Genomic DNA, 72,089 nt, shown 5'->3' with positions numbered 1-72,089 from the left:
AACTGAATCGAAAGTGCTTATCATTCAAATGCACATCGCTGTTTTTAAAATTTACTGAATAATATTGATCGTTTGTTATTGAGATTTAAGGCATGGAGGTATCCGAGGATTAGAGATGAATAGGCGATCAAAATATACGGAAGAAATGTAGATCGCGCGAAAATAAATCTTTCAAAATGAAGGGATTCAATAATATCACCCGGAAAAAAGTTATTTAATATCTCGGAAGTTTTTTGGGAAAATCCGCCGCACCTGTCTTCGAGAGCGTTTTATTTGCATTGTCCGAAATAACTGAGTTCAGCATAGGAGAATCAACGTTCCTGGCTTAATCAAAAACAGCATATCTGTCATTGATTTCCCTATGCGATGACGTGCTTCTATAAATGAACGTATTCATCTATGTGGCTCCTACTAAGTCCAGAATCCTAATAGCAAGCAGAGCATTGCAGTATTTTAAAATTTCGTGTTGTTTCATTCAACGGAATAAACTAGGTTGATATATATTACCAATTTTAACAAATCTTTTCTTATACTGAAAATATGATTGAATAATGTAATTAACGTATACGTAAATTAACGAGAATTATCCTGAGGTATGGACTGCATTTCGCAATTTGGAACTATAAATTCTGGCTCTTCTGGAAAAACACTTATGTGCATAGGGAAACTAATGGCACATACGTTGTTTTTAAACCGGGCTAGAATTTATAGTTCCAAATTGGAAAATGTAGATCATATGGCGTAGATTGATATTTCGCTCAAGAAAAATTAATGGAAAATTCGTGACGGCGGACCGCAATTTGAGGAGATACGTCTTTTCACAATCTAGCTATCAAGCAGCTCTCAATTCGTGAGCTTCTAATTGCCTCTAGCTTGCGTGGCGTACTTTGCGATATATCGATTAATCCGTCATTTAGACCTCTGGAAAAGGATCGATAAACCGGGTATTCGCAACAAGCACCTTTATAATCGATTCTTTGCCATAGCTTCAAATGGGAATATATCGATAATCGATCATTTAAAGCCGCGCCACTGCATCTCCATCGTCATGCTTCCAGAGGAATGAACACTGACTAAAATAGTTGCAGAAGCTATTACAGCACGATTTGCGCCGTATTAGCGATGTAAGAAAAAGTCCATCCATTGATTTGAAGAAATAATGTCACTCGGTTGATGAAAAGTTCGGTTTTAGCTGCGCGCAAAATCGTGCTAATTTATCATTTGGGAAATGCGATGTCTCCAAGAATGGAGCGTGCAGGACTAATCCATTCTACCATGCCGAGGAAAAACGCTGTATGGACAGTCCAACGTTGTCAAATCCTTCCTGATTAATCGCTCTTCGCTCACGTTCTCGATATCTAGTAAATTTTGTATACGGATTCCCTGCTGAATTTCGCCAGCCGAGGATCAACTGTTAAAAAAACTGTTAGAACACTGGTACACTCTATTCTAAAAAGTATAAAACGACTGTTGAAAAAAAACTGTTAAAGTGTATGCCTTCAGAAACCTTTTTTAGTCTTTTTGAACCAAAATTTACAAGAGGCAAAATTTAAGTTGAGAAAATTGTGAGGAAACTCTTAAAAGAACCCTAGCAGTCTTTTTTTATACATGATAGGCTCGAAAGGAATGTTAAAAAGTAGCAGTTTTTTGAACACACACAAAAAAAAAAAAAAAAAAAAAAAAAAAATAAAAAAAAAAAAAAATTAAAAGCGTAGATTCCATCTAAAAAGGGTCTTCTAAACCGTCACTTCTAACGGGTTTTTTAAGTTTACAAACCGTTGTGTTAAGAGAAGTAGAATTTAATAAAAAATTAAATGGTAGGAAGAGAAAACTAGGAACTAGCTGGGTCTTTAGATTATAGGTGATTTAAAAAAAAAGTGGAAGAATGAAAGGGGCAACAAAATAGACCTCGGGAGTAGTGGAGCGTATGAAATTAAAGAGGTGTGTGAAAAAACGGCCAAAAATGCCTCAAGGCATTTTCGAATTTTGATCACTTGGGGTGATACAGTAGCTTCCGAGACACCCAAAACCGGTCGCCGTTTTGCTTAGAAGCGCCGGGTTGCGACGTTGCCATTTTTTAAAGTGGAAACCTTTAAAAATTCATATCTCCGCCGCATCTCAACCGATTTCAATGAACTTTTTTTTAAAATGTTCCTCTTAAATAGAGCTTTCTAGTGATGTATAGTTTCTTGGGGTTTACTTGGCTTTAAGTGGCACTTACGCGGTTTTAGCAGTTTTTGATAGACACAAAAATTTAGTTTTTATTTTGCCACGATCGTGGAATCGACGGAATCTAAACAAAAACCAGTCTAAATGAAAGTTCAGATTCTCACCTTTCTAACGAGCACAAGATCATCCCGGGGAAACGTTTAGTTCCCGAGATATGACCGCTCAAAGTTGGTCACATGCGCTTTTGCGCAATGTGAATGCGTGTTATCACTGAGTCATTCGCGAACTAGGGGTCCCTTACGTTCAATTTACGTTGAAATAATTACACAGAGCAGTAAGGTGTACAACACGAGCCGTATTTTCACCTTCGGCTGCCGATGTGCGACGTTGCCATTTTTTGAAGTGAAAACTCTTAAAGATGCATAACTCCGCTGCATTTCAACCGATTTCAATGAACTTTTTTTTAAAATGTTCCTCTTAAATAGAGCTATCTAATGGCATTTAGGTTTCTGGATTTTATTTACCTTAGGGAGGCACTTAGGTCGTTTATATGGTTCTTTGCAGAGATTTTTCATACAAAAAATAGTGTTGCTATTTATATTTTTTTTTTCTCGGCGGATTGTGGGAGGGTTTAAAATGGCAAAATTTAAAAGAAAGAACTTTTAAAAAAAGGGATTCTTTTAATCACTATTCTTACGTGTACAAATATTGAAAGCGACGCTCTCATTGTACAGGAGAAGGTGGTGTTGCTAATTTACCAAGATTTTTACATTATACTTTAAGCGATGGTGATCTTCCGATCTAGTTTGAATGTTAAAAAAAATCGGGGGAAATACAGACCCCCTCCTGAAAAAAAAGAAAAAAAAATAGCAACACTATTTTTTGTATGAAAAATCTCTGCAAAGAACCATATAAACGACCTAAGTGCCTCCCTAAGGTAAATAAAATCCAGAAACCTAAATGCCATTAGATAGCTCTATTTAAGAGGAACATTTTAAAAAAAAGTTCATTGAAATCGGTTGAAATGCAGCGGAGTTATGCATCTTTAAGAGTTTTCACTTCAAAAAATGGCAACGTCGCACATCGGCAGCCGAAGGTGAAAATACGGCTCGTGTTGTACACCTTACTGCTCTGTGTAATTATTTCAACGTAAATTGAACGTAAGGGACCCCTAGTTCGCGAATGACTCAGTGATAACACGCATTCACATTGCGCAAAAGCGCATGTGACCAACTTTGAGCGGTCATATCTCGGGAACTAAACGTTTCCCCGGGATGATCTTGTGCTCGTTAGAAAGGTGAGAATCTGAACTTTCATTTAGACTGGTTTTTGTTTAGATTCCGTCGATTCCACGATCGTGGCAAAATAAAAACTAAATTTTTGTGTCTATCAAAAACTGCTAAAACCGCGTAAGTGCCACTTAAAGCCAAGTAAACCCCAAGAAACTATACATCACTAGAAAGCTCTATTTAAGAGGAACATTTTAAAAAAAAGTTCATTGAAATCGGTTGAGATGCGGCGGAGATATGAATTTTTAAAGGTTTCCACTTTAAAAAATGGCAACGTCGCAACCCGGCGCTTCTAAGCAAAACGGCGACCGGTTTTGGGTGTCTCGGAAGCTACTGTATCACCCCAAGTGATCAAAATTCGAAAATGCCTTGAGGCATTTTTGGCCGTTTTTTTCACACACCTCTTTTTTTAAAGGCGTGCACTAATGAGTAGGTCTTCAATAAATAGGAGGGGCAGAGAGAAATAGCCATCTCGGTTCTTGTGATATTAAATAGTCAATTCAAAGGACACATGTTCCACAGTAAAGACTGAGCCAGAAAGGAGATGACCTTCTGTAATCGAATAGGCAAGGAATTGCGAGTGATGGGCAAGCAGTTTCTAGCATGACAGCGGTTGACCTCTGGTGCGAATTTTTTTGTTTCCGGGCTCAGCTTTTTTCGAAGGGGCCTCGAGGGATGTTTTTTTTCCAATATCTGAGGAGTACACGTAAGTTGAGCACACAGCACAGCAATTAAATTGCCGCGGTGCCCTAGAACAAGATCAGTCTTCGAGGATCAACCGAAAGTCTAGTCCGGTGAACACCTGTTAAATGAGTCTTGAAAATTTAAAGATTTAATTTTTCTCAGAGCATTTAAAGGTATTTTGTTTAGTATTCTACCCATGGTGATTATGTTTATTGGTGTTTCTTTTCCTACGACCTGATCATTGACATTGGCAGACGAAGAAGACAAAGAGAAATAAAGCGATCCTATTCGTGGTTAGTTGCAATGGACAAAGAGGGTAAGTATGATAGCTTAACTAATATGCAGCCCATGAGAGAATCTATATAGCAGTAGTCCGCCATTTCCCCTTTTGTGTATAAGAGCCATCTATTTCAACCAATATAGTCGCTCCATTTTCACTTTGTCTTCTTCGTCTATCGCTTTGTCTATGAAATTCAATTAGTAGCCCGCTGGATTAATATGTTTCTTATTTGTCACTCCGTATAAATTTAAAATATTTACTTATGAAAAACTTTTAAGTGTTTTTTTTTTTTTTTTAAATTTTCAGAGATGCTAGAATAAGCTGCAAATGCACTTGCGTGGAAAATTTAAAGAAGTACTCATAGATCATTAAGAAAATTCGCGAATCGTCGGAAGAAATCACGCCAATTCTGGATGTTCATGAGCAGATTTTGCATGCACGTTTCTTATAGCTTCATCTGAGAGTGCCCATAGAGCTGATTTCGTAGTATTTATTAAAAAAAAAAAATTATGATATGGGATTAGCATAAAAATAGATTTGAAAGGGAGCAATCGCGCCGTCTGGTGACGATATCTGGCGGCACTTCCTGTTTAAACAGATGTATTTCAGTAGATTGGATCATTTTGTCATATCTCCTCCAATAATTGTTCAATTTATAAACCAAGGCCAAGGGTATCAATGTGCTCAGCTCACTCAGTGATTTTCACTTGAACACAAGTTCATCAAATTTCAGATTGTTAATGGAGTTTCATCAAATCTCATCATCAATTTCTCCATTCAACCGGAGTCAGTCCGACTACACCAGGCATTGCCCAATCATTTTTTCTAATGCTTCACTGGAAAAAAAAAAAAAAAAAAAAAAAAAAAAAAAAAAAAAAAATTGGATCTAGAGTCCGGACTCTTGAAAACATTGACAATAAAAATGCCTCTCGATTCAATCAGATTAGCTTAAATCAAAAGGAAATCCGCTCAAATTAAGAGGCTTGGTTTTTGATTTAAGCTAAATCCGATTGAATCAAGAGTATTTTTTCTTGTCGATGTTTTGAGTCTGGACTCTGGATCCGCAATGTGTTTTTTTTTTCCAGTGTTCATTTTAATGGTTGTCCTGAACTCTCTGCTGGAAATATGGAACATGAGAGAAAATTAGGCAATGTGAATAGTTAGGCTGATTTCCGCTCAACCAACCCGGTTGCATGGTAGTAAAGTTCAACTATTACTTTCCTAACCACGCGTTTAAGTCTCCGGGGATCTGTGTGTTCGTTGCGGCGCCGCACAGTGGGTCGAGTCAATCAGAGAGGTCGGACATGAAATTTAGGACTAAAACTGCAAATTTTGATGTTTATCTCGTCACATTTGAAATTTCAAGGGGTGTGTTCAGAAGAAAATTTTGCGAGAAATCCAATGGACCCACTTTGAGAACCTCAAAATTTGATATACGGAGTCATAAGCTTTTAAAGTTTCCAAATTTTGTCCGACCTCTCTTATTGACTCGATCCACCATGCGGTGAGGCGAACTAACGAACGGTGGAACGAAGCTCAGGGAGATGTCGGATCCAACTTTTTTGAAAATCCTGATGTTTATTTTGTCAAATTCCAAACTTTAAGGAATATCTTCCATGGGAATTTTTACGAGAAAATCAAATTTATGAAAAACTACTGTTAAATTCTTGCGATTCATATTGACGAAGATAAGCCTCTAAATTTCCACATTACACTGAGAAAAAAAGTTCGGTCATGAACCGAATGCACTGTGTTCAATATCTGCCGTATTGTTCGGTTCATGTAACCGCTCTCTTGGTTCTGGGAACTGTACCATGCAACTCAAACCGAACAAAACTGACGAAAAGCTCGGTTGTATGAACCGAGGCTACGGTTTCCAGAACCGGAAGAGCGGTTACATGAACCGAACGATACGGCCGATTGAACACCGCACATTCGGTTCATATGACCGAACTTTTATTCTCAGTGTATATCCGGCTTTGCTACCAGGGTTGGAACCTTACGAAGTTTTTCCAGCTATACGTTCATGCCCCCAACAGAGAAATCTCTGTCCCGCCCATGTCAGCGACACCCATGCACCGCAAAAACGTCGTAAACGCCATTTTGCATTTTTTGGAAACAATGTATCATAGCAGAAAAACTTGTTATCTTGGGACAATGTTTTTACAGAATTATTTCGCAGATACTACCAAGAACTACAACCTGAAAACTTGAGGTGCGCAGGTAAAACAGCTTTTATTTCATAAAGTGTTAAGTTCCAAAAAACGAGGAAAAATCTTGATGGATTTACGGCGTTCTTGCTTAGCACAATGGCATAAGACTCTCAGAGCCCAATTTCCCCGCCAAGTAACTGGGTTTCGGCTCTTGGTTTTCGTGCGCTGTCTTCTCTACGGCCAATGGAGCATTTCAGAAACGGGGCTCAGTCGGTTACTAGTCTCCCTCGTGGTCAAGTTCACTGTCGCGCGCAGATTCGGTTTGGTCCTCCGGGTCAGTCCTGGCGTTCGCGTTTTTTTTCGTCCTCCAATTTTCCGCCGGATCACGAAGATTTGTGTATCCGCTAACTGCACACGATCATCAACCCGGCCTCCTGATATTATATCGTTAACTCGCGTTCTGCATGCAAAGATTTCGTGAATCTCAAAGTAGTGGCGCAAATCTAAAATTCGTGCAATCTTTCGACCGCCGTATTCTCTTCGAATAATTACGGTTTATTTTTCACCTGGTATCGAAAACAATATTTGTTTCACTAAAAAAAGGTAAAATTTATACAAATGATGATTTCATTTTATGATCGTAGAGATACGTCAAATGAACGAATTCCGGAAGTCACAGCAAAACTTTACGGATAAAAAAAATGAAACTTTTGTGAGACAAAAGTATGAAGTTTATGTGAAAGATAAATAATAAGTTATAATTCATACTATACTACTAATAAGTCGCTCTTATAGGGCTTCTGTGCGTTCTGCGACACCCAACCGCTACTGACAGCGATCTTGCCAGAGCTCCTCCGACAGATTGCATCTCCCCATTTCCTGCCTTATTCCCGTAATCCACGATTTGGCATAATTCATTCTTGTATATTTCTTACAAAGTACAAACTTTTCCGTAAATAGTAAAGGTTAAACTGTTTTTTACAAGGTTTTTTATTGTGATTTTTTTAAAGACTTCAACAGATTCTTTAAGGCTTTAGGACTTGGTATTTGTAGACTTCAGAACTTCGGATTCGTAGAGGCTGAACCGTAATTCTTCTCCAATTAATACCTAATCCCCCCCCCCCCCCACTAATAAGTCACTTTCTTTTTTTGATTTTAGAAAATTAATCACTACATGTTATTCTCAATTGCCTTGATCTCTTTTCTCAATTAATTTTATAGATGATTTGGTTCCTGGTGAGTTTGTTGAAAGGCAGTGCCCTGAAAAGTGCGTTTATCTGGTTCAACGTCTTCGTAATATCTTTGTTATTTTGGTACCGCTCAAGGAATTCAAGGGTGGATAACTTCCTGACGTCTCTACCAGGACCGTCATCTTATCCCATAATAGGGAGCATCCATCTATTTGTGGGAAAATCTAAAGAGAGGTAATTCATGTTTTATTAATTTTTGCTTACTTTCGTCGTTTCATTCAAGAGAGAGTTTAACTTACATTCAGTGATCCGTAAAAAGTACAGTTAGTCTGACCTATACCCTATGTAAATCGATAGCTATACCTAGGAATCACGTATCTCGATTGCGACGTTGCGAAATCCTATATTCGATTTTCTTTCCACAAGGGGATATCGCTTTTCTTTCAACAATGGGAAAAGAGCAAAATTGATCAATTCTTAAAAAGTTTTTAAAGAGTAATTTCGAATCATATCGCCTATGAAAATGCATCAACTGTTTTGAATGTCCTGTTCACCCTGGAAATATAGAAATGGGTCACAAAACAATGAACACATTTTGACTTGCGCATACATTTTCCCCCATCCGGTATAATATAAATGTAATTACTTTCTACTTTCTCTGTTAGATATCTTGAAAAAGGTCATGAGAACAATGGATTATTACTCGCGACACAAGATGTTCAGGTTCTACATTGGAAGAAATCACTATGCAGTGCTTGCAGATCCTCAAACCATTCAGGTTAGTCGATGTTCAACTGAGTCAGTGACGAATCTTTTTTCGTTTCTTTTTCTGTGTTTCACGTTGTGATATTGCACGAAAATTATAAAGTAAGCTTTTATGTCAGATGTTTAAGTATCACAGAATATGAAAAAAATCTAAAAATTAAAAAACTACATATGATACCATTAGTTTGCCAGTCCAGTTCATTGGTTTATAATGAGGCTTGGTTTTTCTAAAATGTCATAATAATGGATCCCTACGAAATTTTCATTACCAACTTTTTTTTTCTTCTTCTTTTTGTAGAGTGTTTTACGGAACCCAAATTGCTATGATAAAGATGTCACTTACAATTTTCTAGGAATTCCGGATGTACTTTTCACTGCCAACGGTAAGTGTTTACTGAATCTTTTTCGTTTTGTTATGTTTACCTAAATACATTATATTAATATTGTTCATGCAGACATGAATGACTTTACAGAAAATTATGAGCATATTTGATGAGTTTTTTCTACCAGTTTATTATGTGTGCTTTGGTGCACCCGATTTTCCCCTTTCCTCCATTCTCCCGCTCACCTATATATTACACCTCACATTTTATATGATACTTATGACAAAGAAGATAGTATTCATTACGATTTGTACGGTTTAGAATATATAAGTACATTTAAGGGGCTTGGAAGGCAAGGCGCATAAGTGCAATTTTTGTTATTTTGAGAAATAGGTATGTGTTTGAAGTTTCGAAATTACATGGATCCTTATGGCGAAGAGAAAGTTCAAAGTCAAACTGACTTTTTGGTGCTTAAAAATTGGAATTTAAGGGCGAATTTTTCACAGAATATGCATTAAGACTAGTTTTACTTGAAATCATTAAAATTTCAATCTTTTCTAAAGCTGTTTTTATGCGCCTTGTCCTCCAAGCCCCTCATTTATACTGTATACCTCAATATTTATTTTATTTTATGTGCTTGAACTACCGCCTGATAGTCTAGTTGACAGGCTTTTGACTAGTTTATTTTCCTATCCGAACGTTGAAGTCACCAAATCATCATTGGGAAGGATTCTTTATTTAAATTTAGATTTACCTTTTTCTTTCTCGATTTTGTCATTTTTCTATTGTTTATCTGTTGGCCTTTATTTTTACTTATTTTTTTCGAAGCTCCGCGTAAAGATCGAAAAAGAATCTAGTACTGACAGGCCCTCTCCGTGGCTCCAAAACACGACAATCGCATTTTTCTCTCGAACTCTAAGAGTTTAACATGACAGAAGCGGGCCCAGCAATCTGGCAACACCGGATTTCCTTCATTTAAAGCTATGTTGAATAATCGATTTTTGTCGGAGCATCTTGCCCACCTGGCGGCCTGGCCCCTCCAAGAATCGATACATTTCCATAGGTTTAAATGGAGAAAATCAATGTTGCCAATCTGCTAGATCCGCCAATGTTGATTGAAGGAACCATCAAAGAAGTGTGAGAGCATTTCGGAGAACGAACGTTTGAGCTGTCCCTTCATTTAAATTTTGTCGACGGATCATCGAGTAGTGGCCGTTATACGGTAGCGTATCAAAGCAACCCGTGAACTTGAAAGGAAAGTCATAAACACATATCGGTGCAGTGCGTGTGGCGCATGCCGCCGTGCTAAGAAAGAACACCTTGTAAACATTCAAGAGTTGCCAAATTTCCATCGATAAAATATGTATTGTTGACGACATTCATGAACATTTTTCTATGAAATTTTCAGATAGTTTAGATTAAATTGCGTACAAAATTGTCTGACAATTTCGGAAAAAATATTCACAAATTTCCCAGTAATTTCGTTTTTTATCGAAGGAAACATGGCAACGTCTGAAAGCTCATACGGCGTTTTTCCCCCTTCATTCTTTTTTCCTGTTTTTCTTTCTTTTCTTTCTCTTTTTTTTTCTTGATTTCCATGTAAACACACAGAGGAGTAAATGACCTTAGATGCTAAAGCACCGCTTTAAAATAAACTTATCTTCCTACTACTACTTTCTTTCCATGTAAACACACAGAGGTGTAAATGGCCTTAGATGCTAAAGCACCGCTTTAAAATAAACTTATCTTACCACTACCACTTTCTTTCCAAGCACCGCTTCAAAATAAACTTATCTTACTACTACTACTACTACTACTACTACTACTACTACTACTACTACTACTACTACTACTACTACTACTACTACTACTACTACTACTACTACTACTACTACTACTACTACTACTACTACTACTACTACTACTACTACTACTACTACTACTACTACTAACTACTACTACTACTACTACTACTACTACTACTACTACTACTACTACTACTACTACTACTACTACTACTACTACTACTACTACTACTACTACTACTACTACTACTACTACTACTACTACTACTACTACTACTACTACTACTACTACTACTACTACTACTACTACTACTACTACTTCGTTTTCTTTCTTTCCTTTTTTTCTTCCTTTTCTTTTTTTCCTTTTTTCTTTTTTCTTTCTTTTTTCCCCTTTTTTTTTTCTTGATTTCTTTTTTTAAATATAATGTTTGATTTCGGATTTTCATTTCTGCTATAGGTGAGCCTTGGGTGAAGGAGAGGAAAGCGGCAAGTCCAGGGTTCAGTCCGCGGATCATATCTGCCATGGATCCCATCTACTCGGATCGGACACGCGGTCTCATGAGTGCCCTCAGGAAAAGAGCCGCCACAGGAGAAGCGTTCAACCTCATCGAGCACATTCTTCCAATGGCTATCGATACTATTAGCGGTGAGTTGCATAGCTCTATTGCCATGTTACCAGGATAAAGCCGTTTCAACCAAATTCTCGAAATCGAAATTCCTTCGAAATGTATAATGAAAAATCGTGATATTCCGAAATTAAGTTGGAATTTTTTTACGCTTTTTGGGAGTTTGAATCGCTATGGGATCATCAACATCTGAGCGATTATCCTTAATCTTGTCGCAAATTTATCTATAAAAATCGCGTTAGATAAAATCGAAATTTTATCTCAATTTATCACGATTTCTTGTAGGATTATATTGCGATAATGGGTCAGTTGCGCTGATCACAGAATCGTGTTTTCATGCTTTATTCTTGCAGATCAACTAAAAATAATAAGATCCGTCCAAGTAGCATTTTCCGACGTCATCCACGTGGTGGATGACGTCAAAAACCGGACTTTTCAAAGGACGATATCTCGAACGTAGAAAGTTACTGTTTGGACAGATCTTCTTATTTTTAATTAATCTACAAGAATCAAGCATCAAAATACGATTCTGTTACCAGTGCAACTGGCCCATATGTCGTCGAGCAAATCCCAATTTTATTGCAAATTCATATGATGAAATTGAAATTTTTAAGCCGATTATATTGCGATAAATCGACTTCAATAAAATCGCGATGCACTTGCCGATCAAATCACGATTCATCGCGATCACTGCTACTTGCAGACTCACGAAATCGAAGAATCAAGACTCAAGTAATCGGTTATTAAGTTGTTCGTAGCGAACACCATAGTACCTAATCGATCTTTTCTATAGGTTTCAATGTCGGATCAATCGAATCATCGCAAAACACGACACGCCGCGCCGTGCCACGATACAACGAAATTCCAGTTCTCACAAAATAAATCGGTGAGACAACTGCGCTTGACCATCACAGAAGTAATTTTTCATCTCGCGCACTCAAGCTATTGTTCCTCGGGATCGAGAGAATCGTCACCGGAAGAGAAAAATTGGGGAAAGCCTTGAAAATTGGACTTATTTCTGCCAAACAGAACTAAGTGCATTACAACGTGAGCCCTGTTATGCATATATTCTTATGGGTCTCAGGGCTCGTGTCTTAATGCACATAGTTCCGTTTGGCAAAAATACGTCCAGTTGTCTTACTAGCCCGAAGTATCAATTTTGGCAGACCAAAAACATGTTGACTGAACTGGGTGTACATCGACGGTGAAACGAAAAAGCGTAGCTCGGTTTGCTACACGTGCACAAAAATAACAACATTTTCGGTCTCTGTTGACATCCTAAAGGATTGGAGGGACATGATCAGCCATATTTGCTCTGGTCGTAAAAATTCTACACTAGGTCATTAATTATAATCCTATACCTCTTCTTTTTCCTCCTTTGCAGATACTTTCATGGGAGTTTCGCTCGACATGCAAGCTAGAGACAATGCAAAATACGTGCAAGCATTTTTACGGTAAGTACATAAGAAACGATGCAACTTTTTCTTCTTTTATATAAGACAAATCTTCTAGGAGATCTTTTAGGGAGCCTCTCACTATGAGTTTACAAACGCAAAAAACTTAATAACTAATAGTTTTAGTGCCCGCGCAAAAATCAGCCTTGACCTAATTTTTAAGAGAGTTTTCATTTTTGTACGCACTTTGGTTTAAAAGAACACTTATATTCAGCATTTTATCATGAATATGTGAGCGGCAATTTGGATTTTTGAAAAGTGACTCCGTCTCTTCTTCGGATCTTTGTTCGTGACTTTTTACAGCGCTATCGTATGACAAATCTATGGTTAACCTGCACAAGCATTGCGGACTGCCAGTCATAAGAAAGTCTTTAAATTGAAAAATACTCACAGTAATTCCTTGGAAAATTCCCAGAATTTTCCTCCCTATGTGGAGAACATTCTGTGAAAATTTTAAGGAATGTCAGTCCCTCTTCCTTCGATAAAATAAAATGAGAGCAGGCGGCTGATTTTTGAAATTGATAGACAAAGTAATGTACAAAATTGACATATAGGGAGTACGGAGCGACACTATTGGTTAAAATGTGTGGTTGCTATAGACTAGGGGAGAAAATGATGGACTAACTGTCGGGTTTCTCGTGGGTTGCTGTTAGTTAGTCTATTAGCTACTGCTTTTGTCCATTTCAACCACCCGCTTCCACCAATAGGACCCCTCCATATCCGTTATGTCTTCTTTGTCTATAGTTGTGTCCATCAATTTCAAAAATGGGCCCACAGATATCTTAAGACACCACAAACGAATTATGCGCTTTCGCAGTTTCACCGTCAATATGTTTTGCGGGAACTTAAAGACGATTTAGGTCTTGAGTCTTACTTATGCACCACAACAAAATTATGAACCACTTCGCCGAATTATGTGTAATTTTTAAATAAGCCCTCAGAATGTCCATAGCTTCAATTTATATAACGTATTTTAAGGAATCACTATATTTATTTTGGAAATACTTATTCATTGTTTTTTCATTCACAGAATACCAGATCTCTTTATTGAACGTGCTATAATCCCGGTCTACCAACCTGAAATAATCTACTCGTTGACTGGAAAGAAAAAAGAATACCAGTCGTGTTTGAATTTAGTGCTCGCAATGACTCGAGAGGTAATTTTTGTCCTAATAATCATAAATATAATCAAAAAATAAATTTCTAAATCGAGCGGCTTGGAGGACAAGGCGCGTAAGTGCAGGTTTTGAAAAAATTGAGATATTCATTAGCTCAACTCAATTTAGCTTGAAAGTATAATCTGTGAAAAATTCACATCTAAAATCCAACTTCAAAGTTCCAAAAAGTGAGTTAAAACGTCCTTTCCGTAAAAGGGTCCCTTGTAATTTTGAAATTTTAAACACGTATTTCTTGAAATAGCAAAAATTTCACTCATGCGTCTTTTCCTCCAAACCCCTCAATAATAGCATTCAAGAATTTATCCTCAGAATGAACGAGTAAATAAATAAAGGCGACCACTCACGGACGCAGCAAAATATGCGATCGTCTGCAAGGGAAAAAAGGATTTCATCTACGGATTCGAGATTTTCAGAGGAGCGAAATCTGGCGAGTTGGGTCGAAAAATCTGGATTTTGGAAGAAAATTCTCTCTGATATCCGATGAAAAATAAACTGTGAGCGGTTTAGTTGATTTTTTTGTCGATGCAGAGTTCATTTGAATTTGATATATTTGAGCATATTTTCATCCCAAAATATTCACAGAATAATTCATGAGCAGCCCAGCCGCTCTGACACCATTGACTCAAGCTTGAGATTTTGTGGCCGGATGTCCCTTTTCCGGCCATGCGTGAAGTATCCATGCAGTCTTGTAGGCGCTATGCGTTTTACGACGACCGCTGCTGACCGCACTGTTTTTAACGCAATGCGTGAAGTATTCATGGAATCTTGTAGGCGCTAATATGTGTTTCATGCTGACCGGCGCGCCGAGGGCTTCTCCTTTTCATCTCAAGTCCCCGTCATCAATGCTCTCTGTGGCGCGTGCCGCGCCGCTCCAGGCCAAATTGCGTGTTTGGATTCTCTCTCAACTAGACTAAAGAAAGGCGCTGTCTCTTGTATCACCGAAAGACGAACGAATTAGAAATTACTATGCTTTAACTCTCAGGAAATGAGAGATTTTTTCGGCTTTTCTCGTTTGTAATTTTTTTTCTGAATCAGATTTTTTTCTTGATACCTATACATTTGAAAAAATTACAACATTTGCCGCCATGGGGCCGCGGCCCATGCGGCCAACCCCTAAATCCGGCCCTGTTTGATTTTTTCACTCAAAATTACAAAAAAAAAAACACGAAGTTCCAGCACTCTTTAATATAGGAGAAGGGAAGTGGTACATAAATTTACAGTGTGCGAAATTTTTCGGAAATGGACTCTCTAGAAGTTGCTTGAAACGGACTTTTTTGCAAAAAAAAGGAAATACTAACTTCTTATGGCGCGTTTAAAACAACTCATTTTTGCGTATGGAAACGTATCACATAACCTTTATTCCTGAGATGATCCAAAAAAGTAAGTTCATACTTACGTAGTTCAGCCCATTAAGTCCCAACTCTAAGATTTTTTTTAAAATTTGTGTTTATTCTTCCTCACCCGAAAGGTCCTGGAAAAGAAGATGGAGCATCGCGCTGAGCTGAACAAAACTTCTGGCGCAAGTTATGAGGCTGGTAGGAAACTCTACTTAGATATTCTGCTGGATAAATTTGAAGCATCAGAAAAGAAGGATATGACCCTCTTGACCTATGAGGCGGGCGAGATGTTTGTCGCGGTAAGATGTTTACCCGTGATTTTTATCTCATTGTCACTTTCTTATGTCGTCATGGTAGAGGGTAGTTTTCGCGTGGTTTTTGACTACCTCCTTTCAAAAACATCGACGGTGAAATCCCAAAACATGTATTTCCGTATGTGACATCGCAAACTCCATGCCATACTTAATTATTTCAAGGGAAAACTGTTCAACATTGTCCCTTGAAAATTTCAGTTTTTTTAAAAATGGTTTTTGTGCTGGCTACGTGAAGAATATTTTGTGAAAATTCCCTTAAATAATGTCGATTTGTTCTCCATTAAAAAAGCAAATATCAATAGATTGCAAAAATGTATATCTCGGTTGCATTGGTTCAAAATCTACGCATTTACTTCATTTTTCACAAGGAAACCCAACCAACATTATGGCTTCAAATTTTCACAGAATAGGTATTCATCACAGAGAATAAAAATCACTTAAGTTTTCAAGAAATGACGTTTGGTAATTTTCCACGAAAAAAATAAAGTAAGAGAGAAAGTTTGCAACGCTGCAAACTGAAATGCACATATCTGCAGTTTCACCATCGATATGAGAAGAGATTTAACACACCGCAGTCGAGATGCGTGGATCGATAATTCCGCCATCGAAATGAAAATTGGGACAATGAGCCTTTTCAAGGCTCTGATAAAAAGATATCAGGAAGTTGGTAAAATTACATGACGAGCGATATTTTTTTTTTTTTTTTACAAAATTTCGATAGCATAGTGAATGTTACCAAATGGAAAAAAGTGGATCGCTGATTTAACAATTCAATTGTTAAAAAAAAAGTGACTGCAACGTTTCAAAAGTACATTTCACAATAGTGGAAAGCTAATTTAACCATGGTAGTGATTGAATTAGCATTTTTTATTGTAAAATCTACATTGAAAAATTGCAGTCACTTTTTTCAACTTTAAAATTGTTAAATCAGCAATTTTATTTTTTCCGTGGAAATAAAACAATCTCGAAAAGGATATAAAAAAAAACATCAGGTGTTCTTTCAATGGTCATTTCATGATTTGATCCTTTTTCCTGTAGATGGTCAAAATTTGCATGAAATTTGTGTTTCATTTTTGGGGTCGTATACCAGATTTTTTTATTCGATTTTCACAGGGAAGCGTGACAGTAGCCACGATGGTGAGCTGGGTCTGTTTGCTGAGTGGTGTCTTTCCAGAGGTGGGCGACAAACTTCGCGAGGAGATAGATTCGTGCGTGGAAGATGCACCGAACGCAACTATCGAAGACTGTGCCAAACTAGAATATTTAGATCTTGTTGTCAAAGAGGCGCTTCGTCATTTCACAGTCCCGTTTATCTCGCGAGTGGCCAAAAAAGATATTCAAGTTCCTGGTTAGTATAAAAGTTTTTGCACGGGTTTTTAAATACAGGGTGTCCCGGGATTATACCGCCAAACTGAATATGGGAAAGGGACTGGGTCAGTAGCGCTGGTCACAGATTCGTGTTTTGATGCTTGATTCTTGTAAATTAGCTCAAAAGAGTGAGGGCTGTCCAAACCGCAACTTTCAACGTTCAATATTAAGCGAGATATCGCGCTTTGAAAAATTCGGTTTATGACGTCATCCACAGGTTCAGACTAAGGGGGTGGCCACATGGGCCGCGGCCCATGGCGGCAAATCGTAGGGGGCGGCAAATTTTGCAATCTTTTTTAATGTAGGTATCAAAAAAAAGAAGAAAAAATCGGATTCAGAAAATAAATTACCAACGAGAGAAGATGACAAAATCTCTCATTTCCTGAGAGTAAAAGTAAAGTAATTTCTAATTTTGTCGTCTTTCGGTGTTGAAAGAGACAACACCTTTAATTAGTCGAGTTAAGAGAGACACCAAACACGCAATTTGACCTTAAGCGGAGCGGCGCAGAGAGCAATGACGACGAGGACTGATGAGATGAAAAGGAGAAGCTCTCTGCGCGGCGGTCGTCATGAGACGCATAGTGCCTACAAGATTGCTTGAATACTTCACGCATTGCGTCAAACACACTGCGGTCAGCAGCAGTCGGCTTGAAACGCACACCGCCTACAAGACTGCATGGATACTTCACGCATTGCGTCAAACAGTGCGGTCAGCAGCGATCGGCTCTCTTCTTTAAAAAATATTTTGTCCTCTTTCTGCAGATATTGGAACAGTTCCTGAGAATACAAGGTTCCTTGTTTTCTTGTTGAATCTCCACCATGATGCAAGATATTGGGAGAAACCCTATGAATTCTACCCAGAACATTTCCTTCCTGAAAACGTCGAGAAGCGACCCAAATATGCATACATCCCGTTTTCTATAGGAATGCGTGATTGCCCAGGTCAGTTAGTTGTTTCGTAGGTAAACATTTTCGACTTGAGCCTATGGAACTTCAAAAAAGGCACAACTCTTTGGAATGCTGCCGAATTTCTACCGACATTTTGCATGGTTTAAGTAGACTAATAAATAAAACTTCAAATATGTTCAGGTATCTAACCTACATGTGCCATTATTAAAAATTCTTAATTGCACACGTTATTGTATTTGAAATAGAGACATGAAAGGAGGGGGCTACCGTCCGGAGGGTCTGATTAATTTTTAAATTGCGTAATGCATATTATTATTGCGAGATCTTCATGAGAACATCACCCTATTGAGAGCGACTCATTAATATTTTTCGATGTATGATTCCAGGAGCAAAATACGCGATTCAGTCAATGAAGGTTCAAGTTGTGCGCACTTTGTCACCCAATTATCTCACATTAGGCAATAATGCCATGTTGCCAAGAGGAAGCCAACTTTTTTGGGTTTTATTACTTTTGAATATGAGTACTTGATACTCAGAGTTATGAAGTTAATCATAAAAAAACACCTTCATTAAAGCTATTATAATTAATAATTTATTAATAATTTTTGTGATGTATGATTCCAGGAGCAAAATACACGATTCAGACAATGAAAGTTCAAGTTGTGCGCATTTTGTCTCAATTCAAAATTTCATCGGCAAGAATGAAACCTTGGAAGAATCCATATTTAGAGCTTAGTCTAGGATTTGGTTTCACCGTTGTTCCCACCCGTGGTTGGCTCGTCACAGCTGAGCTGAGGAATCAGAGCTCCGACTAAATTTCAATGCAGTTGCAAAACAAATGCGGAACTGCGATTTGCCCAAGTATTATTAAAATTATATTTACGTTGATATCAAAATTTGCAATTCTCTCTTAAAACAAGAGCGATTCGCTGTTCTTCTTGTTAGGGTATAAGCGGGAAAATTCCTTGGAAGCCGTCCATTATACAGTCAGGGTTTTTTCCCTGACTTTTTGACCCCTCCCCTTCCTGTCATATTTTTCGTGGCAAGTACATGCCAGGCAGGGCCAAACTTACTTACCTCCCTCTAAAAAGTATGTTAGGTTTATCAGTCAATCGCTTCTTCATACTGATCACGAAAAAGTCGAATCAATCAACATTTTCTCAGTATTTGTATATTATTGGTTCGAGCGATCAGCTTCAGCTGAATTCCTCTCCATCTCACAAAGTACCCCTTAGCGTCAGTTATAGACCAGAGCTAATTCCACGGAAACTCCCTAATTTGGAATCAATGACTCAATTTAAAGTTTTTGTGGACAATGGCCCCTGTTCCTGTCGGGTTTGGTCATATTCTTAGAATACGCAGTGAAACGTTAAATCAAATGGGGAGGGGGGGGGGGGCTCCGAAAAATTTATCCCGAAAAAAGCTTCCTTTTGTAGAAATATTAAAAACTTGTGATCATTTCTCAGGTCCACCATCAGCGCGATAGGCTCATTGTTTAGTCAAGTATCAAAAGTAGAAGCATGTATTAGGTGTAAAATAAAAATGAAATTACCTCCATACTTTGTTCCTAATTAGATTATATTTTACTTTCGGGATCAAAAAAAGCGATAGAGAATTCTACGCCTTGGACTTCCTTCCTATTTTAATTTCCAATCGCTCTGAGTTTAAGTAACAAGCATTATAGGTATCTTTATTAGTTTACATGCGGTGAGTGAGCTGAGAATTGAAATTTCTTCCATAGAAGAGGGATTACTATAAGCTTGAAACCGAATGAAATAAGTAGTGCGATTGCTAGGTGGATTGATTCCCTGTATTGCCGGTTTTTCACTGGATTGAAAGCGTGAATGTTAAGCATGTATGTTCGAGTTCCTGAAAATCCATCCAATGTAAGATAGAAAAAAGGATAATGTTAACCACGATCCAACTAGCCACTCATGCTGTTTCGCACATTCTAGTCTTATCAAAATCAGCCGATCAATAAGATATTTAAAAAATCCGTTACGGGACATTAAAAAGAATGTGAAGTGTGCACATATTGCATGTTGTAAACTCGATATTTTTTCCAAATTTTATAGGTACAATCATCTACTTTCGCTCGCTCAAATTTTCTGTTATTTTCGAACATTGTGAATATTAATAGAAGATATTGTACTCTGCTTTTGTTGATGATCAATTTTGTTCTTGTTGTATTGGTAGAATCCGAATAAAACTCAAACATAGGAAAGAAAATGCCATGATCTCTTATTAATGAATGCAATCCAGTTCTTAAAAAAGTTCTTCAAATGATAGAGGCTTCTCAGCGAGGTCTTAGCTGGGGGATTTTCGCTCCCCCCCCCTTCGCCATAGAGGTTAGCGGCTCCTAAAAAAAAAGTTACGTGACGGTATTTAACCACTCGTTAGGTACCACTAGACACACGTGAGAGATAAAAAGTCCCTTGCCTTGCTCCACCCCCTAAAAAAAATGCTATTTATACTGATGCAGATGCTTTTTGGAGATAGCTTTTTATTATCGGCGCGCAATACTATTTATAATTTTTTCAGTTGATAAAAAATTCCGGAAAAACATCATTGATGTGGACGGAAACGGCACAAAAAGGTACAGGGATCAAACTGCAGATTTATAGGAGATGTATTTTCTCCTAACATTAATTATATTTTTAGAAAACAGAGTACTTATTCTGTATAATAGTATAATAGTATAGACATGGGCTTTCTTTATAGGCGGATGATGAAAATTTTCTATGATTTTGTTGCGTGAGGACTTGGGCATAAAGAAAATTAAATTCTGTGCATGATCTAAAAACTATTTAATTACGAAGTGCTCTCGAGTTGTTAATTTTTGGACAGGTAGAGTTGATTGATCCACTAATTTTTCTCAAACTTAAATTTCATCATTTGATATTTTATTGATACGATGGTGCCAATAATCCACCCAAGTGTTACGTTATTAATGCTCTATTGCCGTCCACTTAGAAACACTGAACAGAAGTATGCTCAGTTGCATCCCATCGCATTGAAGGCGCTGTTCGAGTTTCAATGCTCTTCAAATGGATTGCATTTTGCAAAAAGGAACCACTAGCATTGCAATGATGCTAAGATTGTGCAACTTCATCTTTTGCAATAAAATTGCGGAAATCGTGAAAAACTATGAAATTTAGATGGTAATTTTTGTCTTAAATTTACAGTTTTTAGCGAGTAAAATAGAAACTATTAATGGATAATCGGGGTTTTCCTCCAAGACCAAAGAAGTTGCACAATCTTAGCAACATTGCAATGCTAGTGGTTCCTTTTTGCAAAATGCAATCCAATTGATCCGTAAACCGCTCCAACCATTTTGTTGATAGATTTCACCAATTGATGCACGAAACCAATCATGATTTTCATTGATTGAAAGAACATTTATTCAAAAAGGTGTCCAGATGGTAACAATGGTCATTTCCTATCAGAATCAATATGGAGACATTCCGTTTTTGCATTGCGTTTCGCACCGTGCTTTTGAAGACAGATACACAATTTCGGCTTTAACAATGATAATTAATTCTGCAGTATTAATTGCAATATTACTTGTATTTTCATGCACATTGCCAAAAAAAAAAAGGCCATGCGAAAATTACCGATGCTCAATGATCGAATAAAAGACTCATTAATTGTGTTAGTGATCAGAATGATAAAATAGCATGCTTTTAAAATATTTGACAAAAAATACTGTTTAAAGGAATTGCAACATATTACCAGCAAACTGCAGGCTGTAAGGGAGTCACATTTTCACGACGTTGCTGAACATTGATGTGGATAACTCGGCGTCTAAGTAACAATGTTCCTACAACATTAGTTTGTACCCAAAGTACGGGACGAATGTTGACATCAGTGCTTTTGACGAAGCACCCTCACTGCACTGTAAAAAGTAAAAAGAAGGACATTCAGTATTTTGTGCCGGTCAAATTGGTCTTAAATTTAAATTACATTGGCATGGTGGTTGGAGCGCGCAACGTCAATTTAGTTGAGATTGGTCAGTACGCAACAATGCAGCACCAACGGGGTTAGCTGGCTTTTTGAATTAATAGTCTCTTTACAGCATGTCACACACCACGCAAGACTGCGCGCTACACACCGAAAAAAATGAGGATATTGAATTAACATCCTCATCGTCAGAAAAAATGTGCGACGACCTCAAAAGTCTGCTTCAACCGCCTCTGGCGGAAACGCTCCAGCAGTTTTTTAGACTTTTTTATGTGTCCGTCGCGATTTTCGTATGATATTACGTGTGGCAAGTCTGTTAACATGTATCTTTGGCGGGCAACAGACCTACTCATCACGAAGTTTTGCACCACTGCATCAGTGTCGATCTGCAACCTACACGAATCTCTTTTAAGTAATTTCGCGGCATACTCCACCCACATATTAGTCACTCAGACTTTCATCTGTTTCCTACTGAGGAGACCATTTTTTTTGGATGACCCTCACATCATGTATCAATCATTATTCCTTAATAATTATTATTTCTCATTATTCATCCCCGTTTTCCTGCACCGTTTTTTACCGTATGAGCGAAAAAAGAGGCTACTTTGCCTCGACCACGGTCACTTATCAGGTAGTTGCGGCCCGCGACGTAACGGTGTATGAAATCCGCGCTCAAGCTCTTTCTAGGCTAGTAAGCACGGCTAATTATGAAGGACTAACCTGCGTGATGTTAGACCAGAACTTAACAATTTTTTTTCTCCCATTTTGTTTCCTCCATACGAAACCAATTTGTTTTTCCTTAAACGAAAATAATTACATATTTTTGAAATTTCATAACCGGTGTGGCGCTTAGTTTGTTGCGGGTACTCAACCACAGTAGCGCAAATTTGGCCCTATCGAGATAATAATTCTCGAGAAATTCTTTTCATTTTCCTGAAAATATTGCCGGGATCCCAATTTTCCGTGTCTTCGACGTTCCGCACGTGGAGTAATTCAGCATTATATCATCTGTCCTTTTTAAGCGAGATCGTTCGTTCTGACTTACTGCAGTGTCAAAAGTTTTATTTGTGCCCTCTTTTCATCATCATATCCGGGTTTGGAGCCTTCGAAAGCCAGTTGGCCTAATTGACTCCAAGATTTACCATGGTAAGAGCGATTAATTTTTGTCACCTACACAGAAGTCTTCCTAAAAGTTAATTGTCTTTCACTTCCTGAAGAAGGTTTGTCGATGATTTCGACATCTCTAACCCAAATTGGTGTTGTGCACCAACTTTTCGGTTCTGCGCATGCAAACTTATTTGAGCACACCTCCGATAAGTTTTCCGCTCAGTATCAAAATTGGTGTACAAAATCAATTTGGTTCAGCTGTGTCAAAATAATTCATCCCCTTTTTTCCAGTGCTTCATTCAAGTCCCTCCAACATTCGAACCCTCACTTTTTCTTGACGAGTTAATCAAAATATTTAATACATTTTTATTACGATTACGACCGTAATTAACCGACTTGAATAGTAATACCTATTTTTGAAGATATGGGGTCGGCGGATGATGCCCTAGTATGCAGAGGCTATCGCTATGATGTTCATTGTTCAGGGGAACGATTTTTACTGAGCTGGGTCGAAAAATTCAGAGTTTCGGTTCATTTAATTTTCTCTCAGTAAAAGGTGTTAAGTTTTATCAAAATCTGACAATTTTCATCCCGGAGTAGGCATATAAAATTCCACTTAGCTTGTTCTCGAAAGCTACGTTTTCTGAATTGCCAACTGCAAAAGCGTCATCCCCGGTTTACTTCGACATTCAGGTCAGTTTTTTGGCCGAAATGTTCGTGGATAAAACACTTTTCGAAACTCTGACATCGCTGATTCACTTTTAGGTTTTTTGGCTCTCAGATCCTTCATCATAGACGATCAAATTTGATTAATTTTATCACAACAGTCCATGTATTTCTTCATTTATTGTTTGTCCTATTTTTTTTCATTTGGTGAAAAAAAAAATACTTGTGCTAATGTATGCAAATTAATAGTTCTTATCTATCTAACCTCTATACCATGTCTAGTTTAATTTTTCCCCATAAACAATCATCCTCCCTCTCTCGGAGTTGAAAAACTACTAACCTATTAACGACATACTTGATTCCTCACCTCAATTGATTTTAGATACTTTGGTCCCTGGTGAGTTTGATGAAGGATAGTGCCCTGAAAAGTGCGTTCATCTGGTTCAACGTCTTCGTAATATCTCTGTTGTTCTGGCACCGATCGAAGAACTCAAGGGTGGATAAATTCCTCTCGTCCCTTCCTGGACCGTCAGCTTACCCAATAATAGGGAACATTCATCTATTTATAGGAAAATCAAAAAGAGGTAAGTAATGTTCCAATATAGTTTACGAAAAAGTACACTTTTTTTGCATAGACGGTGCTCATGTTGCCGGACACTTAATAAAATACAGTCGAACCTCGATAACTCGAAGCTGAAGGGAAGCGATGAAAAATTCGAGTTATTGAGGTTTCGAGATTATCGAGGTTTCGAGTTAACGAGGTTTGGAGATGAAAAATTCGAGTTATCGAGGTTGGAGGTTCGAGGTTGGTGCTAGGTCAATTTAGAAAAAAAAACCGTTATTTGTTTTACGTTATCATAATAAGGGAATATTGGGGAATGAAAGTAGGAACTAATATTTAACCCCACGTCCGATCGGGGTAGGACAATGGTTTATTATTGGAAAAAATATGTACACAAAGATCAAGAATTAAATTTTAAAAAACTGAGTTATTCTGCTCTGCTGCAAGTGTTGCAAACGGTGTCTATCTACCTCATTTTCAAGTGTTACCAAAGCAGAAAAAACATCATCACTAACATTAGGCAGTTGCTCCACAAAGGGATCTTGGGAAGGATGCATCTGGGCCGAAGCATATCCTTCGAGTTATAGAGGTTTTTCTCCAATTCCTTCGAGTTACTGAGGTACATATTTGACACATGGTAGTTGCCTTCGAGTTATAGAGGTAAACCGCCGATTCCTTCGAGTTACTGAGGTACAAATGAGCCTCAAATGTCTTCGAGTTAACGGAACAAATTTTTCGAGTTATCGAGGATTTTGGCCTTCTGCGGAAGGGAACGGACATTTTCTTCGAGTTATTGAGGTTTTCGAGTTATCGAGGTTCGAGTTATCGAGGTTCGACTGTAATAATCACGTCCCATTCAAAAACGGACGTTCCTAAGAATGAGAGTGTCTTGTCTAGTGTGAAGAGGGAGAAACAGCTTACTTTAAAAAAATCGGGGAAAATGTCATTTTTTTAGGCTCATGCTGAAGAAAGGAAGAACCCACCAGAAGATGACGTAATTTTTCAAAGGGGCGCACTGGTGCAGTAGGGGTATTCCAAATTTCCAACTATTGATTAATAATCGTAGATTGGTATACCCTTCGATCGTCGATGACCAGTATTTACGTTCATGCGACACTTCAAACCCAAATTTTAAGCGTATAACTTCGCTAGTAACCAGGGTTACTAGCGTTATCATTACACCAAAACCGGGGAGGGGGGGGGGGGGCGCAAATGACTTTTTTTGCTTAAAATAACATGACACCAAAATAAACAAATAAATAACACGATGAAACTATGTACCGTTAAGTTAAAACATGTAGCTTGTTTCCTTCTCGTCAGCCATTTTCCTTATTTTTTTGTCCAAGCCCTCTGAAACGTAAGGGGGGATGTGCATTTACTCCCCTTCCCCCCATCCAAATGACATAACTGCAGGTTAAACTGTCCATAGCACTTTGGCCTCGGCACACCTCGGTTATCTTCAGCGGGCTGATTATTGAAATTGATAGAAAAAGCGATAGACAAAGAGGAAATAACAAGTATGGAGCGATCTTATTGGTTAATTTAGGTAGTTCTTGTAGACTAAGCATATAGTACATAGAGTCGTGATGTAAGTGGGAGAGCTGGCGCCATGTTCTGCTCGACGAATTCCGAGCCCGGTGTGCGCCGAGTTCGGGTCGCTTTTTCGATACATTTTCGATCCAAAATGGCGGTGTGGAATACGTGGTAATTCCTATCTCCTTTTGTTGTTGTTGTTGTCATCGGATGGCCGGGTACCCGTGTATCGCAAACAATCGATTATGTATCGAAAAAGTGACCCGGCGTCACACAGGAGTCTCGGAATTCGGAACATGGAAAATGCTTAAAAGTGGCGCCAGCTCTCCCACTTACATTACGACTCTATGTACTCTATGAGACTAAGGGGGTAGGACTAACTAATGGGTCTCTTGTGGATTGCCATTAGTTAGTCCATTGCCTACCTTCTTTGTCAATTTGCAACCCCCTGCATCCACCAAAAGGATGGCTTCACATCCCTTTTGTCTTCTTTGTTTATAGCTTTGTCTATCAATTTCAACAATCAGCCCGCAGGCTGAGTTATAAAACGGGGTTAGACATTTTGAACCTGGGCCAACTTAACGCATAAATGGCCATTGAAACTCACAAGAAGAAGAAAAATCACACTAGGAACGTTTCAAGAAGTCATTAACAATGATGGCTCCTGAAAAATTCATCGTCAAGAATTACAATGGCACATCATAAGAAGCAGTCCCCCCCCTCTTTAATGTTTTTAATATTTCTTAGAAAACTCCTAGATCAGTTTGACCATTACAATTTTTTCTCATTAGATATTTTGAAAAAGGTCATGGGGACACTGACTGACTACTCACGATACAAGATATTCAGGTTCTGTTTTGGTAGAAATCACTATGCTGTGCTTGCAGATCCGCAAATCATTCAGGTTAGTCAATGCTGATGTAAATTATTCAAACGCTTATTTTTCCTCTTGGATTCTGTAGAAGTTACGTACGAAAATTTTTTTCACGCTACCCTTTCATTTTTCGAGGTATGCCATAAAACATCCTGTGTATCTCAGGAGTTATCTATTCGCAAAGTACGCGATAAAGCTTCTATCCAAATGGTATCTGTATACACCCTCGTACTAATAATTTAGGTACTCGCACAGTTTTGCCACTGAAACCAGCACACTTTTTAAATAATGAATTATAAAACAATGATAATTATGGCCAATAATTTGAGAATTTTTTTGAGATACCAGTTATTGACCAGGGTCGTACGATCAGAGAGGCTTTATTAGCTGTTACAGGCTCGATAATAATTTCAACGACTTTAATTGCCTACTTTTTCTTCTTCCAGAGTGTTTTACGAAACCCGAATTGTTATGATAAAGATGCCCTGTATGATTTTTTTGGAATCCCGGATATTCTGTTTACTTCCAATGGTTAGTTTTATGCACTAATTCCCTTTAATCATCTGTCAATAATTTCAATAATCAGTTGTTAGCCCATGGCTAATTGCATGTAATCATAGGAAAAATCAGTGAAATTTTCAGTCATAACACTCAACAGTTTCCAAGTACATAAAAATATGATTTACGAGTGAAATATCACAACGTTAACATGTAGTTGCACTGTAAGAAAAAGTAACCGCCACTTTGTGCTAATATAAGGAGTATAGGACACAAAGGTACCTGAACGTGTGGTTTACATTTTTTAGTTAGTTTTTCCTTGGGTTACATTGACTGAATCCTAAATCTTTGGGTTTTATTGACCAAATCCTAAAGTTGAACACTTGCAACCTCGTTAAAAATTAGACGCGAGCCGCCAGGACCAAACTTGAATCACTTTGTTAATAGTCCAATGCATTGGCCAATCGCAAGTCGGAATCGCAGAGTGACATTGAAAAAAACTAGAGTACACCTAATATTAGTTCAGCAAGACACTTTCTTCATTCCCGATATCTCAGAGTCCTGCGGTCTCGATCATGATCGACTTGGTTGCGCTACCAAATTTTTATTTAAATTGCAATTTAAAAAAAAATTGGTAGTGCAACCAAGTCTATTTGGTCAATCTGACGGAAAAAATTAACCCAAAGTAGTCATTAACATGAATTTTTTTAATTCTGTACGTTTTTCTCGACTGAGGGACGATAATTTAAGCGCTCGTGATATATTTCCGCAAAGGGAAGAATGCATCAACCAATCGTGTTTCCGCATGTGCTGCAGGTAACTCGTGGTTGAAGCAGAGAAAAGCGGTGCTGCCAGGTTTCAGTCCGAGAATTATTTCGGCCATGGATCCTGTCTACTCGAATCGGATAAACAGCCTCATAAACGCCCTCAGAGAGCGGGCGGCCACAGGGGTGCCGTTCGACCTCATCCAGCACATTATGCCAGTCGCCATCGAATCCATCAGCGGTGAGTATTGACAATCGGACCGCGTTTAGCAGAAAGGAACCAAGCCACATTAGCTATTGCCAAATTTAACGGAACAATTTAAATTTTTACAAGAGAACGTTTGTGCGGACTCCTTTTGAAAAATTTAATGAATTTGCCTCGTAATATGCAGAAAATTTACTGAAATTTACTCAGAAATCCACACGACCGTTTTCATGTAAAGAATTAAATCGCACAATGAAATTTGGCAATAGCTGATGTGGTTTGGTTCCTCTTTGTATAACGCAGTCCTGGTATGATGGCATACCGCGCGGGGAGCACCGCGAGTTTACGCCTCACGTCATCGAGCCTTCAATTTTGCAGATACATCACGAACATCAATCGAGCACGAATAGTAGTATCTCTGCGCCGTCATCAACGTGCGTTCTTTTTCTCGCTCTATTTCCATGTTGTGTTGGTTCCGGTTGTCTTTTTTGTGGTTATGCTTCAAGGGCTGCGTGAGAAACTCAGCCAAAGATTAGAGAGATAATCGGGTCTTGTTTTCTAACCTCTCTCCCGAATATGAGCGATACCTCTCTAGCAGCATGAGCAGCATCGAGCGGAGCATAGCGAGTTCAAGTTTCACGCCATCGCGCCTTCAATTTTGCAAACGCAACACGGACATCCATCAAGCACGAATAGTCGTATCTCTGCGCCGTCAGCAACGCGCGTTCTTTCTCTCGCTCTATTTCCGATGTGTTGGGCCCGGTTATCTTATTTGTCTTTGTTCAAGGGCTGCATGAGCAACAGCCGAAGATAGGTCAGAGTAATTGGACCTCGTTTTTAAACTTCTCTCCCGAATCTGAGCGACGCCTCTCTAGCTTAGAACGGAGCATTCCGAGTTCTCACTTCACGCCATCGCGCCTTCAATTTCGCAGATGCAGCACGGACATCCATCAAGCACGAATAGTTGTATCTCTGCGCCGTCAGCATCGCGTGTCCTTTCCTTTTCTCTAATTATGTATTTTCCCGATATGTTTAGATTAACTTTACAGGAGCCTGCGATGTGGTCTTCGTCCTTGGAGAGCGTGAGGCGCCCTCTGGAGGTTTGGCCGTGTAAAATCCCCTAGTCATCTATCCTAAGAATTGAGTGTAACAAGGTGGAGAAATGGTGCTAGGTCCAGACCATTTCGCGGGGAAATCAAAGCCGAGAAGGGGTATCATGATTTTCAATTTTCTATTTTTATGTCCGACGGAAGATCAGAATCACACTTATCTTTGTGGGCTCGGTTACCAAATAGCCTGTCCTCTTTAAACATATATCTGAGCAATAAAATTAATTAATTTCGCATCAAGATGCCTCATGCACTAATTACGTTTTTGACTTGTGGTTGAAAATCCTTTTATCTTAATAAACTTTGAAAGTTTGATCAGCCTGGGTTCAACTCACATGTCCCAAAAGTACTAATCTCACTCGTTAAACAAAACAAAAATAACTTCATGAATTTTTACAGCTTTGGGCATGATGAGCAGTCAAGCTCACGCTGATCACCAAACCTGCATACTACGCCAGTTAAAATGTAAGACTTTATTCACTTGATTTTTTTTTCATGGGCAGATACTTTTATGGGAGTTTCTTTGGACATGGAGCTTAGAGATCATCCAGAATATATCAATGCGTTCCTACGGTAAGAATCTAACGATTAACTCGATTTTTTTTTTCTTTCGCCTCATCACAAAAATACATTAATGGGCTGTAATTAATTTAATTGGATTTTCTATTGGTGTACAATTCTAGAGAAAATATAACGTCCTTGTGCTCTCTTGTATCTAACAAAACTTACCTCTTGCTTAATTGTTTTGAAATAAACCGATTGTATATTATAAAATAATATTTTCGCAACATATTTTTAGATATAATGAAACAAAAATCTTATGTTGATCTGCATTATATCGTGACGCAAGTAATCATAAATTAACCATTTTGATAATGGAATGGCGACGGTGATATAGGTGTCCGAAATGAAAATATTAATTTAGACCATGTATGAGTTTTCTGGATGAAATTTTGACCCTAGAGGTTGAGGTACACAACAATGCGAAATTTTACGAGAGGTTTTTCATTTTCTGAATGAAAGTAGATTATGGTAGGTAATTTCAAAAATTAAGGTGTATTTCTTCCCCTTGGATATTTCTGTAGTAAAATAATTAATCTGCCCTCCGACTTAAAATTTTCGCGTCCCTGTAAGATCAGATTTGTTATATATATTTTCTGACTACCTACCAATTAATAGTATTATGAAACTTTCCTTGCAATTTTTTCAATAATCTCTTTCACACATGCTTATTTCATACACCATTACAGAACCATAAACCAAGTCATACGACTATGGACTACTATGATTAAAATTTAGCCCTCCAGTTTTAGATACTTCAATGAATTGCATACTTCCACGTGATACACGCGGTGTGGGTAAATGGGTAAATTTTTTTAAACTGATACGTATTGATGTATTTTCAAGGCACATACATTATTTTTGAATTTTCTTCTGCCAGGATGCCAGATCTATTTATGGAACGTGTTTCAGTCCTGTTGTATCATTCTGATATAATCTACTCATTGACTGGAAAGAAAAAAGAATACGAGTCGTGTTCACATTTTCTGCTCACATTGACTCAGCAGGTAATATTATTTCCAAAAATTAGGATGAATTTGGCAAAATATTTTTTATTAGAGGCGTTTCAAAAATATATCTCTAACAGAAGGACTACCCAACCACATTTTTTTATTTGTCGTTTCCCATCTGACGTAAGGGAGTATCTTAATTCCACGTGAGCCTGTTTCATATGTAAATTCGTGTTTTCTGGGGCTCATGTGAAAATCCAGAAACACCCTTACGTCCTTACGTCAGAGGAGCGACAATTATATGTAAGGAACATTTGTATGATGTACTTAGAAAAAAAAAAATCTTTAGGAGGTGGGTCAATGGTCCAAATATATATCTTAAAGAATATTATATGAATGTCAATAATGTAACCAAACGGGAGAAAGAATCATTAAAGAACAAAAAACTGCTCATGTACTCAACTTTTTCACTTTTTTATGACGTACTTTACCTAGGTGTAAATGAGGTGTCTAGAACCCGAAGCAGGAATCTCCATCGCCCTGTCTAAAAATTGTGCTAAGTATCATAGTAACTGTCTGTAAGGAACAACCAAAACGTCTAGCATGTTTTTACAAATTTTCAAATTTTCTCGATTGATAACAGGAAATACGAGGAAACATGAACATATATGGAGGCTCTCTTGTTCTTTTAATATTAAAATTTTAATGATCGCACAATTTTTAGACAGGGCAATAAAGTTTGCCGCTTTTGATTCTAGACGCCTCAAATGATGAGAAGAGATATAAAAAAACACATAATTGTAACATTTGAAACCCTTTAGAATGAAGTTAAGTACTTATCAACAGGATCTGCTTGGTGCACTCTGACCGCTGAAATTGAGAATATTTTATTTAAATTTCTTACATCAATTAGACTACATTTTGCAATTTGGACTATACATTCTAGCCCGGTTTAAAAACAACGTATGTGCCATTAGTTTCCCTATGCAAGTAAGTGTTTTTCCAGAGAAGCCAGAATTTACAGTTCCAAATTGCAAAATACAGTCCAATTCTTCTTCTTCCACTAGGTTATTGAGAAAAGGTTGATGCAACGCGCTGAATTGAGGGATTCAGGCATATGCTATGAGGCTGGTAGAAAACTTTACTTAGATATTTTGTTGGATGGATTTGAAACATCAGAACAAAAGGATATGTCCCACGTGGTCCGAGAAGCCAGCGAAATGTTCATAGCGGTAAGATATTTAGTTGGAGTTTTTTTTATTTAGTTTAGACTTAGGTAATTAATTACGGTGCAACGTCATTTTGGCACAAGAAAAGCTTAAAGCCAACCACTTTAGATCAAAGAATTTGCACACTGAGCCGCGAATAGACTCTTTCGTGCTCCGATCCAATGCGGAAGTTATTAATTTTTGTTCCAGATAACTTTTCTTCTTTCAATGTCTTTTCCTCGTCATATGTTAAGTGCTTGGTTCAACATTAATCATACATAGACGTGCAGATATCCACAGGTTTCTTTTTTACATGCCCCGAATAGTACGCATTCAGATCCACCGAGGCGTCCAGTGGCGACATGTTTTGGGTCGGGTCTCGGCGGATCTTGCACCATGGACCAAGAGAATAAATAAGGACTCCCAACTCCCTATTGAATCCTGTGTTAAAAACCGTTATCGCGCGCTCGCAGCGAATCTGGCAGAGGGTGCGGTGAACTAACGCCACAATGGTCCACGATCGTACCTCTATAGTATGTTATTCCATGCAATGTTCTTTGTTTATCTATGATTTATTAATTTGTTTAGATACTTTAATACATTTTACTTTCGCAAACTAATGAATGGTATAGATACATACCTTCTGCAGAGGCCAATGCGAAAGACTTTGATTTGAAGTATCTTATCAAAACACGAGCAAAGATGATTCAGTCAACTTCTGACGCAGAATCAAAGAGACTTGCTAATAATCAAATTAAAGGTAATGCTTGAAGTCAAGTATCTTTGATTTTGTGACACTCAGTTGATTTTTATCAGTACAACACTATTTCTCACTAAAAAGATTTCACTTAACAGAGAAGCGCCTTCGGCTAAAAGTACAATCCTGATTCCTGCTGCATACTACATACACACCTCCTTTGGCTTTCTCAACAGCAGTTGCTGCTGAGTAAAACGGTTAGAAAAAACACTTCACATTATTACCAGTTCATGAACCCGAAGACTGACGAAGATTGAAATGAAAATGGGAAACTTTTCACACTAAACTCTTCAAACTGCAGGGCGACCACGAGGATACGAGGATCTAGAAACTTCTATGAGCACTACTGAGGGATAAGCCTAAATAGGTGGTGCATGGAAATATAAACAGGAAGACCCAATCGTCGGTTTAGTTCACTACACCCTCTGCCAGGGAGCGCTGATGTCAGCGCTAACCGGAGTTGGGGGTCCTTATTTATTCTCTTGGTCCATGCTTGCACAGCGTTTTGGAGCACACAGCACAAGGGATCGGGCGATGGGGGGGGGGGGGGGCGGAGTATGGGGCAAACTAGCGAGTCTATCGTTACGTAATTTCGGGACGACCCACTGCATCGATTCATCCGCATTTCAAGGAAAATTATTCGGTAGTTTTTGTTCTTGATTGATTAATTTTTATGATTCATGAACAAAATGTTTAGAATAACGGAAACAGAAAACGGTATTTTTCATTCTTCATGGTCGTCCTAGTAAAAGAAATAATTGTTTAAACAAAAAACAAAACAAAAAAATTATAAACACTTCTGCGTGATAAATTTTTAAGACCACCCATGTTAGAACGGATGAGTTTCAAACAAACGCAATAAAACATAATCTCGAAAGGGAGATAAAAAACATCAGCTGTTCTTTCAATGTTCATTTCATTTTTGGATCCCTTTCCCTGTGGATGCTCAAAATTTGCATGAAATTTGTGTTTCATTTTTGGTGTCGATTACCAGATTTTGTGTTTCAATTTCTGCAGGGAAGCGTGACAGTAGCCACGATGGTGAGCTGGGTCTGTTTGCTGAGTGGTGTCTTTCCAGAGGTGGGCGACAAACTTCGCGAGGAGATAGATTCGTGCGTGGAGGATGCGCCGAACGCAACTGGGTCATTCCACGTCAAGTGTACCAGGCTCGGAACCCGACCCCCTCCGATTTGGCTGAAAATTGGTATACGGGGTCTTTACATCATTATAAGAAACTAATTTGAAGGGTTTTCCCATCTGACGCCCCGTTCGCGAGATATCGACCCCCAAAGATGGGGTGAATTTTAGCGATATTCAAAAACGCCCGTTTTAGCGATTCTCATTTTCTCGACTTCCCTCTCTTTGACTCTCCATAGCGAGACTCTGTATCAATCCATCATACTTTGAAAGAGTGTTTCTAGACCAGTTTTTCATGTAGATTCTGAATATGCCATCGAAATTTAGCTAAAAATTATTCTAATGGCCGTAATTTAGGGTTTCTTAAAATTTACGATTTTTTCGCCATTCAATGTTCAAACTGAAAACTCGAAAAAACTGTCTCTCAGATTTTCGATTTTTTATTTTTTACTTCAAGCTTAGGATGTAAACTTTCGGTTCATATACTTTTTTCAATGGAACTCGGACGGTTAAGGGCCTAAAAAAATTCAAATAGGCCAAAAAAGGTCAAAAATGGTAAAAAAAGACGAATTTTTACATGTTAATCCAAATCTTTCGATAGTAAACTCTTCAATTATCGATATTTTTTCCCTTTCTACCCTCTAATATGTATAAAATCAGACTAGCAACGCTTCCCATACATTCACCGATCGATTAACGGCCTGAGGGAAACCGGAAACCGACCAAATACCCTCGAAATTTACGCGAAAAGGCGATTTTTCACATCGTAACCGATGCATACCATGGATTGTAACTGCAATTTCTTATTTTCTCTACCTATTTCAACCTTAAGGTATATACTTTCGAGTAATAAACACTTACTTACGTGCATCGATGGGGCACGGATCTAAACGGAAATTAAAACCGGCCGGAAATGCTCAAAAATGACGGCGAAAAACGATGTATTACACGGGAACCGATGCATCTCCTGAATAGTCACTGAAGTTTTAATTTTTTCTCTTTACTTCAACCTTATGGTGTAATCTTTCGAGTACTTAACACTAATAAAAGTGCATCGATGTGTTACGGAGCTAAACGGAAATTAAAACCGGCCGGAAATGCTCAAAAAAGGCGGGGTTTCCCACGGTAATCCGAGCATCTCATGAATAGTCACTGCAATTTTAATTTTTTTTCTCTTCTTCGAACTCAAGGTGTACTTTTGAAAAGCTTACATTACACATTATCCATTTATTGGTAAAATATCTAAAAAAAAAACCGAATTAGAAATAAACCGAAAATTCAAAAAAAAAAAGCGATAAATGACGTTGAATAAGTGGAGTTGATTTGAATCGATGATATGATTTAAAGGAGCCGATGCTTGCATCATAAAAATCGCCGATTATAAACTTGACGGTGGAAAAATATGATGCACTTCATCGATCCTTTGGAGGACCTTTCTAAAGGTAAAGGCAGCCTGACACTCCTTTAGATGATATAATCCACTCCGTAGATTGATATTTCAGTTCCTCTAATCTTTTCTCTCCTGAGCTATAACAAAGAGAAGGTGACTCAGAGTAACTGCCCCAGGGGTCGGCCTCTTCGTTCTCTTTTGATTGAGCTCAGTGGTCAAGTACGGCCTCCAGTGATGCGGTCAGGTCAAGTCAAGACCTTAGGTTCCTCTTTCTTTTCTGAAACTCTGGTTTTTATGGTTTTACTAGCCGTTCTGGACGTGCTTTGCGCGTCCGTCACGGCCAGCCAAGGGGCTGCGCCCCCTTGACCCCTGAGCACTCGCTACGCGAGTGACATTCGGCTCGCTCCGCGAGCTATTTTTCTCAGTGATTGGACATTTGATCACTAAGATGTATACATTTTGGAGACTCTGGAGGCAAAGATGATTTCGTCACAGAACCTTGTTGCCGGAGCGTGCCATCATTTGCACATGAATAGATGTGTGGAGATGAAGCGATGATGGGGATCGATCATTTCTTCACAAACGCATTTGATTGGGACGTCATCCCATCGGGTGGCGGAAAAAGACAATCCATGCATCTCCTTCCGCGATTTGACTTGCTGAAGTAGCAAAAGTTCATCTTTACCTCTTAAGAAGATTATCGGTGGCGTAGGGGTCTAAAAACTGCTCAACGATAATATAGTTCGAGTTCCTTTTTTCTTATACTTTCATCGCATATAAATTTCTCTGATGTTTTTGTTTTATTCTCTCTGATTGCATATTAGTAATCATATCCTCATTTCATTTCCTTTCCCTTCCCTTTTTCCCTCTCTGTAGCATCTGTGTCCAGTTACAATTATTATTTTAAAATAGCTTTCCCCTCGTATACAATTGATGCTTCAAACGGAATCAATTGTTTTAATGACATTTCCGGCTAAATCATGGGTTTTCCCAGAAAGGCAGCCTCTCGTCCCCCCGGACTCTACTGTTGCCAGATAAGTTTTTTTTTTTTTAAACACTTTTCCCAATTCAAATCCATGTAAAATATTCACATTTATCGCACAATCTGGCAACCTCTCGAGTGAAAAAGTGAGAAAAGGTAGAATCGCTGAAAGTCTGAATACTTCGAAGTTTATATTAATGATGGTTTTATTCCTTGCTCTATTTCATTTGTATCGTCGCTTTTTCTTTGGTTTAAATCCGCTCTTCAAATTTGGGATTCTGAGTTTTCCAGCAAATAAATTATACGGGTGTATGGAAAGGCAGCGTGATGTCTCACCCTTTTTCAAATTTTAGCATTTACTATTTTGCAATATTTATTGTCAATATTAATGAACGATATTTTCTTCCTGCCTTTATGATGCAAGCATCGGCTCCTTTAAACCATATCATCGATTCAAATCAACTCCACTTATTCAACGTCATTTATCGCTTTTTTTTTGAATTTTCGGTTTATTTCTAATTCGGTTTTTTTTTTTAGATATTTTACCAATAAATGGATAATGTGTAATGTAAGCTTTTCAAAAGTACACCTTGAGTTCGAAGAAGAGAAAAAAAATTAAAATTGCAGTGACTATTCATGAGATGCTCGGATTACCGTGGGAAACCCCGCCTTTTTTGCGCATTTCCGGCCGGTTTCCATTTCCGTTTAGCTCCGTAACACATCGATGCACTTTTATTAGTGTTAAGTACTCGAAAGATTACACCATAAGGTTGAAGTAAAGAGAAAAAATTAAAACTTCAGTGACTATTCAGGAGATGCATCGGTTCCCGTGTAATACATCGTTTTTCGCCGTCATTTTTGAGCATTTCCGGCCGGTTTTAATTTCCGTTTAGCTCCGTAACACATCGATGCACTTTTATTAGTGTTAAGTACTCGAAAGATTACACCATAAGGTTGAAGTAAAGAGAAAAAATTAAAACTTCAGTGACTATTCAGGAGATGCATCGGTTCCCGTGTAATACATCGTTTTTCGCCGTCATTTTTGAGCATTTCCGGCCGGTTTTAATTTCCGTTTAGCTCCGTAACACATCGATGCACTTTTATTAGTGTTAAGTACTCGAAAGATTACACCATAAGGTTGAAGTAAAGAGAAAAAATTAAAACTTCAGTGACTATTCAGGAGATGCATCGGTTCCCGTGTAATACATCGTTTTTCGCCGTCATTTTTGAGCATTTCCGGCCGGTTTTAATTTCCGTTTAGATCCGTGCCCCATCGATGCACGTAAGTAAGTGTTTATTACTCGAAAGTATATACCTTAAGGTTGAAATAGGTAGAGAAAATAAGAAATTGCAGTTACAATCCATGGTATGCATCGGTTACGATGTGAAAAATCGCCTTTTCGCGTAAATTTCGAGGGTATTTGGTCGGTTTCCGGTTTCCCTCAGGCCGTTAATCGATCGGTGAATGTATGGGAAGCGTTGCTAGTCTGATTTTATACATATTAGAGGGTAGAAAGGGAAAAAATATCGATAATTGAAGAGTTTACTATCGAAAGATTTGGATTAACATGTAAAAATTCGTCTTTTTTTACCATTTTTGACCTTTTTTGGCCTATTTGAATTTTTTTAGGCCCTTAACCGTCCGAGTTCCATTGAAAAAAGTATATGAACCGAAAGTTTACATCCTAAGCTTGAAGTAAAAAATAAAAAATCGAAAATCTGAGAGACAGTTTTTTCGAGTTTTCAGTTTGAACATTGAATGGCGAAAAAATCGTAAATTTTAAGAAACCCTAAATTACGGCCATTAGAATAATTTTTAGCTAAATTTCGATGGCATATTCAGAATCTACATGAAAAACTGGTCTAGAAACACTCTTTCAAAGTATGATGGATTGATACAGAGTCTCGCTATGGAGAGTCAAAGAGAGGGAAGTCGAGAAAATGAGAATCGCTAAAACGGGCGTTTTTGAATATCGCTAAAATTCACCCCATCTTTGGGGGTCGATATCTCGCGAACGGGGCGTCAGATGGGAAAACCCTTCAAATTAGTTTCTTATAATGATGTAAAGACCCCGTATACCAATTTTCAGCCAAATCGGAGGGGGTCGGGTTCCGAGCCTGGTACACTTGACGTGGAATGACCCAACTATCGAAGACTGTGCCAAATTAGAATATTTAGATCTTGTTGTCAAAGAGGCGCTTCGTCACTTCACAGTCCCGTTTGTCTCACGAGTCGCTAAAAAAGATATTCAAGTTCCTGGTGAGTGATGCATTTCTTACACATGATTTTAAGTAATTGGTCGTATTTATGCTAGATGGAATTATGTGCACAGGCCCGGACTTAGGGCGTGTGTAGGGCAGAGCGTGCGGCGCACACGGGCGCCAGCCTTTGGGGGGCGCCACGAAAGAAGAAGAGAGGGAAAAAAAGGGGGGAAAAGGAAAAGGTAAAAAAGGGAAAAAAGGAAAAGGAAACAAGGTGGGGCAGTGAAAGCAAGGAAGAAGGGGGGAAATGGAAGGAAAAAGGAGGCAAGAAAAGTGAAAAGAGAGTCCGCGAGAAAGGGGGGAGGGCATAAAAACCATAGACAAAATATAAAGAGAATTGCCGTCTAAAGGTAAATTTTCAGGACAAAAAGTCCACCTGGTCCATAGACGGTCAGGCGGCCCTTGACCCTAAATTTGCGGTTGTACAGAAATACAAGAGTAGGCATGTAGTTAGTTAGGGGGCGCCATAAATCCATCGAACAGGAGCCGACATAGAATTTTAGGCCACATCCGCCATCTTGGATTTGAGAATTCTCAAAAATCGACTAAAAATTCGAGTTTCCCGTCGAAAAGTACCCTTGATCCCGCGGTTCACAGAGCTCTAACGAACAGAAACGGAGGCCAGAACCGGGGCTCATTTTAGGCCGAAAAATTTAAAAAATTGACTAAAAATTCGAGTTTCCCGTCGGAAAATACCCCGTGATACAGAGTTTCACGGAACTCGTACGAACCTACCGAGATAGCATTTTAGGCCACGTCCTTAATATTTGATTTGAAAATTTTCAAAAATTGACCAAAAATTCGAGTTTCCCCTCGGAAAATACCCCGCGACACCGAATTTCAGTAAAATCCATCGGACAGGAGCCGACATAGCATTTTAGGCCACGTCCGCCATATTGGATTTGAGAATTTTCAAAAATTGACTAAAAATTCAATTTTCCCGTCGGAAAATACCCCGTGATACTGAGTTTCACGGAACTCGTACGAACAGAAACCGAGATAGCATTTTAGGCCACGTCCGCAATATTTGATTTGAAAATTTTCAAAAATTGACCAAAAATTCGAGTTTCCCTTCGGAAAATACCCCGCGACACCAAATTTCAGTAAAATCCATCGAACAGGAGCCGACATAGCATTTTAGGCCACGTCCGCCATCTTGGATTTGAGAATTTTCAAAAATGGACTAAAAATTCGAGTTTCCCGTTGAAAAATACCAACTGACACCGAATTTCAGAAAAATCCATCGAACAGGAGCCGAGATAGCATTTTAAGCCACGTCCGTCATTTTGGATTTTCGAATGTAGAAAATCTGACTTAAAACGCGTGATAGTCAAAATCGAAACTCAGATTCGGATTCCTCGTTAAAAATCGATGCAATTTCATGTATCATACTCAAGCATAGCGTGAAGGAAAGAGATGTAACGTAGGCATACTGATTCAAGCATGCAACGTAGCAACATGGGTAGTGCTCAGTGGGTCAGCGGAGGAGGAAGAATAAGAAGTTATCGTGAGGAATTCCTCGCGACGAAACCGAACGCTTAGCCGGCGCTTAAGCGGCGCCTCCCCGTTCGGTTTCACTCGGGCGACAGGCGGCGGCGTAGTTCAAAGAGGAAGTACGACAGAATCTATACGCGTCGTTAAACCTTTTTCCTTCACGCTATTCTAACATATGATACATGAAATCTCATCAATTTTTCACGAGGAATTCGAATCTGAGCTTAGATTTTGGATATTACGCGTTTTATTCTATTTAAAATCGTAAGAGAATTTACAGAATTGTCCTTGAAAATTGATCACACATTAGTGTTTTTTTACGTCACTAAACCTCTTTTCTTCTCGCTATTCTAACATATGATGCATGAAATCGCATTAGTTATTCACGAGGAATCCGAATCTGAGCTTAGATTTTGGATATTACGCGTTTTAATATATTTAAAATCGTAGGAGAAATTAAAAAATTGTCCTTGAAAATTGATCACGCACTAGTGTTTTCTTTTACCCCGTTTTTCTTCTGCATTCACGTAATGAAATTAGACTAACAGTTGACTCATCGACTAGTCTAGCCTAATCCCCCAGAATCGGTCTAAGGGGCGAACGATTTTATCAGATAAGATGTGCGGTCCTAGTTCCCGGGCAATTGCGGTTTGATGGAAGCTGCGATGAGGAGAAACGGAAGATATGCGAAACTCGGGCGGATATTAAGTGAGAAGCCAGGTAGGGGAAAGGCTTTCTTCCCGAAAAGTTAGTGCTCGGGCCAACTTACATGGTCACTGGAGCATTGTATAGCAGGTTGTGGGAAACTATTTTTTTGCAGCAACAACCAATTGGATCGCACTTTGCAAAAAGTATCTAAGAGCATTTCAATGTTGCTGGGATTGTGCAACTTAGGTACATTCTTTGCAAAAAGTACACTTTTCGACGGTAATTTTCGTCTTGAATTCATAGTTTATTTGGAGTAGAGGTGAAACTAGTTTAGATGATCGTTGACTTATGTTTGCAAGGTTAGCGATATTGGAATGCGCTTGAGGGTTTCCGTGAGACATAGTTCCTTTTGCATACATACGATCAATTATGCTGCCGTGCTAAGGAAGAACGCCGTATGAACATTCGAGAGTTGCCATTTTGTCTCGGAAAATATTCATTTTTGAAGAAAGTTATCAATATTTTTCCTTGAAATTTTCAGATTTCTTAGATCAAATTGCAAACTAAATTACCTGAGAGATTGGAAGAAAAATATTCATAAATGATCTGAAAACTATGATTTTTAAAGGCAATTTGGCAACGCCTGAGGGCTCATACGGCTTTTCCTTAGCAGGGCGGTATGGGAGAGAAGACTCTGGACTCATGACCCCTAGCTGTCCTCCCCAAATGACGGATCCTAGCTCTTCGAAACCTCTCACAGGAATGGTGCAACAATGCTACATCCATATGAGAAAAAATGTGTGAAACGATGGAGAAATGGAAAATTATAACTTTTCGTTCCCAATTTTCGAGAAATATTCTGCACATACCTACAGACATGGACCGAACTAGGGGATAATGGGGGTGAGGCCTACCTTCTAGATTCTGCTAAGTCTTTTACAGAATAAGGGGTACTGTGCCAAATAAGAGCTTGATGTATCCTCGATCCTTGAATAATTGAGGGGCTTGGAGGACAAGGCGCATAAATGCGAAAAAATTAAGATATTAGTAATATCAAGTAAAATTATTGGTAATGCACATTCTGTGAAAAGTTTGCTCCAAAATTAAAATTTTTAAGCATCAAAAAGTCAGTTTGAACTTTCTTTTCGCCCTCAGGATCTATGTAATTTCGAAACTTTGAACTCGCATTTCTCGAAATAGCAAAAACTGCACTTGTGCGCATTGTCTTCCAAGCCCCTCAATTTAATTGTCTCCCGATCAACTTTTTGAACAGCTCAGAATTGCTCCTCAGACAAGCAAATTGTACACAATTTTGCTGTAAAAGCCCAGGTACATAAAAATAATTCAAAATAAGCAAGGATATCAGAGTTTGCAAAAACTCTACACACAAAGGTCCAGTTCAGTGTTAAGTAAATGCCCTTTTCTCTTGTTTTTTGACAGATGTTGGGACCGTCCCTGAGAACACGAGGTTCATAGTTTTCTTGATGAGTCTCCACCACGATGCAAGATTTTGGGAAAAACCGCATGAGTTCTATCCAGAACATTTTCTTCCTGAAAATGTTAAGAAGCGGCCAACAAGTTCATTCATCCCTTTTTCTACAGGAATGCGTGAGTGTCCAGGTAAGGTAGTGGCTCAATAGGTAGTATGTATCAAAATTTCCTAGCTAAGGCTTAGTGAGGTCTTAGCTCTACGAGACGTTTCTTTAATAAAATTATCTTTTTTAGGTCAAAATGGTAAATCACTCCATGGCTTCACTGCTAATTACCTGTGATTCACAGATCGTTTGGGAGATGAAGTCCTTGAAGGTTAAAGGGTGATAACTCAGTAGCACTGCTACCACTAAAAGTGATTTGAAGAGAACAGTGATTTTTAGGAGTTCATAGTGTGGAAAATCAACAGTGCTTCTTTCTTTAAATTTTGATGTAGAAAGCACTTGGGAAATAACGTTTGTTCACGTTAAGCTGTGATTAATCACAGCATAACTAAGTACCACCTGCTACTTTTAACATGTGAATCTACGAACGGTTGGAATTGGCGGTACTTATAAGTTATCCTGTGAAAAATCACTGCTATTTTTCACCGTGATTTTTGCGTAGCTATAACAGTGAGTACGTTACCCGAAAGTAGCCGTTAAGCTCAAGCCTAGGTGGGATACTGATAGATTATTTATTGGTGGGAGATCATCGCCCCAGTCCATTTGCCTACTTGTCTTTACGTTTAGAAGACGTTCAGAACACTTAATTACGCCTACGGGCCAAGTAGGCGCTCACAACTTTACTCCGGTGCACGCGCCTCATTTACAGGCAGCCACGTCCTGCCACCATCACTTAGGCCGGGGCATGGAGCATCCCAAGCGACTGAGCTGGACCAGTAGCCGCCCGACTATGGGCGCCACAGCCGTCTCTTCCGGTTCCCAGGACAATCTTCAATCCTGGCGTCCGGTTTCCATACGCTGTACGCGACTTTTAGGAGAGACATATCAATATCGTCATGCCACTGTCTTCCTTTCACTTGTGCACTGTGCCAGTAGACTGGCACAGTAGATTTGGGCAAAGGACTGGGAAGATCTCCACCGACTGATCGACACCACTGATCACCTGACCGAATCTGATTTTGGACTTTCGTCCGCGATATAGAGCTTTATCAAATGCTGAGATCTGAGGATTTTAGTTGATACTGTTGATACTGTCAAAAGCGCGTTAAAAAATTATTAGGTCTATAGATCTGACGAGAAGGAAAGTTCCTGTCTCCCCCATTTCCAGATCGGGTGAAGGGCCGCCCCAACTTGCTGGTTTAACAGAAACGCGGGCGCCCTCTACCGAAAAGCGGCTGAACTTGTCTGCGGCCGGTGTATGCTCCGTTGCAGCCTGAGAAATTGAAGGCGACTTTCAGGCTCCTCTGCTACTCAAAATCAGTAATAGCTCTTTAGGAAAAAATCATTTTACTTTTGTGTTGATTTTGGCACCCAATCATCTCACATTAGGCAGTAATGCCATGTTGCAAGAGGAAGCCACTTTTTTGGGTTTTCTTACTTTTGAATATGAGTACTTGATACTTAGAGTTATGAAGTTAATCATAAAAAACACCTTCATCAGAGCTGTAATAATTGATAATTTATTAATAACTTTTGTGATGTATGATTCCAGGAGCAAAATACACGATGCAGACAATGAAAGTTCAAGTTGTGCGCATTTTGTCTCAATTTAAGATTGTATCTGCGAGAATGAAGCCCTGGAAAAATCCATTTTTGGAACTGAGTCTGGGGTTCGGCTTCACCGTTGTTCCTACTCGTGGTTGGCTTGTTACAGCTGAGCTGAGGAATCAGAGCTGATTGAATTTCTTTGCGGCGGCTATCAGAGTGCAAAATGAGTAATTTTGAAATGTCTTCTTGTTTCTCTTCATCCCATGACTAAATGTAGTCAAGCCTAATCGGTCCAGCAATCACTGTAAATAGTCGGTAAATAGTCACTGTGTACTGTAAACACATAAAAATAGTCAAAGTTACATGATGATATTTTTCTGTATCTTAGCGGACGGTATCATCAAACATTTTAAAATGTAAAATGACTACCTAGGGGATTAAGTACCTGTGCTTCGCTCGAGATGAATTAGTTGTGTACAAGCCTGCGTATTTAAGGACATTGAACGCATTTTATTTATTCATGTAAATACCCCCAAAACAACAGTAATACTTAGATAATTCTTGATCGATACGCTTTCAACATCCAAAACATCAAATTAACACGCACATTGAGTCTAGATTTATAAGGTCCATATTTTCTCAAGTTCTTTGTAACTTCACAAGTCGGCAAATTGTTATGTCAAAAGAAGTCACGTTATGTAGCCTGAAAACCGGCAGAGATGTTTGTGCAAAATTTAATTCCTACCATGTGATGAAAATTTGGGGGGAAAAATCCTAATAATTATTACAAACGCTGCAATTTTTATACCAACTCATAATTTCGTCAAAAATTAATTTCTATTCAGTTCCGTTGCATATTTTTCCCTGAATGGCTCAAAGAATCCTCCAAGAGCGTGATTTCAGAGAAATCTTGAAAACAGGGGGGGGGGGGGGGTGTCGCTTTTTCTAAGGGAATCACATGAAACCACAAAAAGTCGCTTAAATAAGGCCTGACAAAATTGGTCCAAGTCCTAGGTCTTTAAATAACAAGTATTACCCCACCTATGGAATTCTCCTTACACCAGTGAGAGAAAATCAATACTATTTTTTGACAAGACCACGCGACTGACGACGGTTAGATTAAATTGTGACCCCCTTCTCCCACCCCCAAATAAACGTCAACATTTTGAAACGCTGCCATGGAAATGGTAACTGTCATAGAAATTGTAATCGATGTTCGGAACATCCCTCGAGTCTCTTCATCCCCGGATGACGCAAAAATCTTTAATACCTAGTTTTTTCTATTTATTATATTTATTCTCTATTCATATTTGTATTTATTTTTCTTGTATAATCTACATTTTAAACCAATAAAGGCACCTACCTACAATAGTTTCCGCCAATCTTAACTCATTATAACAACAGCGTTGCATTCCTTGAGTGTGGTTCCTCACACTGAATAAAAAGTTCCTCTTATTATTTAAAGAACTTTTAACGGATGCTTTCCTCACGACAGCAACTTAAATTATTCCGTAAACGGGGTACAGAGTATTAAGAACAATTCTAAGTGGTATATTCCATTTGATTTCGAAAAACCAGACAAGTATAGGTATGACATTAATTTGAAAGTGATTCTTCAGCTTCGGAAATAGTGCCATACAAAATCAAACAAGATCTATTAAAATTGTTCTTTTAGCCGAAGAATTCCAAAATTGTATCACTTTTACATACATCATTTTTTAAACGGCACTCAGATAAATAGCATATGACAGGAAGGGCCTTTTTATAAGGATGGGTGCAAGAATCGGCGACACAAGTCGATCGAAAAATGAAAACACAATTCAATCGACATAGATTCGATCGGCATTGATTCGTAAAAAAAAAAATCACTTTCAAATCCTTGAAAAAAAAACCCCATTTTTACGTCGACATCGTTTTGTTCGACGTCGGTTCACTCGACACAATGCAATCGAAAAATAGAAACGCAATTCAATCGACAGAGATTCGATCGACACTCTTTCGATCGACAAAAATCGATCGACATTTTTTTCACCGACATACTATCCATCGACATAGTTTTTATCGACGTATTTTCGATTGACATATATTCCATCGACATTGTTTACAATTTTCATCAACACTTTTTCGCTCGATAAATGCTTATTGAAAAAGAACCACTATGTGGGGATTAGTGAAATAGCCGTTAGACACATCCCGATTTGTCTAGACACATCGCATTTGTCTAGACACATCGCAATTTGTCTAGACACATCGCAATTTGTCTTGACACTCGCGATTTGTCCAGATTTCGGGATTTGTCTACAACATATGGCTTCTCAAAAGAAAATTTGTTAAAAATTCCCATAGAGGCGATTTTTGACTAAAGTTGCTTGTTAATGTCTAGAGAGGCACATGCTAAAATTCCCCACTGATATCCCTTGTGCTTAGCCCCCTCAGCCCCCCAAAACCCCCTCCTAGAAAGGTTATAAAATCTATTTTTCGGCTATAACTCGCGAACGGTTGGAAATGGCGAGTTGCGTATGATGATAAAATGTTTCTGATCAAATTCTGCACAAAAAAGTTTCTATGATTTTTATTCTCCGGGCACTCGTTGACCCTCAAAATGGCCGCCGCGTATGGGCGCCATAGCGCGCTTTCTCACTGCACACGCATAAGTACGGCTCTAGACAGGGCCGGATTTAGAGGATGGCCACATGGGCCGCGGCCCATGGCGGCAAATTCAGAGGGCGTCAAATGTTGTAATTTTTTCAAATGTAGGTATCAAGAAAAAAATCTTGTTCAGAAAAAAAATCACAAACGAGAAAAGGCGAAAAAATCTCTCATTTCCTTTAAGTTAAAGTATCTAATCTAATTCTAATCTAATTTTTCCGTCTCTCGGTGACACAAGAGACAGAAGTTGAGAGAGGAACCAAACACGCAATTTGGCCTGGAGCGGCGCGAGCGCAGAGAGCAATGATGACGAAGACATGAGATGGAAAGGAGGAGCCCTCGGCGCGCCGGTAAGCATGAAACACATATTAGCGCCTACAAGAGTCCACGAATACTTCACGCATTGCGTCAAAAATACTGCGGTCAGTAGGGGTCGGCGTGAAACGCATAGCGCCTACAAGACTGTAGGGATACTTCACGCATTGCGCCAAACACAGTGAGGTTGGCGCGGTGGCGGAAATTAAAATCATTAAACCACATTCATGTTTATTCTTTCATAATTTTTTCGTTCTTTTCTTATAAATGAAAGGCCTCGTCCACACAGAGATAGGTTTACGGAACTTAATTTTCGCGCAAAGTTCCGTGAACTTTTGCTAGTGTTGACAGGGTTTCCACAAAAAATGTGCCCAACACGGGTAGACGCATCTTATGCACCCCTTCTCCTCTGGCGCGTTCACTGGATGGTTTGTATCGATGTTTCAAAACGAATGAGAAGGGGCGGCAAAATACAGACGGCCCATGGGCGGCAAAGTAGGTAAATCCGGCCCTGTGACCGCGCTGCCGCGCCGGTTAAGGCCTAAATAAGCCAATGGGGAGCCTGGATTTCGATATATCGACGTCAATGGATCGAAATCCAGGCTCTCCATTGGCTTTCGTCTTTCAATCGCGGCGATTAATCGCCGCGTATATTTAGGCCTTTACTGAGCCCTCGAGTATCTCAACCTTCTCACCCCGTCTACCTCTATGAATGCCTGGAATTAACATGATATCGACGGTGAAACTACCAAACCACGTATCTCGTTTGCGGTGTTTGAAAATCTACGTTCACATTTTATTTTTTTGAAGTAGACCAAATCAATATCATTCCTTGAAATTTTCACGGAATTTTCTCCGCACGAAGAGGAAAAATCACGGAAATTTTCAAGACTGGATGTTAAGTAGTTTTTCATTTAAAAAATAAAGTATGACAGGAAGTCTGCGACGTCGCAAACCGAGATACGTGGTTTGGTAGTTTCACCGTCGATATGCAATAATTATGTACACTTACCTTGTTTGCTAGGAAAAATTCTGTTTTCAGTCGGTAAAAATTGATGCCTGAGAAATGGCCTTTGGGCGAGATAAAGCTTAAAAGCAAAAAAAAATATAGTCATATAAAATGTAGCAAGTCATAAACGGGGCTTAGTCGGTCTAGTCTTCCTCGTGGTCAAGTTCACTGTCGCGCGCAGATTATAGGTTTGATCCTCCAGATCAGTCCGGGCGTTCGTTTCTTTTTGAACTCGAATTTTCCGCCAGATCACGAAGATTTGTGTATCCGATACCTTCGCACGATCATCAACCCGGCCTCCTGATATTATATCGTTTACTCGCGTTCTAAACACGAAAATTTCGTGAATCCCAAAGTAGTTGCACAAATATAAAATCTGTGCGATATTTCGACCGCCGTATTCTTTTTGAATAATTACGGTGCATCTTTCACCTGGTATCGAAAACACTATTGTTTCACTAAAAAAGGTAAAATTTATACAAATGATGGTTTTGTTGAATAATTGAAAGAGGTCATGTAAAAGAAATCCGCGAGATACAAAGCGAGCCTAAATGGATAAAAATAAAAATGAAACTTTCGTGAGAAAAAGATACGAAGTATACGTAAAAGACAGAAAGTTATGTTTTCACACAACTTAGAATTTTTTCCGTGTTTATAGTAAAGGTTTAACTTTTTCTGTATAAAATTTACTTGAAAGCTGTCATTTAAATACCTTGGCAAACATCCGTTTACTAAAAAATCTATATTTCCTCCCCCAGAGCACTCCGACAACTTGGTTTGTCCTTCACTTTAAATTTTATTCGACGGTAAGAAAGACCTTCCGTGCATGCAACAGCTTTTCGGAAAATTAAATTCCTTCTTATTCATTTCAACATTTTAAAACTATTTTCTGAGTAATTTTTCTTCTTCCTTTTTGAAAAGACAATCGAAAAGTTCACAGGGAAAAATACCACCCTTTTTATTTGTAATTCAAAACAGCCATTATCGATTACATTAATAGTCTTAATTTTGATCCGAGCATCATACCGAAAGTGTTTGTTTTTAATTCTGATTTTTTTCAAACACTTCAACAGATTCCTTACGGCTTAGGACTTGCTATTTTAAGGCTTAGAACTTGGTACTAACAGACCTACGGACTTGGAATTTTTATAAACTGAACAATAATTCTACTGCAATTCATGCCCTCCCTCCACCTAATAAATCACCTCCGCTTTTTCGATTTGAGAATACTAGTCTCTACATGTTTTCCTCAATTGCTTTGATCTCTTTTCTCAATTGATTATAGATGATTTGGTTCCTGACGAGTTTTTTGAAAGGCAGTGCCCTGAAAAGTGCATTCATCTGGTTCAACGTCCTCGTAATATCTTTGTTGTTTTGGTACCGATCATGGAATTCAAGGGTGGATAACTTCCTAGAGTCTCTACCAGGACCGTCAACTTATCCCATAATAGGAAGCATCCATTTATTCGTCGGAAAATCTAAGAGAGGCAATTAATGTTTTACTATTTTTTACTTACTTATACGTCTTTTCGTTTGCGAGACAGTTTGACTTACAATCAGTGAGCCATGAAAAGTACAATTAGTCTGATCTACACTCAATGAAAATCGATGGCTAAACCTATGGAATCGCGTATCTCAATCGCGATGATGCGAAATCCCAATCTCTTTTCTCTCTACAAGGGGAGAAGAGCAAAATTTATTAATTAAAATTTCCAGAAAATATTCGCTTCAGACAGAAAAAAATGAAATTTTCAAGAAATTCCTGAAGTCTCCTTCCCTCTTTCCCTACTCCCCGCCAGAGAGTTGCGATCATATACGGCCAATTAATATCATCCCTATGAAGGGCCAATACGCCTAGGATATCCGCTTTATTAGTCTAGCAACGCTTGAGCTCCTTTGTGCTTAATTTGATATCCATAAAGGTAAAGTTTACTTTGTAGTTGGCTATTTCTGCCAAAAGTTACATTTTACTGAGAAATTCCATCTTTCGTCTTTTAAATAATCCAACGATTTGCTAGGGATACATGAGGGAGAACATGAAAAGCGGGATGCAAGAGTGCGCTGTGACAAAATTGGTGCAACCAATGCACTTATTTTGATTTCAGTGATTTGAAAAATGTATACGCTTATATTTTGAGGAGAAACCTATACACATTTTGTATTATCCTTTAAGATTTATTTCTTTATTTGGAAGTTTTGCACGCTGAAAAAAATGTATGCACTCACGCTTCATAAATTATGGGTCGGGGCCACATACAGTCTGTGAAAAATTTGATGCCGACCTATGAATAAAAACAGAGTCAATTTCAGTATGAGCAAATATTACATACGAGGAGTATATACTCTGAGTCAACACCGTATGGACCCAGCGTCTATATCGTATGGACCCAGCGTCCATACCGTATGAACGGTAAGTTCATACACATGCTTTTCCATACACGACATGTTTATGGCACATCCCGCACATCTCTGCTCTAGTCGTGAAAGCCAGACCGTATGCACGAGCAGTTCATACCTTAGATTTTCCATGCAGTACGGACTCTCACTACATAACCATTTTTTTTTCTGTGTAGATTTGGAGGTAGCAGGAAAAATTCTTACGACTTCTATGGAAATAATGACTTGCTTTTACGTTGAGAATTAAATTTTAATGAGAAATTTCGAATAATATTGCCAACGAATCGCAATATTGTTTTGAATGGTCATTTCGCCTTAGAAATAGAATAATTCTGGTGTAGCATAAAAATAATCACTTTCCCTTTGCTCTGTTAGATATCTTGAAAAAGGTCATGAGAACACTGGATTATTACTCGCGACACAAGATGTTCAGATTCTACGTTGGTAGAAATCACTATGCAGTGCTTGCAGATCCTCAAACCATTCAGGTTAGTCGATGCTTAAGTGAGTCAGTGACGATTTTTTTCCGTTTCTTTTCCTGTATTTCATGATGTGATATTGCACGAAGATTATAAAATAAACTTATAGGTATGTCAGATGTTTAATTACGACATAGTATGGAAAAAATCGAAAAATTCAAAATTGTATGGTACCATCAGTTTATTAATCTAGATCATTAGTTTAAAATGGAGATCAGTGGATTTTCCAACATGTCATAATATTATGGATTCCTACGAAACTTTCATTACCAACTTTTTTTTCTTTTCTTTTTTTGCAGAGTGTTTTACGAAACCCAAATTGTTATGATAAAGATGCCACTTACAATTTTTTTAATATTCCGAATATACTTTTCACTGCCAACGGTAAGTGTTTACTAATTCCTTGATGGTTTGTTACTTTTACTTGGATGCCAACATTAGTGCTGTTCATGCGTATAGATGACTGTACAAAAAATTATGAAAATATTTGAATGTTTGATGAGTTTTATTTGCCGGTTTATTAAGTGTAAGTGCATTGGAGGACAAGGCGCGTAAGCACAGCTTTTACTATTTTGAGAGGTACGTGTTTGAAGTTTCGAAATTACAGGAACCCTCATGGCGGAAGGAAAATTCAGGCTGACTTTTTGATGCTCAAAAATTGGAATTTGGGCGCGAATTTTTCACAGAATGTGTATTAAGACTATAGCTTTTCTTGAAATCATTAATATAACAATTTTTCAAAAACTGCACTTATGTGTCCTCCGAGCCCCTCCTTTATACTGTATACCTCAATACTTATTTCATTTGATTCATGTGCTTTAACTAGTTGACCGCCTGTTTGTTAGTCTAGTTGACAGGCGTTTGAGTAGTTTATTTTCCTATCCGAGCGTTAAAGTCACCAAATCATCCTTGGGAGGGATTCTTTATTTAAAATTAGATTTACCTTTTTCTTTCACGATTTTGTCATTCTTTTATTTTTTATCTGTTGGCTTTTATTTTTACTTATTTTTTTCGGAACTCCGCGTAAAGATCGAAAAAGAATCTGGTACCAACAGGCCCTCTCCGTGGCTCCAAAACACGACATTTGCATTTTTCTCTCAACTTCTGAGAGTTTAACTGAAGGCATTGGCAGATCCAGCAAATCGGTAATATTGTTTTCCTCCATTTAAACCTATGGAAATGTATCGATTCTTGGGGAGCAGGTGCTCTGACACGAATCGATTATTTAACATAGGTTTAAACGCGGAGGGAATCCGGCGTTGCCAAAAAGGATCCATTACAGAGTTGTGAGGGCATTTAAGAGTACGAATGCTTGGGCTGTCCCCTTCATTTAAATTTTGTCGAGAGATTATCGAGTAGTGGCCGTTGCGGTAGCGTATCAAAGCAGCCCTTGAACTTGAAAGAAAAGTCATCTGTTACACTATAAGCTCCGAGACCTCCTACATTTGCGTATCCGGTAACGCTTAGTTCCAGCGTTCTCCCGGGCCAATTTTCATGATTTTTGCTGCTATCGACAGGCAATTGTCTCTAGATGAGCCCGCTTTATTTGGATTTTGAAAATATGACCCAGCTCTTTTTATATTGCGTGGTAAAGTTGAGGATTCTCCCATTGAAACGATGTAAATTTTTATTTTTTGTCATAGTTCGTTTGAGCGTTCTACCGGGCCGAATTCCATGACTTTTGCGGTTATCGACAGGTGATAGTCCCTAGATGAGCCCGCTCTTATAAGATTTTGGAAATAGGACCCAGTTTTCTTTTATATAAGAGTACACAAAAGAGCTTAGGAAGGGGGCAAAATTTAAAATTCCCGTCAATTAAAAATGGCGGGAATTTCAGATTTACCGGAAAATTGAAGAAAGCGAGAAATGTTGAATCTTGGTCTGCCAGTAGAGTAAAGTAAGTGAATCGAAAGTACGCTCCTATGCTACAGACTAGAGTACCTGTATAGGGAGAGTAGCGACAGATCGGTTCATGGAGGGCTTAGGGCCCAAAAGTGCAGCCACCCTTCTGAGCAACTTCTAACACACAAAATTTCACTGCCAGCCTACAGATTTCAATTCTAACCAAGATGGCTAAGAATGTATATAAATGAGCGTTCTTTCGCAAAAATAAGTAAATTTATGCAAAAAGTAAACCAAATACATGCTTTCTAAACGACGGTTCGTAACAATTGTATTTGTAAATCGCTCTGGACATTCGAAATTCATAGGTTGGCTGCCCTTTTGGGCCCTAACTTTATTCGCGGAGGCATCGGTGAAGGCCTGATGGACTTTCGGAGTTTCAGATCTGTCGCTACTCTCCCTATACAGGTACTCTACTACAGACTATTCGAGAAGGTACCCAAAAAAACCCCGGAATTTTGCTGTAACTTGGCAACGGTGGAAAATATCCGGGTTCTATTGCTGAGAGGTGTAACTAAGAGCTATGAGGAGTCACTAGGCCAAATTTTGACGTCGTAGCACATTTTGTTTCGTTTTTGCGAGCCCTCGCGTGAGGGATGTTCGCCGAGCTCGTCGTTTTTGATGATAGGTGATTTTCACAGGCACTGCACGGCTAAACTCTGCCAATTTTTGGAGTGAATCTTGCAGGGAACATGCTTCACCTATGCCATAAGTGAACACATTTTTTTCTTCGTTTTAAAGTGTGATTTGTTGTTCGAACGTCGGCTGAACGCCAGGCGGCCGTCACCGACTAGAGCGCAAAATGGGGGACCTATTTGGCAACAGCGCGTTGTAGGCCCAAATTTTTCACAGCAATGTTTTGAATAATTCTGTATTACATTCCAGGGAAAAAAAGTGTGAGGGGTTATCCCCTAAAATTGTGGTACTACCCCAATTTGTTGGATGATATGGACATTTCTAATAAATTTTGGTAGTACCGCACCTCAGGTTGGGGTAGTACCGCAACATTTAGGTTAGTAACCTAATTTATTGGGGTACTACCACATTTAATTGGGGTATCACCACAATTGATTGGAAATGTCCATATTATCCAACAGTTGGGACTTAGCTCCTACCTCTTTTTTTTCCGTGTCAGAGTGAAGAAATTTCTCTGAGGAAAGTTGTTTTATTTACTAATATATTATTATTTTTTATTTTATAAGTACAATTTGTCTACTACAGGTGAGCCTTGGGCGACGGAGAGGAAAGTGGTAAGTCCGGCATACAGTCCACGGATAATATCTGCTATAGATCCCACCTACTCGCATCGGATACGCGGCCTCGTGGACGCTCTCAGGAAGCGGGCTGCTACTGGAGAGGTGTTCAACCTCATCGAGCACGTACTTCCTATGGCTATCGATACTATTTGCGGTGAGTCGCATGCCACTACTGCCATGTTGGTATTACAGCAGTTGGGCGAGTATAGGTTAGGCGAGCCCACATTATGGACCGCTAGACAAGGTGCGAATTTAAGGATTCTGACACATGTTCCGTAACCAGAATTTCACGTAGAACATGATTCTTGCATTGAAAATTACCGAAATCATTTTCTATCCAGGATATCAACGTTTTTATTTTACATTGGTTACAGGAAATTAGAATTGCCCGATCAGACGAAACTCAATACTCTACGTGAGTCCAATCGCACCCTACAGCGGTTTTGGCAGGCTCCTCAATCCATGCACTGTTCATTTCCCACCCTGCGTTGTTCAAACTATAAGCAACTTGCTGCAGCTGAGCCTAAGCGTCAAGATTGAGGTTTTTAGATTTTCATATCGCAGAGAGTGTCATGGTAATTTTTATTGTGCGATTTGACTCACGTAAGACCATTGCGTTTTCATGAATGGGAGGTTTTAATTCACGCGTCAAGAAACATTAAATATATTGGCTCAGAGTTAATATCAGTAATTTTCGTTGCGCAAATTGTGTTCTTCGTAAAATTTTGGTTAAGGTGATTCGATGGACACCATATTTTGTGTCAGAACGGCATGCTATATATCGCATCAATTGGTTCCATTTTTTCAGCTACTCGTCATTTTTCTCCAATTTTGAGATCGCAATTCTGTTGTCAGGAGACTAAAGCACTCACTTACCAATTTTAACAAAGAAATTCAACGTAATAAAGGCTTGGTTTTTTAGAGAGAAAATCACGCCTTTATTACGTTGAATTTCTTTGTTAAAATTGGTAAGTGAGTGCTTTAGTCTCCTGACAACAGAATTGCGACCTCAAAATTGGAGAAAAATGACGAGTAGCTGAAAAAATGGAACCAATTGATGCGATATATCGCATGCCGTTCTGACACAAAATATGGCGTCCATCGAATCACCTTAAGAAACATATATCAGAATGCTTGACTTCGTATCATGTCTAGAGGTCCATTATTACGTTTGGGCGAGTGAAGGGGAAGTACTTAGGACTGCTGAAAATGAGATATGTTTGTTATTGCTCCGCAGCCCGATTCCAATTAATGAGAATGCAGCTGTACCTCATATGAGCGAGGCGGAAAGTACAAGTTTATCGGTCAATTTTACCGGCGCAAGTTTCAGTGCACGTATATTTTTTATGCAGATTTTAATTTTTCGCGCATAACGCGAAACTTAAAAAAATTCCCGATTGCGTTCAATTCCAATTAATAGGCTTCACATAAAAATTTGCTAGACAAGTGTTAAAACACTTTTAGAAGCCCAATTAGCAAAAACTATCGTAAACAATCTCTAATAACTGCTTTAAAAAGACTCGTAAAAATGTTACTCATCGTCCCTCAGAATCTGACGCTTTATTACTGTTTTATGGAGTTGCATTTAGCTCTTTAATAGTTGACGAATAAGAACAGTTCAAAAAAAGTCCAAACATGCAACTTAATGCATTTTTCGCATCAATTTTATCAGCAAAAAAAAAAAAAAAAAAACTATGAACAGATGCAAGAGATTTATTTGACTGATTAGGGACAAGTATTAAAAATTGGTTTTATTCTCGTAAACAATTGCATTTAAATAACCAGTGGATTCGAGCATCACATATGCTTTGCGGGAAGATGAAAAAAGTGTGAAAATAATTACTCTCTTAATTTGAATTATTTTTGTGCGGCCTCTTTGGCAAATTGATTTACGTTTTCAGCGTGGTAATAACCAAGTTAAAGTGAGCAACAGGGGCCACTGCGATGCCAACTCGGCACCAACATGGGACAATGTTGAGACCAAGTTGGCACCATGTTGGCGTCAACATAGTACCGTGTTTCACTAACCAACTTGGTATACCATGCATGTTGGTAACAAAATGATCTTAATACAGTGCACCCAGGTGATCGTTTGTAGCTGGGGTTAAAATTCTACTGACTAAGTAAGTTATAACAGTAAGTGCATGACAACAATCTCATTCTGCCGTGCTGAGGAAGAACACCGAATGAATATTCGAGAGTTGCCAAATGTCCCCGGATAAAACATGTATTTCGTAGTAAAGCTATATGAATATTTTTCTTGAATTTTTCGAATATTTTAAATTGAACTGTGAATAAAGCTGTTTGAAAAATTGGGAGAAAAATATTTCAAAATATTCCAATAAATTTGTATTTTATCAAAGGAAATTTGGTAACGCCTGAAGGTTCATACGGCGTTTTTCCTCAGTACGGCAGTATTGGTAGAAGAATAAGTTGAGAGGAGACAATATTTGCGCAACAATTGACGTTATTTCATACAAATCGCTCTGGTAATAAACATTCTACACCACGTCATTGATGCTTCTTTTTTTTTCTTTGCAGATACTTTCATGGGAATCTCAATCGACATGCAAGCTAGAGACAATGCAAAATACGTGAAAGCACTTTTACGGTAAGTACTTGAGTACTGATGCAATTTTTTCTTTTTTTATGTAAGACAAATCCTCTAGGAGATCTTTGGGAGCCTCTCACGACGAGTTTACAAATAACGCAAAACTTAATAAATCATGGTTTTAGTACCCGAGCAAAAATCAGCCTTGACCTAATTTTTAAGAGAGTTTTCATTTTTGTACGCACTTTGGTAGGAAAGTATTCTTATATTAGAATACTTATATTCAGCAATATATCATGAATATGCGAGCGGCAATTTGAATTGTTGCAAAGTGATTCCGTCTTTTCTTCCGATCTTTGTTCGTGACTTTTTACAGCGCCATCGTAGGACAAATCTATGTCTAAACTGCACAAGCACTGCGGACTGCCAGTCATAAGAAATTCTTTAAATGAAAAAATACTCAGTCATCCTTGGAAAATTCCCAGAATTTTCTGTTGTTTTTCTGTGGAGAATATTCTGTGAAAATTTTAAGGAGTACTAGTCCCTCTTCCTTTGATAAAATAAAATGAGAGCAGACATCTTGAGACACCGCAAACGAATTACGCGCTTTCGCAGTTTCACCGTCAAAATGTTTTATGGGAACTTTAAGACGATTTAGGTCTCGTGTCTTACTTATACACCACAACAAAATTATGAACCACTTCAAGGTATTATGTGTAATTTTTAAACGAACCCTCAGAATGTCCACTAGCTATTCAATTATTATTAATGTTATTACGTATTTTAAGTCACTACATTTATTTTGGAAATACTGATTCATTGTTTTTTCATTCACAGCATACCGGATCTCTTTATTGAGCGTGTCGTGATCCCGGTCTATCAACCTGATATAATCTACTCGTTGACTGGAAAGAAAAAAGAATACCAGTCGTATGCAAATGTATTGTTCGCATTGGTTCGAGAGGTAATTTTTGTCCTAAAAACCATACATAGATACATTTTTAAATGGAGGAGCTTGGAGGACAAGGCGCGTGAGTGCGGGTTTTGAACAAATTGAGATATTCATTTACTCAACTAAATATATATTACGGCGCATTTAGTGAAAAGTTAGATGCAAGAACCTAACCTAACAGAACTAGTAAGTCCCGCATATCCATTACAAAAAAAGCGGGAAGTACAATTTTATTCTATAGTGGAGTGGATGGATGGATATGGTAAAATAGAGGGGGATGCAAAGCGTTGTAAGTCGATAGAAATACCTAAACTATACATTGTTACTGTAAGTAAATTTATTACATAACATTGAGTTGTGTTTCAAAAATATAGTGTTGGAATACAGAGAGGGAGAAACCCTGGTAAAAATTGGCGATAGGAGCTGCGTTTCAAAATACCATAGGAGTTCTTATAGCCGACTGAAGAAGGCGATAGAAAATCATATAGCTGGCTGTAGAAAGTGGAAAAAATCATACGCCTGGGCTACACGAAGCGATAAAAAATTAAACAGCCGGGCTATAGTTCCAGTCGCCGGGCTTTACACTTTATCTCCTGGCTGTTGCTTTTTCGTCATCGGCTGTAAAAGGCTATAAGAAATTGTGTAGAAATTCGTGTGCTTTGTAAATCCTTAAGTTTGTACGGAATCACCATAATATTTACAAAACGCACATTATATTTTCCTTTACTACATATTTGTTTTCATCAATTAAAATGAGAATAATCCATACAGGATGTGCAAACATTTCAAAGTCATGAGTTGAACAACGCTGACTCCACGAGATTAAATATTAGAGCCTAACACAAAGCGGAGCGGCGGCGCACTGGCGCCTACAAACCTAACAGGGATACTTCACGCATGCGCAATGCGTGAAGTATCCCTGTTAGGTTTGTAGGCGCCATGCGCGTTTCGCGCTGGCTGCCCGCCCGCCGCGCCGCAGCGTGCCACGGCGCTTGAAGCAACTATTTCACACCAGAGGTATTGCACAGTATCGTACGAAATTGAAGGCGCTCCAACATATTAGGAATGGCAGGCATCCTTCAAAAGTACGGAGCTTTCCTCGCAAAATAAATCAAGATACTACGGCCCAAAAGAGAGCGGTAGTCCAAAAACTCACTAAGTCCTAGCATCCGTAATTAGTAACGTTTAGCATACACTTTATCGTCAGACTGTTGATCAATCGCCATCGGCTATAAAAGGCATAAGAAATTGTGTTGCCGGCTATAGCAGCTTTAGAAATCTTACAGTCGGCTGTAGGTCTATGGTATTTTGAACACAGATCTACTGCCAATTTCGAAGTATCGTACGAAACTGAAGGCGCTCCAACATATTTGGAATGGCAGGCATCCTTCAAAAGTACGGAGCTTTCCTCGCAAAATAAATCAAGATACTACGGCCCAAAAAGAGAGCGGTAGTCCAAAAACTCACCAAGTCCTAGCATCCGTAATTAGTAACGTTTAGCATACACTTTATCGTCAGACTGTTGCTCAATCGCCATCGGCTATAAAAGGCTATAAGAAATTGTGTTGCCGGCTTTAGCAGCTATTGGAAATCTTACAGTCGGCTGTAGGTCTATGGTATTTTGGAACACAGATTCTACTGCCAATTTTTACCAGGGGAAAGAGAAAGAAAACCTATGTTTGACTTTTTCACTCAAAATTACAAAAATACGAAGTTTCAGCTCTTTTTAATTCAGGAGAAGGGAAGTGGTGCATGAATATATAGAGTGTGCGAAATCATTCAGAAACGGACTTACTGCAAGTTGTTTGAAATGGACTTTTTTCGCCAAAAAAAAGGGAAATACTTTTTATGACGCATTTACAACAACTCCTTTTTACGTACGGAAACGTAACACACGGACACTTTTTCTGAGACGAGCCGAAAAAAGTAAGTTCATACTTACGTAGTTCGGTCCGTTAAGTCTCAACTCAAATTTTGTTTAAAAATGTACAATTCTTCCTCACCCGAAAGGTCTTGGAGAAGAAGATGGAGCATCGCGCTGAGCTGAGGCAAACTTCTGGCGCAAGTCATGAGGCTGGCACGAAGCTCTTCTTAGATATCCTGTTGGATAAATTTGAAGCATCAGAAAAAAAGGATATGGACCTCTTGACTTACGAGACGGGCGAACTGTTTGTCGCGGTAAGATGTTTACTCGTGATTTTCATCTCATTGTCGCTTTGTTTTGTCGCCTTGGTAAAGGGCAGTTTCCGCGTGGTTTTTGACCGCCTCCTTACAAATAAATTGACGGTAAACTCCCAAAACATGTATTTCCGTATGTGACATCGCATACTTCATGCCATACTTTGTTTTTTCAGGGGAAAATTGTCAACATTGTCCCTTGAAAATTTCATTTTTTTAAAACTGGTTTTTGTGCTGGCCACGCGAAGAATATTTTGTGAAAATGTCGACAAATAATGTTGATTTGTTCTCCATTTAAAAATCAAATATCAACTATAAATTTCAAAAATGCGGATCTCGGTTGCAGTGTTTCAAAATCTACGCATTTACAATATTTTTAAAAAGGAAACCCACTTTGAAAAAGGTAATTTTATTTTTTGATCCTTTTCCCCGTGGATGATCAAAATTTGCATGAAAGTCGTGTTTCATTTTTGGTGTCGTTTACCAGCTTTTGCATTTCAATTTTCACAGGGAACCGTAACGATATCTACTATGGTGAGCTGGGTTTGTTTGCTGAGTGGTGTCTTTCCTGAGGTGGGTGACAAACTTCGGGCGGAGATAGATTCGTGCGTGGAGGATGCGCCGAACGCAACTATCGAGGACTGTGCAAAACTAGAATACTTGGATCTTGTTGTTAAAGAGGCGCTTCGTCACTTCACAGTCCCGTTTATCGCGCGAAAAGCTAAAAAAGATATTCAAGTTCCTGGTTAGTATAAAAGTTCTGGCACAGGTCTTTATAATTCAGGGTATCCCGGGTCCCGATGTTATTATACAGCCAAACTGAATAGGAAGAGGAGGGGAAGGGGAATTCTATTGGACAAAGTAATACTTTTTTCTTCTACATGTAATGTTTTTTACAAAAATGTTTGCCAATTGGAGCGACGACGGCCCCCCTCATTTCTGCGACTCGTCGTTTTCCCTGAATTTTAGCAATGGCTAAAACTCGTTCATAATGCCCCCCCCCCCCAAATTTTTAATGCTCAATTCATCCTCGGCCTCTCAAAACATCTCAAGATAAAGGGGGGCTGGAGGGAATCCTGAGGGGATGGGCGAAAAGCAAGTTTTCAGCGCTGAAAGATCCAAGATACTCTGAACATGGGGGCGGAACTAGGAATTTTCGGTGGGGGGTGGCATGGGAGGATATAGAACCTGGGCTGAGGGGGGTCTGAGTGGGGGAGTCCCTCGGAAAATTTTTCAAAATTGAAACGTCTCGAGAGCAATTTTAAGCCATTCTCAATGACAAATTAAATGGAATTAAATATTACAGATGACAGAAATTTTGCGTACATTAATCGGAGATAGCTGCCCTCTTTGCATCTTCTGACATCTTTGATCGATTATATTAAGATTAAGCTTAAGTTCATTACATTTCCTATGCCTTTTACCTCAAAATTAATTAGTTGCTCAGGTCCTTGGCATCTTTTGGAAGGGACCGAGTTCCCTGGCCCCCCTATTTCCGCCCATGCCCCTGAAATTCATTTTTAACTTGTATATAAAACTGAATGCAGTTATTTTCCCTCTTTACAAAGCGGTTGATCATGTTTCTATGTAAATTACGACTCAGATGTCTTTGAATGATTCACAACTAGCTTCAGCTGTCCAAGTGCTCAAGAATACCTGTGCTCAAAAATTAAAAGGGGTGTGTGTTTTTTTCTTCTTTTTTCCCCTAATATTTTCCCTCTTTTTGCAGATGTTGGAACTGTTCCTGAAAATACAAGGTTCCTTGTTTCCTTGCTGAGTCTCCACCATGATGCAAGATATTGGGAGAAACCCTATGAATTCTACCCAGAACATTTCCTTCCTGAAAACGTCGAGAAGCGACCCAAATTTGCATACATCCCGTTTTCTACAGGAATGCGAGACTGCCCAGGTCAGTTAGTTGCTTAGTAGGTAAATATTTTTGAGTTGAGCCTATAGAATTTCAAAAAAAGAAGCCAGAAATAGAACAAAAAAGGCACAACTCTTTGGAAATTTGCCGAATTTTCACCAACATTTTTCATGATTCAAGTAGACTAATAAATAAAACTTCAAGTATGTTCAGGTACCTACAGGTGCCATTTTTAAAAATTATTAAGTGCACGCGTTATTGTATTTGAAGTAGAGGTATGAACGGAAGGGGCTACCAGGGCCGGATTTACCTACTTGCCGCCCATGGGCCCTGGGCCGCCTGTATTTTGCCGCCCCTTCGCTCATTCGTTTTGAAACATCAGTAGAAACGAACAGGAGAAGTGGTGCATAAGACGCGCTTACTCGTGTTGGACACATTTTTTGCAAAAACCCTGTCGACACTATTACCATGAGTTCACGGAGCTTTGCGCGAAAGTAAATTTCGTAAACCTATGTCTGTGTGGACGAGGCCTTCCATTTTTAAAAAATAAACGAAAAAATTAGGAAAGAACAAACATAAATGTGGTTTAATAATCTTAACTTCCGCCCGCGCCGTGTCGCGTTGACCGCACTGTGTTTGGCGCAATGCGTGAAGTATTCATGCAGTCTTGTAGGCGCTACGCGTTTCACGCCAACCGCTGCTGACCGCACTGTGTTTGACGCAATGCGTGAAGTATTCATGAAGTTATGTAGGCGCTAATATGTGTTACATGCCAACCGCCGCACCGAGGGCTTCACCTTTTCATCTCAAGTCCTTTGTCATCATTGCTCTCTGCGCCGCGCCATTCCAGGCCAAATTGCGTGTTTGATTTCTCTCTTAACTCGACTAATTTAAAGGTGCTGTCTCTTGTATCACCAAAAGACAACAAAATTAGAAATTACTATACTCTCAGGAAATGATAGATTTTGTCGCCTATTCTCGTTTGCATTTTTTTCCTGAATCCGATTTTTTTATATATATCTACATAGAAAAAAAATTGTAAAAATTTGCCACCCCCTAAATTTGCCGCCATGGCCCGCGGCCCATGTGACCACCTCCTGAATCCGGCCCTGGGGGCTACCAACCTTAGGGTCTGATTAATTTTCAAATTGCGTTATGCGTATTATAATTGCAATATCTCCAAGAGAACATCGCCCTAATGAGAGCGACTCAATAATGTTTTTCGATGTATGATTTCAGGAGCAAAATACGCGATTCAGTCAATGAAGGTTGAAGTTGTACGCATTTTGTCTCAATTCAAAATTGCATCGGCAAGAATGAAACCTTGGAAAAACCCATTTACGGAGCTCAGTCTAGGATTTGGTTTCACCTTCGTTCCCACCCGTGGTTGGCTCGTCACAGCTGAGCTAAGAAATCAGAGCTCCGACTAAATTTCAATGCAGTCGCAAAACAAATGCCGAACTGATTTGCCCAAGTATTGTTAAAATTATGTTTAAGTTGATATCCAAATTTGCAATTCTATCTTCAGATCTTCTATCTTCTCGGTAGATTCGATATTTTTCTCATATTTTATACGATTATATACTTTCGCTCGCTCGGTTGTTCTTTTATTTTCGAATATTATAAACACTAATAGAAGATATTGTACTTTGCTTTTGTTGATGATCAATTCTTTTCTTTTTGTATAGAATTCAAGTAAAGCTCAAACAATAAATGCTATATGCAGCTATTAACAAGTTCTTCAGAAGATAGCGGTGCCTCAGCGAGGTCATATGTAGCTGGAGGATTTTCCCCCATGCCCCTTCGCCATAGAGGTTGGCGGCTCCTAATAAAAAGTTACGTGACGGTATTTAGCCTCTCGTTAGGTACCATTAGACACACTTGAGAGATAAAAAGTCCTCTGCCCCCCCCCCCCCCTAAAAAAATGTTAATTACACCGATGAAAATGCTTGTTAGAGATAGCGTTTTATTGTCGGTGCGCAATACTTTTTATAATTTTTTAAGTCGAAAAAACATTATGGAAAAGCATCATTGATGTGGACGAAAACGGCACAAAAGGCACAGGGATCAAAGTGCAGATTTATGAGAAATGTATTTCCTCTTAACATTAATTATATTTTTAGAAAACAAAGTAAATCCTTATTCTATGTAATAGTATGGGGATTAGTTTTCTCCTTAGGCGGGGGATGAAGGTTTTTTACAATTTTGCTGAGTGAGGAAGTGCGTATAAAGAAAATTAAATTTCGTGATATAAAAGTATTTAAGGACAAAGTGCTCTCCAGTTGTTAATTTTTGGACAGGTAGAATTGATTAATCCACTAATTTTTCTCAAACTTAAATTGCATCATTTAATATTTTATTGATCCGATGGTGCTAATAATCCACCCAAGTGATACGATATTCATGCTTTAGTTCAGTCCACTTAGAAACTCTGAACAGACGCATGCTCAATTGCATCCCATCGCATTGAAGGCGCTGTTCAAACTTCAATGCTCCTGTATTGGTCCGTAAACCGCTCCAACCCTGTTGACATGTTGCCTGTTGTTGATCGATCTCACCAATTGATGCACGAAATCAATTGTACGGAAGTGCAAATGTCACGAAATCGGAATCAATGCAGTAGTTTTCCGTTTAAAAAATAAAGTATGACAGGATAAAGTATGACAGGAAGTATGATTTTTTAATAAAGTATGACAGGAAGTCTGCGACGCGACCGACGTCGCAAACCGAGTTATGTGACAGCCGACTTACACCATCGGAATGTTCCTCACACATAATCGTCGCTCCTCTGACGTAAGGACGTAAAGGTGTTTTTGGATTTTCACATGAGCCCCAGGAAACACGGATTCAGATACTCCTTTACGTCGAATAGGCAACGACAGTTAAAAAAAAAGATGGCGTTACTCGGCGGTACGGTACCGTCGAATAAAACGTTATACGGTACCCTGACCAGCAAATCTTATAAGTATCGCTAAGGGGGGGGGGGGGGGGCAGAAGGTCATACTTCGTAAGAGAAGTATATGGGACACTAAAAAACACACCCGTCAAGGGAGATTTGTGGGTTTCCCCAGCTCCACGGAGGGGCTCATTTAAAATGGACACTAAATATTCATTATTTTTTTCACAATAACAGTTTTCGGTTCTTTTTTTCAAATTATTTGTCAATTACCTACGATATTTGTATCGTAAGTTCCTTATGGATTGACAGGATCCAGAGGGAGTGAAATTGACTGTCACCCATTAAGCTCCGAGGTTGAGTTTTTACTCTCCTCATCATCGAGAAAGACCGTACTGCACCACACGTTGTGATGGGCATAGTGGCGAGTTTCTCGAGGAGATACTTAATAGAGTGTAAAGCTGCGTCACAATGATCGATGAGATCTAGGACTTCATATTTGGAACTTAATTTTAAGTTAGCAAGAGTGGCGCACCAAAGCTCAAACTTTCTCGTTTCTCTTACTTTCTTAACTTTCTGCCTCTGCTTTCCTCCCTTTTTTTGGTTTTTTTTTTTGGGGGGGGAGGGGCTTTGAGCCCCCCAAGCCCCCCCCCCCCCTCGCTACGTTCCTGCTGGAGGCCGATTTTTGCGAGTTCATGGGGACGACCGCCCCCTGGGTCAGTTGCCTTCCACCATTCATTTTCGGCCCCAGGATGAGATGCAAAAATGTCTTCGAACAATATTCGACGAATTTTAACTATTGTTCAACGTAACGCTGATTCAATGCTTGTAACAGAAAGTTTTTAGTCGTCCAAAATTTGATGAATTATATGCTTAAGTGGAAACTATCGAATGAAATGAGCATGAGAACGTCCCTGGATTCTCGCGGGGAGATATAACGGGATGACCCAATCTGCTAAAATACATGTGTTGAAATGGGAATGTACCACCATAACGTCATGACGAAATTCATTTTATCGTCTTCAAATCCATTTTTCTACACTTTCCCATATTGCAAAAAAAAAAAGAAAAGAAAAAAGCTGCAAACTCAGCCCATATAATGAATTTTGCAGGTTTGTGCGTGCGCATTCTTTTATGATATGTATTTGTATTAATATATTTCATTCGATCAACTTCGGAGATTTCTTTAAAAAATATCACGAGTTAAAACTGAATGAAATATGTTTAAAACATCTGAATGACTCCGATGTGCCACAGTGCCATGTGCAATTTTCAAGAAGGGTGGGATACTGATGGACTAGTATTTTGGTGGGAGATCATCACCCCAGTCCATTTGCCAAATGTCTCCACACTTGGGAGACGTTGAGAACACATACGCCTCGGGCCCAGTAGGCTTTCACGACTTTGCTCCGGTGCACTCGCCCCATCTACGAGTCACCACCATCTAGGTTACACATCAGCACCTAGTGGCTGAGCTGGACCGACAATGGCCCAACAATGGTCACCATGACCGTCACCGTCTACCAGGACAACCAGCAAACCTGGAGCACGGCTGAAATCCACTTTACGTGACATACTAATTCAGTACCTAGAATTTGTCTCGACTATCCTTAGCAGGATAAGAAATGTGCCAGTAGGCGGTCTGGGCAAAGGACTGGGAAGATCTCCGACGGGTGTAGGTTATCACAAATGACCTGACCGAATCTGATTTTGGACATACGTCCGCGATATGTACCTTTATAAAAAACTGAGATCTGGGGACTTTATGTGATACTGTGATACTGTAAAAAGCGCGGTAAAAAATTATTAGGTCCATAGACCTGACGAGAAGGAAAGTTCCTGGCTTCCCCATTTTCAGATCGGGAGGAGGGCCGCCCCAACTTGCTGGCGTAACAGAAACGCGGGCGCCCTCTACCGAAGAGCGGCTGAACTTGTTTGCGGCCGGTGTATGCTCCGTTGCAGCCTGAGAAATTGAAGGCGACTTTCAGGCTCCTCTGCTACTCAAAATTAGTAATATCCTACTCAATATTACCTAGTAATAAAAAATTCCCCATTTCCCATTTAAACATGCGTATTTCAGTAGATTAGATCATTTTACCTTAATTTCTCCAATAATTGTTCAATTCATGGACCAAAGGTATCCTCGCGTTCAGTTTACTAAGTACTTCCCACTTAAACACAGAATTCATCAAATTTCAGACACCTGCAAATTCTCAATTGCTAGATTGTAGTGTCAACAACAGTCTTTGTCTCCAATAACATCAACTGATGTAATGCCGTAGAAAGTAGAAAGAAGATTGATTCAAGTTGTTCACGTTTGATGTTCAAACGTTGATCTCAGGATATAACAAGTCATGAAAATTTTAAGTATGAAAGCTTTTATTTTACAATTCTGACTAATTAGCATGATTAGTTGCGTAAAAATACGTAAAATTATGCTGAGATAAAACTTCAAAATCATTGAACAACTTTTAAAAGGATTCTTCAGAAGAGAGAGGGCAAATTGATCTTGTCTCTCTCTTGCTTGATAAAATTGTTGCAAACTTTTTGTTCGGATTGTAAAATTAGGAATGAATTGGACCGAGTTCATCAGAAAGGAACCAACTCACATTTTCGAAAAAATTGAGTTAAGAATATTTTCGAGTTCCACTTGTCGTATATATTCCCCTGCCAAAAACTCAAAAGTCGAAAAAAAAATGTGTCTGTGTTAAGAGGAGTTGAAGTTTACTTTTTACATTGAGCCTTATGAAGTAAAAAAACTTCAAACCTCCTTTCCTCAGTTTCAACTTTATGTGGGTTGGTTCCTTTCTGTTAAACTCGGTCCAATTTGAACCCTTCCAAATGTGCTCACCATGATTTTAATCATTTTCCCTGAGAAACAAATGTTTGTTTTCTCTTGCAAAAGTTTCCAACAGACCCAGTTGACATCTTTTATCATATTTTTATTGTTCTTTTAAAAGATTAGATATATAATATACAATGCTTTGCGATGAGAAAATCCAAATTTCATGTGACTACATATATATTTTGTTCTCTTGAGTATTCATGAGTAATTGACCAGTAATATAAAATGAGAGACAAAGGAATGAACTCGTTTTTTTCTTTGCTGACAACTTAATTTTTTCTTTTTATTATGAATCTACATAAACTTAAAATTTAAAATAAAATTCTAGGAATTATAAAAACATTTATTTCAGTTCATAACTGGCCCTTCAGAACATGATATGCAGAGGCTTTACAGTGATAGCTAGTTATAATTGTTACCTGTAAAAGGAAGAGAGAAAATTATGGAGATAGATGTTAAAAGTAGATAAAAACAGCACTAGAAGGAGGGGAGTTTATAAAGCTATTGGGGAGTATCCTCTCTTCAAAAATAAAATGTAATTTTTTTTAAAAGAAAAGAGTTGTTGAAGTAATTTCCATAAATTATTGAGACATTAACCACAATTAAAAACCAGTGTCTTATTCATTTCATTAAGCATAATTGTTCCTTAAGGGCCAATATACAAGCTACACACTCAAACACTTTGACAAATGTTTCCTCTTCAAAATTTCATTCATAGAACAGTTTCCACAAAGAAAATTATGGCAATTAACTCCCAACCAAGATATTAATGTTTTTATTTGACGTTGGTTACGAATTATTTGAATTTCCCACTCATGTGAAAAACCAGAGCCTACTTGAGCCAAATCGCGCACCATGAGGGTTTTGGCAGGCTTCTCAATAAGAAGTGTTCCTTCTCTACCCTGAGTACTTAGTTGGTAAACAGCGAGCAATATCTGAGCTACAGCACCAATATTGAGGTTGCCACATTTTCAAACTGCTAAAACTGTCACGGTAACGTTCAGTGAGCTATTTGACACGAGCAGATCATGTTCTTTTTTTTACATGACGGGGAAATTTGAAAAACGTTAATATCTTGGCTCTGGGTTACTTCCCATAATTCTCGTTGCACAGATTATGTTCTACATAAAATTGAGATGAGAAAGCAAACATCATAGTGCTTAAATTCTCACTTGTCCAGTGGCACATTGTGAAGGTAGAGAAAAACAATTTGGGAGAAATCTAAAAGGAGAAGGAAATGACATGAAGAGGACAGGGGAAAAGTACTGGCTCACAGGTGATCTCTTCCCATATAAACTTTGAATTATAAGAAATTAGATTTAATAGGTATGCTTTGCAGTTCAGAGATGAAAATTTCATAATAGATGATGAATATTTTCCGTCATTCTTCCATGAAATCAACAAATGTGTCAGGACTAGCTCATTTTAAAATAAGGGCGAATTGAATATTAAAAAATAACATCATTTAAATAACCATACCTTGAAATGTGTAGAAGGACAACAGTCTTGTTCATCTGTGGAACCACTTTTTTTTTCTTTTCTTTTCTTAAAAAAATACGGCCTTCATTTCAACTATCATATTATTGACAGCAAGTCTGGCTGTGGTCCACTGATTTTTAAAATTTGCTATTTACAAGTATTGACTACAAATAAAGAATTCTTTGATACAAATATGACCATAGGCTCTTTTAGATAAGACACACCAATTGTCTGATTTAATGGGACCTAAAAACGGAGCAGGACATTAAGCACGGAGCAGGTTCTTTTCCTGGCAATTTTTCAGCATAGCGGGCAAAAAGCAGGTTGTGAATCATCTTTGGGAGCCCATGGTAATTATTTACAATCAAGTATAAAAATAAATTTTACAGCTAAAGAAATAAATCAACGGTCACCGATGATAACTTTCAAATTTGATTGCAGAGTTTCCAGTTGAGCTCTTAAACCTTCATCTAAGAACGGCAAATCTTCTGCTAAAAGTCCTTGATTTGGCAGGATTGAAAGAATCTGAAAAGGAAAAAGGTCAAATGCTGTAATCAAAGAGAAGGTAATATAATTTTGGGGAGAGCAAAATTCATGTAGTTTAGGGTAAAAGAGAATTTATGTCCGGTCAACAGGGTTCCAGCTAGGAGTATACAAAATTCCTGACAAGAACATCAGTACTTTCCTGATCTTTGTTAGCCTGATTAGTCAGGCATCAACTAAGACCTGGTTTTTTTTTCATCATTATGTTTGACCTTAAAAAATGGCCAGCATTTTTCGGCACAAGTTTACTACCTGAAAATTCAAGAAAATCTTAATTTGATCCGCAAGTCAAATTGGTTTGAACAGGCACTGGGATTCCATAACTAGGGGACTGAAAAATTAAGGAACTTCCATTTTGAGTTGTGACAATCTTCATCAGCTGTCTTCATTACCATTCCCCTTTTTAATTCAAAATTTCTTTAGCGCTTTGATTTTTTATTGGATCTTAAAAATTAATCTATTTGATAAGGTCTCTGATGCCTGATGCATTATGCACTCGGAAACATTATTTTCGATCCATCCAAAAATCACCATGCCGAACAGCCTACTTTGCTAAACCAACAGTTTCAGATGTATTTCGTATCCATCAAAAGTTGCTTTTAACTCACATGAAATAAGCACTTTGATTATTAACTACTTAGCAGGTCACTCCAAGAAATGCTAAATCTTTTTATCATTATTGGATGGAGCAGCAATAAAATGTGTTCTATTGCTAAAATTGACAATTTTCATAATTAGACAATGATATCGTCATCAAGATCATACATTTAATATTTGCCCAAAAATGAGCGAGAGAAAGGATAATAATTTCAAACTTACGTTTCCATCTGGTAATGGAACACAGACTGACGGAATTTCCTCGCGAGGGATAGCAGAGACCATGAGCGGTGAGCCTGTGATGGACATTGCAAACTCTCCTGCTCGTGGGCGACGAATTATTGATAAGGGAGTGTCTATATTTACTTTTGGGGTTACTGGAAGCATGTTGGGCGTTGGCCTGGCATTTAATGGTGTCTGTAAAAAAGAAAACAATTAAAAAAAGAACTAGTATATGCTACATGGTTAATTTCAACAAGGGGTGTTGAAGCTATATATGGCAGGAAATTCAAACGCGCAGCCCTTACAAAACGAGAATTCGTGGACTTGGTAATGAAAGGGCTCATAGCATGAAAAATATGAAAGTTGGTCATTTCATTGGTCATTTTTGAAAAGAAATGTAAGTTGTCCCGTTTAGAGACCTGTTTTTACAAAATGAGTGTTTCTTTTCAATCCTTTGCATTAATAGCTCTCTGTCTTGCATTTTCGTGACATTAAACAGACAATATAATTTTGTGAAGAATTCTGACAACAATTATTGGCTAAAAAGGTACACTCTAACAGGCTACATTTTGTAATGAAGAGCTACTGTCTAAGGCTCATACATTAAAGCACCCATCTAGAGAAGGAAAGTTATGACATTAAAGGTGTCTCTAAAATGAGAACGAAATACCAATTCTTTATAATAAAATGCAGTCTAAATATACTGTCTCATGCTGATACATGCTTCAAACCAACGTTGTTGGATACAAATAGTTTGTTCCCACGTACTGTGACACAGATCAGTGGCAAAGGAGCAAGATTAATTTTTAAAAAATTTGAAGTTGGATATGGATACTGACCACAAATTTACTGGTAGATGTTTGCTGCTGAATTCTTAAGCTATTCCTGGTTTTCCCTGAAATTCAACACAGAAGAGAAGGAATAATTAAAAACGTATAAAGAGACGGAATGCACTTGGCGTCAAAGTCATTGGTTGGATTGCATCTCGCATGAGTGCATCTATTTGTTAACATTAACAAGCATCAGAGAAAACGTGACCATCCACGGGAAAAGAGATTAGAGTCCACAAAAAAAAAAAAAAAAAACAACTCAAAATTCAGTTGTTGATGTCAAGAAATAGAGGATGAGTTTTATTGACTTTTTAGGTCAAAAGCACCAAAAACTTTTACACCAAACAAAGATTTGTGTTTCTTTGAATTATCAAGGTAAACAGCATAAAAATGGGAACCCTGGTTGATTATTATATGTACATTTAATATAGTAATATTGTACATTTATAATATTGTATACATGTATAATATTTTTCTCAAGGTTATCAACTATTGCAGTGCAAAGATGCAGAAAGCTTCAACAAGATAAGACCAGCCTGATCACAAGAGACAAAGGATGGAAAGAACCATATATTAACAGGAGCGAATAAGGAGAGTCTGCTCAATTTCATGATTATTTTTTTTTTTTTTTTTTTTTTTAATTTAAGAGGAAAGTAATCATGAGGTTGAGTTAAACAAAGAGAAAGTCAACTGGATTTGCAGGGAGGCTTGGAACTTTCTACAGCATTGTAGCAGCGCATACTACGATATCTTCAACCTAGATTTCATCGATCAGCGATATGCTCTTTTGACCTAAACTGTTGCAAAATGTACTTCATTGATAAAACCATGTGGAAGAATCATGGCATGTAGGTAGACATAAATGCTGTATTCATAGTAGTTTTCAGGGAGCACTATATTCGATAATAATGAATATAAAAGTTTGCTTTCACACAGACCATTTCATTGACCTCTGACTTGTAGGTTTCAACTAACAGACGCGATTATATAACTTGCACAACTCCCCCACAATTCACAACTTCAGCTACTTCAGTGACCTCGGCAGCACCTAGTTTAACTAACTACATGCTAGCAATGGCAGGACTGACTATCGTATACCAATAACACTAGATAGAGAGCAAAATAGGTGAGTGAGGTAAGGTCTGCGTAAAATTCAGGATTGCTGATAAAGGCATTTAAAATTTTGCAGACTGACTTAGAACATAATAGATTGATTGAAAGAGCTCTTCACTTACCGGCTGGTTGTTTAAAGACATCTTTATCAGTCTGCTTCACAGTTTTTGCTTTGATCGATTTTGACAAGAGTGGCATATTTGTTCTATCTTGCATAACACTAGAATTAACTGACACAATCTTCTGCAAAAAGTACAATATAAAGTTTTAATAATATTGAGGAAAAATTGAATTTTTATATTTACAGCAAATCATCTCTAATTGGTACACATTTTTATCATCTGTTAACAAAATC

The 72,089-nt window shown here is 38.5% G+C and overlaps 4 protein-coding genes across 4 annotated transcripts in view; 3 read left to right on the top strand and 1 right to left on the bottom strand.

The window, feature by feature from the left end:
- Positions 1-8,434: 8,434 nt before the first annotated feature.
- Positions 8,435-20,414, top strand: LOC109030151 (cytochrome P450 4C1). Its single transcript, XM_072295925.1, has 9 exons — positions 8,435-8,543; positions 8,829-8,913; positions 11,116-11,304; positions 12,669-12,738; positions 13,769-13,895; positions 15,385-15,552; positions 16,681-16,915; positions 17,698-17,877; positions 18,469-20,414. Exons 1-9 carry the CDS (start codon positions 8,448-8,450, stop codon positions 18,657-18,659), a joined length of 1,341 nt encoding a protein of 446 aa, XP_072152026.1. The 5' UTR covers positions 8,435-8,447; the 3' UTR covers positions 18,660-20,414.
- A 13,222-nt stretch (positions 20,415-33,636) lies between these two features.
- On the top strand, positions 33,637-45,004 carry LOC109030015 (cytochrome P450 4p1). Its single transcript, XM_072296432.1, has 4 exons — positions 33,637-33,710; positions 38,198-38,367; positions 41,952-42,131; positions 43,659-45,004. Exons 1-4 carry the CDS (start codon positions 33,637-33,639, stop codon positions 43,841-43,843), a joined length of 609 nt encoding a protein of 202 aa, XP_072152533.1. The 3' UTR covers positions 43,844-45,004.
- Positions 45,005-50,449: 5,445 nt separating this feature from the next.
- LOC109030014 (cytochrome P450 4C1) lies at positions 50,450-62,849 on the top strand. Its single transcript, XM_072296431.1, has 9 exons — positions 50,450-50,512; positions 50,803-50,887; positions 53,627-53,815; positions 56,203-56,272; positions 57,050-57,176; positions 59,175-59,342; positions 59,853-60,087; positions 61,072-61,251; positions 62,449-62,849. The coding sequence occupies exons 1-9, from the start codon at positions 50,450-50,452 to the stop codon at positions 62,637-62,639; spliced, it is 1,308 nt and encodes a 435-aa protein (XP_072152532.1). The 3' UTR covers positions 62,640-62,849.
- A 4,260-nt stretch (positions 62,850-67,109) lies between these two features.
- Positions 67,110-72,089, bottom strand: part of LOC109030149 (uncharacterized) — a 9,744-nt gene continuing 4,764 nt past the window's right edge. Inside the window, exons 5-8 of the mRNA XM_019040975.2 lie at positions 71,857-71,977; positions 70,631-70,686; positions 69,792-69,986; positions 67,110-68,954 (exon numbers count right to left, since the gene is read on the bottom strand). Of these exons, the coding sequence (XP_018896520.2) occupies positions 68,832-68,954; positions 69,792-69,986; positions 70,631-70,686; positions 71,857-71,977 (495 nt within the window). The 3' untranslated portion in view covers positions 67,110-68,831. The remainder of the gene's footprint in view (positions 68,955-69,791; positions 69,987-70,630; positions 70,687-71,856; positions 71,978-72,089) is intronic.

Source organism: Bemisia tabaci, chromosome 2 (genome assembly GCF_918797505.1).
Source record: "Bemisia tabaci chromosome 2, PGI_BMITA_v3".
Taxonomy (NCBI): Eukaryota; Metazoa; Arthropoda; class Insecta; order Hemiptera; family Aleyrodidae; genus Bemisia; species Bemisia tabaci.
The sequence above is the reverse complement of the archived record's forward strand: the minus strand, read 5'-3'. Positions and strand labels throughout refer to the sequence as shown.

Coding starts and splice junctions, on each gene's coding strand:
- LOC109030014 (XM_072296431.1), top strand. CDS start 50,450: ATGTTCAGATTCTACGTTGGTAGAAATCACTATGCAGTGCTTGCAGAT. Junction 50,888..53,626: donor TATACTTTTCACTGCCAACG/GTAAGTGTTTAC, acceptor TGTCTACTACAG/GTGAGCCTTGGGCGACGGAG. Junction 61,252..62,448: donor AGGAATGCGAGACTGCCCAG/GTCAGTTAGTTG, acceptor GTATGATTTCAG/GAGCAAAATACGCGATTCAG.
- LOC109030151 (XM_072295925.1), top strand. CDS start 8,448: ATGAGAACAATGGATTATTACTCGCGACACAAGATGTTCAGGTTCTAC. Junction 8,914..11,115: donor TGTACTTTTCACTGCCAACG/GTAAGTGTTTAC, acceptor TTTCTGCTATAG/GTGAGCCTTGGGTGAAGGAG. Junction 16,916..17,697: donor AAAAGATATTCAAGTTCCTG/GTTAGTATAAAA, acceptor CTCTTTCTGCAG/ATATTGGAACAGTTCCTGAG.
- LOC109030015 (XM_072296432.1), top strand. CDS start 33,637: ATGGTGAGCTGGGTCTGTTTGCTGAGTGGTGTCTTTCCAGAGGTGGGC. Junction 38,368..41,951: donor AAAAGATATTCAAGTTCCTG/GTGAGTGATGCA, acceptor GTTTTTTGACAG/ATGTTGGGACCGTCCCTGAG. Junction 42,132..43,658: donor AGGAATGCGTGAGTGTCCAG/GTAAGGTAGTGG, acceptor GTATGATTCCAG/GAGCAAAATACACGATGCAG.